Source organism: Coccinella septempunctata, chromosome 4 (genome assembly GCF_907165205.1).
Source record: "Coccinella septempunctata chromosome 4, icCocSept1.1, whole genome shotgun sequence".
NCBI lineage: Eukaryota > Metazoa > Arthropoda > Insecta > Coleoptera > Coccinellidae > Coccinella > Coccinella septempunctata.
Window position 1 is genome coordinate 29,953,353 of NC_058192.1, and position 72,089 is coordinate 30,025,441.

At 37.4% G+C, this 72,089-nt stretch overlaps 2 protein-coding genes across 2 annotated transcripts; both read left to right on the forward strand.

Annotated features, from left to right (window-relative positions):
* Positions 1-783: 783 nt before the first annotated feature.
* Positions 784-38,956, forward strand: LOC123311873 (phospholipase A2 group XV-like). Its single transcript, XM_044895983.1, has 5 exons — positions 784-1,326; positions 17,695-17,922; positions 28,624-28,795; positions 30,230-30,352; positions 38,717-38,956. The coding sequence occupies exons 1-5, from the start codon at positions 864-866 to the stop codon at positions 38,946-38,948; spliced, it is 1,218 nt and encodes a 405-aa protein (XP_044751918.1). The 5' UTR covers positions 784-863; the 3' UTR covers positions 38,949-38,956.
* Positions 38,957-46,647: 7,691 nt separating this feature from the next.
* On the forward strand, positions 46,648-47,533 carry LOC123311638. Its single transcript, XM_044895703.1, has 2 exons — positions 46,648-47,356; positions 47,430-47,533. The coding sequence occupies exons 1-2, from the start codon at positions 47,137-47,139 to the stop codon at positions 47,531-47,533; spliced, it is 324 nt and encodes a 107-aa protein (XP_044751638.1). The 5' UTR covers positions 46,648-47,136.
* The last annotated feature ends 24,556 nt before the right edge of the window (positions 47,534-72,089 follow it).

Sequence of the window (72,089 nt, forward strand, 5' to 3'; positions counted from 1 at the left end):
CTGGGGCAAATCCTCACAAAGTATCGCAATTCAGCAAAAGTGACGCATTGCAGTTGTATTTATTCGCCCTAAATTTGAAATATTGAAGCTTGTCTGATAATCTTCTTATGAATATCAGACATCTATATTAATAAAAGAGGATCTATGGTTTACTTCAAATGGCTTTATTGTTCAAACGATCGCACCAAATTGGACAATTCTTTTTATGATGAGTTTATTATTGTTAGGGCAAGGTTTATATAACAAAATATTCCCAAAAAAAATTGTACAGAACAGAAAAAAAGGCATTCCTTTTTCTTACGACCAATCGAGCAATCACGATGAGTTAGTTATTATTATCTACCCTAGAAATAATTTAAATGGCAAAACTAGGTTTGCCGGGTCAGCTGGTCTGTAATAAACAAGAAAAAACTGCTGTAATTGTCGACGTTTTCAACGTCCGATTGAGTAGCCTTGGTAGAAGGTTTTGCCCGACTCCTCAGTGGCCTACCCTGCCTGGTGATTTGAAAAAAAATATACGTAATGTTAACAGAGAACTTCATCTGCTTAACTTCCGTGCCGGAGTGCCTTTCGGCCTGCGAATTGATTGTGAATGCAGCTTTACAATCTTTACATACAGACATTGACAACTGTCTTTGTTTACATACGATCTCGGATCTGCGGTCACGTGACTTAAATATTCGTCCGCTCTCGGATGGTATTGCCGAACACGGTGTGTGATTAACTAACGAGTTGAATCACAGAACATGAATTAACCTTTGGTTAGATTAGATGAACCATCATAGACAAATACCAGAGACAAAGTACAAAGAGGAATCTTTGGTACGCAAACGTATGTGTTCTGTGAGTTGCTTCAAGTCGAGATGACAGTGAAAGATAACCTGAAATATTTTATACTGTTTACATTTTTTATTCGTTCAATATGTGCAAGTTTGAATCCAGTGATCCTGATTCCTGGCGATGGAGGATCTCAAATAGATGCAAAATTAAACAAAACCACATCAGTTCATTATTTGTGCCAGAAACAAACAAATGACTATTTTAACATTTGGTTGAATATGGAGCTACTGGTCCCCTTTATTATAGATTGTTGGATTGATAATATGAAGCTTATTTATAACAATCGAACAAGAACTACTAGAAACAGCGATGGAGTCTATCTTAGGATACCTGGTTTTGGTGGTACTGAAAGTGTTGAGTGGCTAGATCCAAGTCATGCATCCACTGGTTCATATTTCCACCCTATCACTGATTTATTAGTTAGTTTGGGTTATCAGAGGAACATTACAGTAAAAGGAGCACCTTATGATTTCAGAAAAGCTCCAAGTAAGTATGTGGCAGAGACAAGAGGTGTGGTGGATATCCACATATCCTCTGGTAGTTTGTAGTTTCTGTTAGTGAAAATATGATTTATGCCCTATAACAGATTTTTTTTATTTGCAAAACAAAATGTTGCATCAACTATTCAGGTTATTAGCAACACCGATGATGTACACTGTATAGGGTACTCTAACGATTTGTCGAAATCAGCTGACCCTTCATTGCCGTGGGGCACACAAAGCTTTTTATTATCAGTGTAAAGAGACATTTCTTAGGAAGTTATAGTCTAATCACTAGAATCTAACGTGGGGAAGAACATTTTTTTCCAAAAACATGCACAAAACACAATACTCGACCAAAACAGCATGCGAATTAATGGAGGGAAAAGCTGGTGTGCCCCACGACAGCGAATGCTTAGCTGATTTTGACAAATCGTTAGAGTTCCCTATATGGCTATAGAGGTTAGTGTTCTTATAACCTTACAAGATTGATCCGCACTTAAAATATCTGGAATTGTGACACTTGAATATATATTGTGGTGTGGCATAGATCGCATCTCGAAGGTGATTCACGTTTTAGAAGGTGACCATGTGTAAGGTTTGTATGACCAAGATGGAGACGAGTCACTTTAATTTGGTGCTGGTGATTTGTTGGAAAACATTGCCACTTTTTGTGAATTGTTTTTATATCAGTGAGTTTTGATTCTCACTGAGACCACTAGGTTCTAACTGTTTGCTTAATGTATCACTTCACATCTGCACTCACTAGTATATTTGATCTCAAATTTGAGTTAATAGAGATTGCTTTGCGTGCTTATCTGTCTGCTTTTTCATTACCTGATATGGCAATATGAGATGGGAGCCAGAAAAGGACCACTTCTTTGTCATTTTGGTTGCTTATGAAGAGTAGACTTTTGATGTCTTGAGTTGTTTGGTGCTTGCCATATAACTGTTTCTGTGAGAATATTGAACCAAGCGAGTAGGTAACGATTACAAACTTTTTCTCGGTTTGGAACTTTTCAGATAAAATGCTTGTGTCTGCACATAAACTATTTGAGAACTCCTGGTCTGACTGGTCATCGCAGCTCCAACTACTGTTGATGTTTTAGAGGCGTCTGTGTAAATGTGATGGTAGTCCTGGTAGTTTTCATGTATGTAATTCGTTAAGCTTAGCTTTGATAATGTGAGGACTGGTTTTATGCTTGTCGTGTCTTGTTTGGGTTGTAAGAACTTTAAGTGATAGTGATTGTTTCAGCCAAGGTTCTATGTCATAAGTGATGGAGGGTATATCTGGTAAAGTTAACTGTAGGTGATTACGGTAGGATTTGAATCTTGCGTAGAGAGGTTTTGTTGTTCTGGGTCTATTAGTGAAAAGTTATCTGAGGCTTTTCTTGTCAGTGTAACAGCAGACTGGGTTGGAGATGTTGGTTGAAACAGAGGTAAAGTTGGTTAAGCTTAGTAACATTCTTCTAGACGCTAAACTAGGCTCGACTAGTTCCTATTGTAGGCTGGTAATACGTGTTGTTCTTAAAGCTTCAAGGATGATACGGAAAGTAGAGTTTTGAATGGTTTCCAGGGGTTTCAGTGTGGAATTACACTCTTATGAGAGATTTATACATAAGCAGCAAAGTTGGATCGTCAGCACCCCAGTTTTTATACGACTCTACTTTTAGGATATTTAGCCTCTTCTGGCAGTCGAGAGTAAGCTTGCTTATGTATTCTTTCCAGTTTAACTGCTTTTTCATATGCATTCCTAGAAATTTTGTAAAGGGCAGGCATTGCAGTTGGTGACCATGAATTAATTGTTAAGTCCATTGTGAACACTTCATTATGTTTGGAGAATGTAGAATATGTTTTAGAGCTGGAGAAACTGAAGACAGTTTCGTTGAAGATGTTCTTCCAATAGTAGATTCTGCAGCATAGGTAATGACCTGTGTGAAGTTCTCTACCGCCATGTTGATGTCGTCTGCTGAGGTGCATGTAAGTAGTCATTTTGCCACTTATCCCTCAGGGAATTTGCTCCAATCAGCGTTCTTTAACCTCCATTTTGTAGTGGATTGATATTGTGTTTTGGGTGTGATACAGTTATTGTTGCCGATTTTTATTGGGGGGTGATCGCTGTTGTATAGGAATGGTAAAACGGTAAAATCAGGTTGCCCTTCCATCATTCAGAAGACAGAAGTTGAAGTGAATGATTATATTGGAGATGATCTTTCCTCTATTGTCTATGGTAGGAGATCCCTAGATAGTGTGATGGCCGTTGAAATTACCCACAACGATCAAGGGTGTTGGGACTTGGTTGATCTGGTCATGTAGTTCTTGAAAGCATGTAGCATAGCCAGGTGGCTCTAGTAGCCATTTATGTTCCATTGAAGTATCTCTCAGCATATCCTTGAGTGGTCCTAGGTTGTAATCCAGGCATGGGCAAACTTTTTGAGGGGAGGGCCAGATAAAATGAAAAATTACCTAGGCGGGCCAAAAAAAAAAAATACAAATTTTTACAAGTGATTAACTTTTTTCGATTTCTACATCAAACATGACTAACATCCTAGAAAAGTAAAAAAAATGACAAAAATTAATTATTGTTCGGTAGGATACGAAAGAGTATGTGAAAAATGAAACTGTGATTGAGCTTCTAAGAATTGTCCATACTCTGGTAGAAATTGGCCGTGATGATGCTAAAAGCTAGTTGGCACTAAAGGTGCCAACAGATTACTCAAACGTGACGTGGGCCCAAGTCATAATGCGCATGATTCGAAAATCTAATATAGGATTTTTTGCGGAAGCGTTAAATTAGTCAGATGCGACGTTGACATGTGTATTCCCACGTTCCCACATTGAACGCTTCCGCGCAAAATCTGATGTTAGATTTTCGAATCATGCGCATTATGACATGGGCCCACGTCACGTTAGAGTAATCTGTAGGCACATTTATAGTCGGTTGCTTACGCTGCTATTCATAGTTTCATAGTGGAAAACACCTGTTCACATAACAATATGCAGTTGTTCCCGAGATATTCATTAAATATGCCCACGATACCAGATTCCGCCCGTCATATTTGGTGCTTCTCCCTCCAATAGTAATGTTGTAAATATTAGTCAAAGGTATTTTGAAGATGATATTTTTGTTGCTCTCATCAATGAAAATCAAAAGGTCAAAAATACTTCGAATTACACAGACGTTGACAACGAACCAAACGAAAATTTTAATGCTTGATTCGTTACTAACCACCACGAGCATAATATCATCATCTCAGTAACCGTGCTGTTGACTGCTATAACTCGAGGTCCCAAGACTCCCAAGCAAATCCAAAATAATTTAGTTTAGAATTGAGAGAACTAGAACACTACACCTATGCTAAGTTGCGCGCAAACTTTGCTAAACTAAAATTAATGTTAGATCCAATAATTAATACCGTTCTTAAAGCTCAAAAATCTTCATTTAGAAGGAAACCGTTACTAAATCGATTCAAACTACGCAGAATCGAATAATTGAATAAATTTTCATGTATTAATCAAACTTGAATACTGCCTTCATGTTTGGAGCTCAGCAACAAACCGTTCGTTGCAAGTTTTGGATTCCATGTATCACTATTTGTGTTCTGTGATGCAGTCGTTGGAACATCGAAGGAGATTTGGCGACTTTTGCTTTTTCTGGGGATTACAAGAAATAATGCCAGCCGCTGCCAGATGCACACGCAGTACTAAGCCTGAGCCTCGAGCACAACTCTATGCAATTTGAATAACAAATTGGTGGACTTTTATTTGAGGGATTCAGGGCTGAAGTGAACCAAGTCCATGCAGCCTAGTTTTGAGATACATGACATAGAAGTTGTTTATCACCAATTAATTCAAAAGTTACTTCTTTAGATTTGTGTAAAGTGAATGTAAGCATATGCTTATATTCTAACCTAAGTCATGTATCCCAAAACTAGGCCGCATGGACTTGGTTCACTTCAGGAGCTATGAAGCCCCTATTTATCAGTCCTTCTTCCACCTAATACGTTTCCAGCTAATTTGTCGTCTTCGATGTATAATCTTCAACATTTTAAGATGATAACAAACAGTACGCAACTTACGCTTTGAGACAACTCGGTATTAGGTGATATTGCTATTCCTTATCAGGCGGTCAAACTTAGAAAACAAAAATACTGGTGATTGTTTCAAAATCTTGACGCGGGCCGGATTAGACTTTCACGTGGGCCGGACCTGGCCCGCGGGCCGTAGTTTGCCCATGCCTATTGTAATCTCTCACTAATTTGGTTTGGTTCTGCTGACCGTGGATGTTGTCAAAAAGGTCTCATAATTGTTCATTGTATTACTGAGTGAAGGTGTGAGGGAAATTTTGCATTTTTCTTTTTCTTATGAATGTTTAAGTTTTGTAATGCAGGTATGGAGAATTGTGGGGAGTTAGTTGATGAAGATTCAGGTGGAGGACTGATTGTGTCTGACATGATTGTTTGTAGGCTGACTGTAACCGGTTTTTGTTGTGAGCTTATCCGGTGCTTTCTGGGATATTGAGAGTTATGGAGGTGCTAGTGTTTGGCTTTTGTGGGGTTTCCATTATGTCCATTTGAGAGTTTATATTTTCATTGTTAGAGTATGTTAAAGTAGAGTTTTCCTCCGTTGATGCTGTGTATGTTTGTTGCATGTTGTTTGTTGTTACCTGACATTGTGCTGCGCGATGCCTAGTTTGGCGACACTTAAAGCAGGTTGCTGTATCCTGTGCTATGAAAATACGGTATGAAGTGTTGTCATGACTGATGATAAGTGAGTCAGGAAGATTCAGGTTATGTGGTTGGATGAATATTTGTCTCCTAAAACTCAGTATGTGACTATATTCTGGTAGGGGAGCATTAATTCTCAAAGAGGTCATGGGTGGGGCAAACGTTGGATAGAATAATCCTTTCTGCGGGAGATAAGAGTTTCGTGGCCCTTATTGTATCGCCATTGATTTCTCCAAACTCAGTCATGAATTTTTCGACGATATTTTCAGTGGAAAGATATATGCATATTCTGTTGTGTTATGTTTTTTCGTTGTATCGGTGATCCAAGAGGAATGAGGTAATCTTGAAGTGCAGGAAATATCATAGCCTGTTCTTTACTGGGATAGATTGGTTGATTTACTATGTTTGAGTAGGTTTTCCTAGGTTGGGATGCTGAACTGCTGTACTCAGCAGTATTCTGAAGAGGGATTGTTGGATCCATAATTTCAAAATTAATTATCCTGAATTCATCGGGCGCTGAGTGCGACCCTGTTCATCTGAACAGAGCGTCGCGATAAGACCTATGTATTGAATAGACCTATCATTTGATGTCGTTCTTTGTTGTCGTTTACGAACAAAGTATTCTTGTAAATCAGTAAAATTACTTTTTTCTCATAAAATTACTTAGTTTTCGCACTACACCGGCTATTGGTTTGTAATCACTTCATCAGGAAGATCGTAATAATAACGGTAGAATTTGAACGGAATATCATAAAAAATTGCAGAGTGAGGTTAAGGCAGGTTACTCCGATACTTGCCGTCACCGGACTCAATAACAGATTTCCATGATTGTTTATAGGTTTAATTTCAGACTTCTTGCAGCCATAATTATTCCCATCCCACCTAGAATTTTTTTGTGCCGATTTTTTCTTTCATGCAGTTATGAGATAATAAACCCATTGCTACAAAGTCCAATCCCGAAAAATTTTCAATTCGGGAGTTATGATTTTCCTAGAATTTCATCTAAATTCAGGAGATATAATAATCTCATGAAATGTTATATATCCTCATTGTTCAGCACTTAATTATCTTGATCTAATTGTTGATTAATTTTATCAATGTCTACAAATAATGATATTTTCAAGTAGAAATTTTTTTTTTTTGGTCCCAACGCAACGGGAACCAATGCTCGAAATAATTCATTTCTATTTGCATCCAAAATACATCATTTTTTTCAAGAAATATACTCAAAACTTTGATTTGTTGACTTTTGCTTGGGACAACATTCAAATTCTTCGAAATTGACAATAGACAAACCTACAAAAATCAACAAAATTTTACTGCATTCTAGAAAACAAATCTGCAAATCATAGCTGCTGAACTATTATGGCTGTATGCAACGTTTGATTAAACGAAGTTAAAGCTCTAAGGCCCGTTTGCACCAATCCCCCTTAAAATGAGTACTTAACTAAGCGTAGTTTAAAGTTAATTGACGCTTAATTTTATTACCAGTTGCAAGACTACGGCTTAACAAATCTTAAGTAAGGGGCCCTTAAGTTTTGATATCTAGTGATATTTCAGTTTTTTATTTTGGTGCAACTTCATTCTAGTCCAATAAATCCTTTTCATTGGTTGGCCAGTTGCCGATGAAAGTTGTCATTTCATTAACCTAACTTTATTGTCCTGTCAGTCAGTGTCAAGTAAACTATTATATTATTATCAAAGAATGACAACTTTTTGTTGCTGAATTAGCATTATTATTGATAATGAAATTGATTGTCAAATAAAAGGTACTTGTCGTTATTAGAAAAACCACAGCAGTTCTGCAGCCAGTTTATGAGTTCAACAAATTATTTCAGGTTAGAATCCCGCCCTTAAATACCTAAGTGGTCATTACAGGAGCGCTTAAATTTAAGGCTAGCTTTAGCCATTTAAATGTCACTTAACAGTTGGTGCAACGTAATTTAAGTTAAGGGTTCATTTTAAGGGACACTTAACACTAAGTGCGGGTCTAAGACGTTTAAAGGTAGGCGCACATACATCGGCATCGGACGGACGGCACGGAGGGAAGGGTCGGAATTTTTATGAATTTATCGCACATGTCCTATCGGAATCGCCGGAAGAATAAGTTAGTTGCGAATGTCCTCAAGCGGTGAGAAAATAGCGATTGTTCTGGAAGAAGAAAATTCTCTAAAAACCAAGGATATATAGGAAAGGAGGCGCAGGTCACCAGTTCGTCGGGAAACTGATGACGCCATTGGACGTTTATGTCAAGCTTAATTGATAGAACTGGTGCAGTTAGCAGTGGCGTAGATTATCTGGACGTAAATTGTGTTAAAATAATCGTTATAAAAGATCAACTTTGTCGTTAGTGAGTGGGAGTTAGTGAGTGTCGAGAACACTTTCAAAAGTTACTGATCCTTGATAAATAATTGAGGTTCATTTAAAAAAGTTTCTGATCTTTGCTTTTTAAGTTTTGAATTGGAGATTTTTGAATTTGGTTTTGATTTCACCGAGAAAACACTAATAATGCTAACACTAACTTGGCCACATAAAAGAATCAAGGTAAAAACAAAGAAAAACGAGAGCAGGTAGACTCATACCAATTCATAACAACATAATGGAATATTATATCGAAAAGAGGGGTTGAACTATGTAGGGATGGTACAGACGACCTAGAAATGCACAAAAGCAAAGCATATTTCGCACTTTCTCGCGTATTCAGATCACGAAACCTACAAAGACAGATAAAGACGAGAGTCTACAAAATAATAAATTATTAGAATGATTGAAACGTACCCAAGAGAAACATGGGTACTTACTAACGAGAAGATCAACAAACTTGATATTTTTGAGAGAAAGGTACTGCAGAGGATTTTGGGAGCAGTATAAGATCAGGGTGCGTGGAGGATAAGATACAACGATGAACTGTATCAATGAGGGCTATTGCGTGTGAATTGGCCGCAAGAGGTGATAATGTAGCGTGAAGTCCCCATCATAGACTGAGTAATATGATTAAGAGGAGACTTTCCCGCCATCCGTATAAGGCGTAAAGGGGAAAAGACTACCAGAATTTGGGGTGTTAGCGGAACATTTGAACGATAAGTAGAAGTTATGAATATTATAATAGTTTCCACTTACTTCGAAAAGATGGCAGCACTCAACAAACATCTTTTTTCAATTTCACCAGGATACGAATTGTAGCCAAAGGAGATACAATTTGAGAAATTTTTTCATGTGGAAATTCATATAAGAGATGTTTGCATCTCGGAAAGTTAATAACATGAATTCATGAATTGATAACAGATTTTTGACTGGATTATGATAATTCGAATATAATAATGGATAAGGTCCAAATTGATAAACACTGCACAATCGAAATTTTTATTTTTTCCGAATATTTCACACTGTTACAAACGGAAAATTATCTTTGTGATAGTATATAGAATATAGTATCGAAAATTCATTACTGACAACAGAAACTGACCGGTAATAAACTCGAGTAAAATAGAATAGAATAGAATGTCTAAAAAGATGGTGTATACATTAATTAGTTTTTTTTCCAATTTTGAGAATATGGGATATGTTTCGTTTTTCCCACTTCTTTAGGTAGCGCTATTAAGGCCAGTTTGCACCAATCCCCCTTAAAAGGAGCACATAACTAAGCGTCGTTTAAAGTTAATGGACGCTTAATTTTATTCCCAGTTGCACGACTGTGGCTTGATAGAATCTTAAGTAAGGGGCCCTTAAGTTTTTATATCTAGTGATATTTCAGTTTTTTATTTTGGTGCAACTTCATCCTAGTCCAAAAAAGCCATTTCATTGGTTGATCGGTTGCCGATGGTCGTTGTCATTTCATTAACCTAACTTTATTGTCCTGTCAGTCAATGTCAAGTAAACTATTAAATTATTATCAAAGAGTGACAACTTTTTGTTGCTGAATTAGCATTTTTATTGATAATGAAATGGATTGTCAAATAAAAGGCACTTGACGTTATTAGAAAACCCACAGCAGTTCTGCAGCCAGTTTATGAGTTCAACAAACTATTTTAGGTTAGAATCCCGCCCTAAAATACCTAAGTGATCATTACAGGAGTGCTTAAATTTAAGGCTAGCTTTAGCCATTCAAATGTCACTTTACAGTTGGTGCAACGTAATTTAAGTTAAGGGTTCATTTTAAGGGACACTTAACACTAAGTGCGTTTGGTGCAAACGGGTCTTATATATTGATGTCGAGATCGATATACTTAAGAGGGTAAAAGACTTTCGTCTGATTATTGAAGAAAAAAATTTATTCAATTATAGGTTTTTCTCTTCATGAAAGAAACTAGGAAGAGTCAGTAATATACAAAAATACGATAATAAACTATAATTATAACTGGAAGAGATAGAAGGAATTTTGACACTTTTTCTTCAAAGAATCCTTTATTTAGAAATTCGCCGACGATAAACATGGATGCAAATATTAATAATTTTTACAAAAATTAAGATGATGAAAAATATTTTGGTATATACATCTATCAACGGTAGTGTCCGAATATTATTGAACCTAACTCTAGATTTTTCACAGGATATAGGAAACGTGGATGGTCCAAAAACTAAACCCAACTAATGCCATTAGTTGGGTTAGGCATTAGTTGGGTTTAGTTTTTGGACCATCCACGTTTCCTATTTCATTTCCTGAGATCATAATTCTAGATTTTTCACAGGATATAGGAAACGTGGATGGTCCAAAAACTAAACCCAACTAATGCCATCAGTTGGGTTAGGCATTAGTTGGGTTTAGTTTTTGGACCATCCACGTTTCCTATATCCTGTGAAAAATCTAGAATTATGATCTCAGGAAATGAAATACCGGACATTGAACCTAACATCCCTTGGTCCAGCTAGCTTCCAAATAAACTCCTGTTCAGAAGCCAAAGAAAATAGTTTCTTGTACTTCGATCGAACTTTCTGCTAGAGAAAACTTGATGAGTACTTTGGGATTAAACATTTTTTCAAAATTTCATAGCATATAAAATTTATTACAAACTGATGATTTATGGGTTGGGTCAGAACAATGATCATGTAATCTATGGTTAATTTAATAAAAAATCCTTTTAATCCTTATCACAATATCAGTCAACAAAAGAAATAGTTTTGAGAACAATGGTTGTGCTACTAAACATTGTTAATAATAACAAAAAGGAATTCGTGCTTTCAGTTCGAGTTTTTTATTTTCGTAAGAACCAAGCGCTTTTCAAAACGAAAATGTCATCATTAGGGTTCTCCGTCCAAGCAGCATATGAGAAGGGTCAATTAATGTAAAATAGCCATACAGAAAAACAGTTGATTACCAAAGTAGAAACATTAAGGACCGTCCACCGAATGCGAAGTTGGGCGAAGCTGAGCGTTTTCAATGCTAAATGACAAGCTATACTTCATTCAAATTTATTTTAGCAGTCGGTTGGCCATGAAATAATTTTCTCAGGTTTTTGTAACTAGAACGGAGTAAGGTTGGCACTCATGAAATGTCGTTAAGAATTAAATTCTCGCCCAGTACTAATTGTGTGATTATTGACTAAAAACTAAGTTGTATAAAAATGTTACTCAAGCGAATAATTACGAACCTTAATTTGGATAACTCTGTTTGCTTTTCTGTATATAAACTGTACGGTTTATTTATGATTATATTCTAATGATTTACTACTAATCAAAGATTCTCTCTGATGTGTTACTAAGAACCAAGCACACACAAGACTGCACAAGTGCAGTTCCTTCTTAAGAAAAGATACATGACCACGCCACATTAGATCATACCTTTGGATGTATTCTTTTGGAAATAATATCCATCCTGAAAGTTAGTTCCTACTAATTTTTTTGTGTGTTTTCTTTGGCAATTGTTGATTGTTATTGTGATGGGGGTGAAATGGATTTTCTATTTAATTAACCACAGACCAAATCATCATTGCAGCAGCATCATCGCCATGACCCAACACATCATTTATCAGCGATTATTGAAAATATAAAAGGTTTGGATAAAATTCCAAAAAATTTCTACTCTTTAAATAAGATCAAGTGTTCTTTAAATTACTTGATTGAAGAAGTACAAGCAAACCTATTTCTAAATAAAAACAAAAAGTTATTGGTACTTTCAGTGTGGAGTTTTTTATTTTTGTAAAAACCGAGAGCTTTCAACACTAATATGTCATCATCTGGGTTCCCCGTCCAGACGTAACACCACAAGCGGCATATGAAAAGAGTCAACTAATATAAAACATCCATACAGAAGAACACTCAATTAGCGAACTGAAAACATCAAACAAACAAGAAAAGCCAAGAGAATTACATTGAATTTAATTTAACCATCACCCACAGTCATAATCAAGATAGTGTCATGGCAGTGGCTGTTTCTTGACTGTTTGACGTTGTTCAATACTTTCATTCGCCCTATGCTTCACAGTGCTATTTATTTCCATCTTAATTCAAAAACGCAGAGATGAATTTGTCCCATTTTCAAGATATACATTCGGACGGAAAGAGCAAAGAGATTCACGTTTAGTTTTTGCAAAAAAAAATGTAAGACATTTCTGTAGAACTCAGTGTGAAGATGATATTTTAAGTTAGAGAAATTTTCATATGGTGCCACCAAGTGGAATTCACGTTTCGTGAGAAAGGCTATAACACCTTAGGCTGACCGGCCACCGAATGCGAAGTTGAGCGAAGCTGAGCGTTTTCAATGCTAATATAATTGAATCGAGTGACGTATACTTCATTCACTTTTATTTTAGCAGTCGGTTGGCCATGGAAATTTGACACATTTCACTCTGTATAGTACGAAAATGTGGGGTTATGAAGCTTGTCAAAACATTTTTGGGTTTTAAATCAACGCTATGTTGCCCGTTCTACGTAAAAGTTTCTGTTATTACGTATTTTATCACTATGTCGAATCTCTTCGGAAAATATGTGACGAACACTCGGACGAACATAATTGAAGTTTATACAAAACTGATTGAAGTCATACGAAATCCAGTTATTATATTATATGGAAAATACAAGAGATCAGTATAATATCATAATATGCACTAGCTTGAGGAGAGGTAATGTTCGTTATTTTCTTTGGCTTACATCATTTGTAGATTTCAAAAATATTAACTCGAAGATGAAATGCATGTGATGCAGTGGTTGGGAATGGCTATCTCCCGAAGAAATTGACAGATAATTACAAGAATGTTAAATTCTTCAACAAAAATCATCTTGCATCAATATAAGTAAAATGAATTGAAGGAAGTTTCAAGTTAAGATGAACTTCACATGAATAAACACGTAACAGGGCAACTTGCCCTATTACATTGATGTAATAATAATAATTATAAGTATTTATAACTACCTTAAGACATTTACATTGTATAGGACAAGTCAAATGAAAAATAGAAAAATCCATTTTAGGGAACTTATTCTACGATAACATTTATCGAAAATCCTGTAGTAAACTTTTCGCATTAATTCACCCAAACATAAAATTCTCAAATGCCACCACTTTTTCGGGTCTCCCAATAGAAAAATTCGATGTCATACTCTTCATTCACAATCTTTCTGATTGTGGAAATATTCAGCTGAAATATAAGTCGTTTAGATTCAGATGAAACATTATATAAATTCTCTCACATTGAATATATTCGCTACCATCTGACGGATTTTAGAATATCAGGGTATAACTATTTGAATGAGCGGACCTGAATTCTAAATAGGACTTCCTGAAACCCTGTCTCTTTTTTCAATTACTTTTGGCATTTTCGTAATAAAAATTGATATTAGTTGTGGCAACGGCGTTATGACATTAACGACATTTCATGAGTGCCAACCTTACTCCGTTCTAGTTACAAAAACCTGAGAAAATTATTTCATGGCCAACCGACTGCTAAAATAAATTTGAATGATGTATAGCCTGTCATTTAGCATTGAAAACGCTCAGCTTCGCCCAACTTCGCATTCGGTGGACGGTCCTTAATGTTTCTACTTTGGTAATCAACTGTTTTTCTGTATGGCTATTTTACATTAATTGACCCTTCTCATATGCTGCTTGGACGGAGAACCCTAATGATGACATTTTCGTTTTGAAAAGCGCTTGGTTCTTACGAAAATAAAAAACTCGAACTGAAAGCACGAATTCCTTTTTGTTATTATTAACAATGTTTAGTAGCACAACCATTGTTCTCAAAACTATTTCTTTTGTTGACTGATATTGTGATAAGGATTAAAAGGATTTTTTATTAAATTAACCATAGATTACATGATCATTGTTCTGACCCAACCCATAAATCATCAGTTTGTAATAAATTTTATATGCTATGAAATTTTGAAAAAATGTTTAATCCCAAAGTACTCATCAAGTTTTCTCTAGCAGAAAGTTCGATCGAAGTACAAGAAACTATTTTCTTTGGCTTCTGAACAGGAGTTTATTTGGAAGCTAGCTGGATCAAGGGATGTTAGGTTCAATGTCCGGTATTTCATTTCCTGAGATCATAATTCTAGATTTTTCACAGGATATAGGAAACGTGGATGGTCCAAAAACTAAACCCAACTAATGCCTAACCCAACTGATGGCATTAGTTGGGTTTAGTTTTTGGACCATCCACGTTTCCTATATCCTGTGAAAAATCTAGAATTATGATCTCAGGAAATGAAATACCGGACATTGAACCTAACATCCCTTGATCCAGCTAGCTTCCAAATAAACTCCTGTTCAGAAGCCAAAGAAAATAGTTTCTTGTACTTCGATCGAACTTTCTGCTAGAGAAAACTTGATGAGTACTTTGGGATTAAACATTTTTTCAAAATTTCATAGCATATAAAATTTATTACAAACTGATGATTTATGGGTTGGGTCAGAACAATGATCATGTAATCTATGGTTAATTTAATAAAAAATCCTTTTAATCCTTATCACAATATCAGTCAACAAAAGAAATAGTTTTGAGAACAATGGTTGTGCTACTAAACATTGTTAATAATAACAAAAAGGAATTCGTGCTTTCAGTTCGAGTTTTTTATTTTCGTAAGAACCAAGCGCTTTTCAAAACGAAAATGTCATCATTAGGGTTCTCCGTCCAAGCAGCATATGAGAAGGGTCAATTAATGTAAAATAGCCATACAGAAAAACAGTTGATTACCAAAGTAGAAACATTAAGGACCGTCCACCGAATGCGAAGTTGGGCGAAGCTGAGCGTTTTCAATGCTAAATGACAAGCTATACTTCATTCAAATTTATTTTAGCAGTCGGTTGGCCATGAAATAATTTTCTCAGGTTTTTGTAACTAGAACGGAGTAAGGTTGGCACTCATGAAATGTCGTTAATGTCATAACGCCGTTGCCACAACTAATATCAATTTTTATTACGAAAATGCCAAAAGTAATTGAAAAAAGAGACAGGGTTTCAGGAAGTCCTATTTAGAATTCAGGTCCGCTCATTCAAATAGTTATACCCTGATATTCTAAAATCCGTCAGATGGTAGCGAATATATTCAATGTGAGAGAATTTATATAATGTTTCATCTGAATCTAAACGACTTATATTTCAGCTGAATATTTCCACAATCAGAAAGATTGTGAATGAAGAGTATGACATCGAATTTTTCTATTGGGAGACCCGAAAAAGTGGTGGCATTTGAGAATTTTATGTTTGGGTGAATTAATGCGAAAAGTTTACTACAGGATTTTCGATAAATGTTATCGTAGAATAAGTTCCCTAAAATGGATTTTTCTATTTTTCATTTGACTTGTCCTATACAATGTAAATGTCTTAAGGTAGTTATAAATACTTATAATTATTATTATTACATCAATGTAATAGGGCAAGTTGCCCTGTTACGTGTTTATTCATGTGAAGTTCATCTTAACTTGAAACTTCCTTCAATTCATTTTACTTATATTGATGCAAGATGATTTTTGTTGAAGAATTTAACATTCTTGTAATTATCTGTCAATTTCTTCGGGAGATAGCCATTCCCAACCACTGCATCACATGCATTTCATCTTCGAGTTAATATTTTTGAAATCTACAAATGATGTAAGCCAAAGAAAATAACGAACATTACCTCTCCTCAAGCTAGTGCATAGTATGATATTATACTGATCTCTTGTATATTCCCTATAATATAATAACTGGATTTCGTATGACTTCAATCAGTTTTGTATAAACTTCAATTATGTTCGTCCGAGTGTTCGTCACATATTTTCCGAAGAGATTCGACATAGTGATAAAATACGTAATAACAGAAACTTTTACGTAGAACGGGCAACATAGCGTTGATTTAAAACCCAAAAATGTTTTGACAAGCTTCATAACCCCACATTTTCGTACTATACAGAGTGAAATGTGTCAAATTTCCATGGCCAACCGACTGCTAAAATAAAAGTGAATGAAGTATACGTCACTCGATTCAATTATATTAGCATTGAAAACGCTCAGCTTCGCTCAACTTCGCATTCGGTGGCCGGTCAGCCTAAGGTGTTATAGCCTTTCTCACGAAACGTGAATTCCACTTGGTGGCACCATATGAAAATTTCTCTAACTTAAAATATCATCTTCACACTGAGTTCTACAGAAATGTCTTACATTTTTTTTTGCAAAAACTAAACGTGAATCTCTTTGCTCTTTCCGTCCGAATGTATATCTTGAAAATGGGACAAATTCATCTCTGCGTTTTTGAATTAAGATGGAAATAAATAGCACTGTGAAGCATAGGGCGAATGAAAGTATTGAACAACGTCAAACAGTCAAGAAACAGCCACTGCCATGACACTATCTTGATTATGACTGTGGGTGATGGTTAAATTAAATTCAATGTAATTCTCTTGGCTTTTCTTGTTTGTTTGATGTTTTCAGTTCGCTAATTGAGTGTTCTTCTGTATGGATGTTTTATATTAGTTGACTCTTTTCATATGCCGCTTGTGGTGTTACGTCTGGACGGGGAACCCAGATGATGACATATTAGTGTTGAAAGCTCTCGGTTTTTACAAAAATAAAAAACTCCACACTGAAAGTACCAATAACTTTTTGTTTTTATTTAGAAATAGGTTTGCTTGTACTTCTTCAATCAAGTAATTTAAAGAACACTTGATCTTATTTAAAGAGTAGAAATTTTTTGGAATTTTATCCAAACCTTTTATATTTTCAATAATCGCTGATAAATGATGTGTTGGGTCATGGCGATGATGCTGCTGCAATGATGATTTGGTCTGTGGTTAATTAAATAGAAAATCCATTTCACCCCCATCACAATAACAATCAACAATTGCCAAAGAAAACACACAAAAAAATTAGTAGGAACTAACTTTCAGGATGGATATTATTTCCAAAAGAATACATCCAAAGGTATGATCTAATGTGGCGTGGTCATGTATCTTTTCTTAAGAAGGAACTGCACTTGTGCAGTCTTGTGTGTGCTTGGTTCTTAGTAACACATCAGAGAGAATCTTTGATTAGTAGTAAATCATTAGAATATAATCATAAATAAACCGTACAGTTTATATACAGAAAAGCAAACAGAGTTATCCAAATTAAGGTTCGTAATTATTCGCTTGAGTAACATTTTTATACAACTTAGTTTTTAGTCAATAATCACACAATTAGTACTGGGCGAGAATTTAATTCTTCAGTTTACTTACTGTTATTTTTTCTTTTCCAGATGAAAATGGCCAGTACTTTATAGATTTAAAAAATTTAGTGGAGAAAACCTTTGAAGAAAATAATGGAAGGCCTATCATATTGATAGCTCATTCAATGGGTGCCCTAATGTCACTTCATTTTTTGAATCAGCAAGATCAAGGTTGGAAAGATAAACACATCAAAACCTTGGTAACGCTTGGTGGAGCCTGGGGAGGCAGTATGAAAGCTATTAAAGTATATGCCATTGGTATGTAAATTATTCATATTTTATATCATTATACCATATATATTTGGATGATGGCATTGAGTATTGCACCACGAAGGACAACTTGGTTTAGGAGATTGATGCCAAAATGAAATAGATAGATAGATATATTCTGCCATCAAATAACATGACAAGTCACTACAACATTGCATAAAAAAGCACAATAAAACAGTATAAGTATTCAAAATCTTTTCTCATAAACCATATAAATCCAACATGTAACAGACACTTAAAATGCTTCCAAATCCAAATCTAAGAACTCTTGGATGGAGTATACCATGTTACGTTTCAAAGTCAAACAAAGTTAGGTTTAATATGGAAGAAAAGATTTATTTCCAAATTTGCCATTTGTAACAAAATAACATCCTGGATTGGAAGATAACCGAGTTTTTGTTCGCCAGTACAGATAAATCGGAATTAAGACGTCTTCATCGACAAATTTGACCGATTTTCGATAGCCGCGGCACATCTAGTTTCCGCAGTTATACCCCCCCCCCCCCGCAGGTCAATAAATTCTGATTCTGATCCTAAATTCTGTTCCGAGTTCTCGCGTGATTAGTAGACCTGTTCGAATTTGTGCGGTACTTAGAGTTTAAAATCCGTTTTCTAACAGAAAAAAAAACAGTTTATATTTTTCCGACCTGCCCCTAATTTTTTTTCTTTCCCGTTGGAAGGAGAAAACCAGAGTGGTAACCCTTTGTACTTGGTTTTCCCCATACCTGCGATCCTGTAGTTTTGAGACTGAGCCCCGTTTTCATTGTCCGTTGAGTATATGTCTTAGTTCTGACTGGCGAACGAATCGCCATTGAGATCGGATAATTATCTTCTTTCCGTCCCATTCACTTCGTGAATTCACCATTTTTGTGTTAATAATTGCGTTTGATTTCGGGGAAAACCTCTCGAGTGTGTAAAGTAGACTGTATTATTTCATTTCTCATTGTGTTGCACTTTTCTCTCAACTGAATTTAGAATGTGTCTGTTGTGTTTCTCATTACTAGTCAACGAATAAACTTGTGACATCGATTTTGACTTTCACCTTGTCTTCGACTTGAAGCCACCAATGGTAGGTTTGCTATTTTCCCTTCAAAGAATAGCTGGCACTCTAGAATTCTCCGGGGAAACGTCGTTATAATATATTTATGTTGATAATGCACTAGTCTAAACCTACCTATCTGCTATTCTCTACGTCTATTACCTATCCTATACCTACTAACCTATCTTCACTTATCTATACCTCTCTTATATACTACCTACTCAAAAACTACACCAAATGATTATTAATATACAATTAATATATAACTGTAAATCCCTTGTGGGGTACTTATCCATACAAATAATGAGGATGGTTTTTCCCTGTTGAGTTATGCCTTCAATAGATCATGGAAATATTCCTCCATATAATACGAGGTATGGAAATGATGTAAGGAGATATTTCAAAGAGAAAATGAAAGCCCTAAAAAGGGGGACAAAAACAATTAGACTATTCTCTCTGAATCACGGAAATTAAATTTTACCCTTGATGGTGTGTAGGGTTGATGCGAGGTAACGATAAATTCCAATATTGAAATCCCCGATTTTCGAGTTTAGACAGAGAATAAAAACCAATAGTCACTCTCAGCTTTCTGAGTGTTGTGAATTAATCTTAACTGAACAGATTTATCAAATCCTCAAAAGATATCTTTCTTATAATTGAAAAGATATTTCTCTCTTGTTTCCAGAAAAATTGATTGAAATATGTTTCCGCAAGGTAACTCCAGAAAGAGCGTTCGTTTCGCTTCGCTCTGTTTCAGGATCTCACTAGAGAGTTCACATTGAAATCCTCTGTCATAATGATATTTTTATTATAATACTTCAGTTTTGTCTGATTCGAGCCATCCATAAACAACCTCAGGAAATCAAAATACAGCGCCAGCTATCAGATTATATTCCGGAAATTGCACCGCAACAAGTGAGTTCTATCGAGTTCCTTGCCATCATCACTCCTTCACGTCCATACACCTCTCGATAGCCATAATTTATCCGACAACCCTGGACTCATATATTTTCGGAGAAAATGAGGGTGATCTTTGCCATATTATGAATATGACTAGTAAGCCCAGCGACCTATTTTTTCGGTGGATCCATCTTTTACCACCAAATCAAAAAAAAAGCCATAAGCGAAAATAAAATCAATTAATCACATCAACCCGATTTATACACTGTAGCAAAGAGAAACGTTAATCTTTGACTGTAGTGATGTTTACTCCCGGCCGTCCGGTTTCAAGAACGAGTATTCCACCACTGTCAATATCGTATGTGAGATATCAATTCTTCAGGTTGTTCATTTTTTCCCTTATTTAGAATAGAATGCCGAAGCCAATAATAAGCTATATGCTTATGGAGTGACTTCTTACCAAGGATTATAATTTAGGGTTTATAATTTATAATTATATACGTTTTTTTTCTATTCAGAATATTTTACGGATTTCTACTCCAGGAGAAATATCAGTTCAAAATAGACGGTATAAAAGAATAAATAAAATATCCTGACATAATTTTTGTTTCATACTGAAAGCCCTAGAGCTCCAACTCCAAGGATTAAAATGAACTACATAGCACAATTCTGTAGACGATGGACATGTTCCTGATATTTTTTAGAATGTGTAAAACGACTGGCCAATAAAATTGATAAATATCAGATTTAATTCAAGTGCTATCAGAGTCTTCAATATTTATAATGATTGGAGTAAGGGTTTAATGACTCATCCAAGTAAATAAAGGAACTACTCTTTTTTCTTTACCAAGCTTTCGCATAGTTGAACATCATTACCTCCCGAATATCATTACTGAAAGTGAGATTAACTATGTGACCCAACTACACATATCTACAACAATAATACATAGCATACTTCCACCAAAATTACAGACAGAATTTAAAATTTTCATCTCTCCATTCGATAGTCAAAACAAAACATATATGTATAAGGTTAACAATCAGTTTTCAATTTCCATTTCATCATTTAACTTTCAACTTTTCTCAGTCTATCACGTCTCATTTGATCAAACTTCAATGTCACGATCACAGATACACACAACAAAACACAGTCCATTAATCTTCTTACTCATCCACGTCTGCTTCCTGGTTTCTGTCCAGTCTCATCTTCATCTAATAGCTAGAAATATTGTTCAAATTCTGAGTGTCACTTTTTTATTTACTGTATTTCCATTTTTCCTTATAAGCGAAAGCTTGGTAAAGAAAAAAGAGTTGTTCATTTATTTATTTGGAGGAGTCATTAAACCCTTACTCCAATCATTATAGATATCAGATTTACTCAGAAAAATTTGACAGCCCTTTAGATCTAACTCATGCATTTATTCTACGATCGAGAGTATTTGTCTTTTTTGTTTTGAAAATTCAAAATGGCCAAGAAAATCCATTTCCCCATGCACCCATTCCATAAATTTTCTTGGATAGCCATTTTGAATTTTGAAAAAAAAAGAGGAACATGCGCTCCATCGTAAAAAGAATATCGGGTCATTTTCATCATTGGAGGAGGTTTTTCTGAGTACATACTGATACATTCCTTTATCCACAAATTTTTTTGGCCGGCCATTTTGAACATGGAAGATGAGGAATATGCGCTTCATCGTAGACTGAATAGTTCATTTCGATCCTCGGAGCTGTATTATGAACAAAAGATTATGTTGGGATATTTTAGTCATCCCTCTATGTACTTTAGATATCAATTTCCTTGGCCGGATGTTTTGAACTGATTTATATTCTGGAGAAGGAATCCTCAAAACATTTTGAATAAAATGAAATCGGTTCATTTGATTGTTGGAGGTGGCGTTCTAGGGATGTCAGAATGAAAAAAAAATTTCTTCTGAATACATTCTGATACATTCCTCTACCAACCAATTTTCTTGGCCGGCCATTCCGAACTTGAAAAATGAGGAATAGAGGCTTCATCGTGGACTGAATAGTTCATCTTGATCCTCGGAGCTGTAGCATAAAAAAAATTATGTTAGGGATATCATCCCTCTATGTACTTTAGCAATCAATTCCTTTGGCCGGCTATTTTGAATTGACTTATCTTGTGGAGAAGAAATCCTTAAAACATTCCTCTATCCACAAATTTTCTTGGTTGGCCATACTGAACTTGAAAAGAATACTTTATTTTTTCATCGGATCTGTAGTATAAACAAAAAATTATGCTAAGGATATTTTAGTCATTTCTCTATGTACTTGAGCAATCAATTTCTTTGGCCGGCTATTTTGAACTGACTGTCTTGTGGAGAAGGAATCCTCAAAACATTACTCTATTCACCAATTTTCTTGGCCGGCCATTCAGAACTTGAAAAGTGAGGTATATGCGCTTCATCTTAGACTGAATAGTTCATTTTTATCATCGTAGCTATAGTATGAACAAAAAAAAAGTATGTTAGGGATATTTTAGTCAACCCTCTATGTATTTTAGCCATCAATTTCCTTGACCCGATGTTTTGAACTGATTTATCTTCTGGAGAAGGAATCCTTAAAACATTTTGAATAGAAAGAAATCGGTTCATTTGATCGTTGGAGGTGGCGTTCTAGGGTTGTCAGAATTAAACGAAATTTTTTTTTTGAGTACATTCTGATACATCCCTCTATCCATGAATTTTCTTGGACGGTCATTCTGAACTTAAAAAAATGAGGAATATGCGCTTCATCGTAGACTGAATAGTTCATTTTTATCCTCGGAGCGGTAGTATGAACAAAAAATTATGTTAGGATATTTTAGTCATCCCTCTATGTACTTTAGCGACCATTTCCTCGGCCGATGATTTTGACTTATCTTCTAGAGGAGGAATCCTTGAAACATTCTGAATAGAGAAAAAAACAGAATATGGGTTCATTTTGAAAAATGGAGGTGGGGTTCTAGGGCTGTCAGAATTAACAAAATTTCTTATACATCCCCCTATCCTCCAATTTTCTTGGACGGCCATTCTGAACTTGAAAAACAGGAGGAATATGCGCGTCATAGTAATATGAAAATCAAAAATGAAATCAGGGATTATAAATCATGATCTATAATCCTTGGTATTAAATAAGTCCATCCCTCCTCACATATAGCTAATTATTCGCTTCGCCATACTTTCATGAATAAGGGAGAATAAATTAACCGACTGCAACATTCATATGAGAGATCGGCCGGGAGCGAAAACACGATTATATGACTTGAGGGAATAATTCGAGAAGGATCATACGTTGTACCTATGTATTAAAACTCGTATTAAAAATAATATGGTTCCTTCAGGGCAATAGTCTTAATCATGAATTAATTTGGAATGTTTAGAACATAACATGAGTTCCATGAGCTGTGATTTTCAACATCAATGCATTTCAGTTTTCAGGATAAAGAATATATAATAATACATATTTTAATAATATAATTATGATATTAGATCATAACATCGAATAATTTTCCTTAGATAGGTTTTCCTTGAATAGATTTTTCTTAGATAGATAGCTGAAAACTCCCGTCTGAGAGTGCATAAACTGTTAACTTACTCAATATGTTTCATTTGTATATCTTCCCTCATAAACTAAGTCAATTCAATTGTCTACTAAATTGAACATAACCTCTCAATGTAGTAATTTTTGAAAGATCCTCATTTTGAACTTACTGTATTCAACTGGCATGGGGAAAAATTGTTGGGCAGTGAAAATAATGAGATTCGAAGTTGATATTATAGCAGTTTTAGATCTAACTGAAATATAAAAGTACAATTCTTGGTCAGCCGATGACTGAAGTTACTGCCAATTCACAATGATGTTAATGGTAATGGTAATGTTAAAAGTGAGCTACGATGTTAATGGTAATGGTAATGTTAAAAGTGAGCTACGATGTTAACGCTTAAATAATAATAAATTCGAGAAATATTTATCATTATCATTAACATTACGCTTGACATTAACATTGATGTGAGCTGTATCGTAGTAGCTCTATTATTTATTATTATTTAAGTGTTTACATTGTAGCTCACCGTTAATATTACCATAACCATTAACATCATTGTGAACTGGCAGTTAGGTACATAGATAGGTTACGTCAATGACAGCTGCTGATCTCCCTTGGCTGTTTCGCGAAAATGGACCTTATCGACTTAAGTAAATCGATCGAAGGGATCTCGAATTTCTTAAAATTCATAATTCATCTCGATATTTTGCGAAAGAATTTGGGTCACGGATTGTGCTTCGGGATATGGAGAATGATTTTCTTGCAATCAGTTGTCGTTTTCTGGTTGGTTTCGTGTAGAAAAGTATGTAGGTTCTCAAGAATAATAAAACTACTCCGAAACTATAAGAAACGGCAACAGTCCCGGGTGAAGCTGGATGCGTTTACATGCGTGTTGAAAACTCTCGAATTTCTGAAACTTTTTTCCCGTATTTCCTATCTGTTTTCCGAGTCGAGAGTAGTACGCGCCTATAGTCCGGTTATTCTTCTTTCGTTTTACAATTTTCTCGGACACGGACGTGCGGCGGTTTTCGAAAAACAGATAATTACCGAACCACTAAATCACCAGATTTTCCCCTCTTGCCTCTCCCACTCGGCGCTTACGAAATTAGTACGAGATAATGATTGAATATATCATGAAAAGCTGAAAATTGCTCTGATTAAACTCGTGTTCAAAAAATGGGATAAATCTGATATAAATAACTATAAACCTGTTACTGATTACTGATTGCTGGGTGTGTTGGACGGATAAACCCAAACCTGCCATTGCGACCAAGCGGTCTATTGTAGCACACAGGCAAGCTCATAGAGCTAGATCTCTCCCTCCAGTCCCATCCTGCCCAAAGAGGAGATGATGTCGGAGGGGGAGTGATTCTTGAGTTCCTCTAGGATCATCTTCGGAGAATCAAATACTCCATGTCGACATGGAGTATTTGCCCTGTCTGCCGCCGGGCAGTCACAGATGATATGCTCAATTGTTTCGTACTCCTCTAGGCAGAGTCTGCAGAGCGGGTCATTGACGATGCTAAGCTTTTTAACTCTTTGAGGTGCGGAGATGGCATCAGAAATAAAACCCAAGTGGAGCAAAAAAAAATTTAATCTTAATTTTCAAATAATTTAACATAAGCTCATTCAAAATGAATAAATAACACATTTAAAACAGTATTATCAGATATTTTTTCATATTTTTGCCTTAACAGGGTGGTACATTATACGTACCACCGATACACTTATGTGTTAATTTGTTCTCATTGTTCAACTCACTTTATATTTAAATTTTTCGACCGGTGATATGTCTGAAAACATGATTTATGCTTTGATAACCATAAGAAGGTTTGTAGCCAAAAACGTTCCCATTTCTTCAGAGTTAGTTGGAACATAAGGTTTTCCTGTGGCAACTTTGATCTGTTCCGCATAAAGTTTTGTCTGGAATACCAGATGGTCTAGGAATTCGTCAGTAACAAATTCCCGGAATATTGAGTATGGCGTCAAAGTATTTTTTTACTCATTATAAAATCGGGAACACCAAAAAAATGTGTGAAGTTTGGAGGAGGTGAAGGTTTTGAATTGGATTGTGACCATGTTGGCGCAATGTAGTCAGTGGCTATGTTTTGGATAGACGGAACTCGAGGCGCGTTGGATATAATCCTATCTCTCAGAGTTGAAAAAGGTAAATCACTTTCAGATAGTTCTTCGTCAGTTTCGTACACAGGAATATCTTCTATATCTTGACTTTCATTCTCTTCGACCTCCGCTGCATTCTCCATCTCAGATTCGGAATCAGACGGTACAGACTCAAAATAATCTATATTTTCAACCTCTGCCTCTAATTCAGCCAGTGTCATTCCAACCAAACGAAACGGTAGAGGGTCTGTAGGTTTATTCGACATTTTTCTGTAAAAATTTTTTTTTCAAAAAACTGCATTAGGAGAGGTGGTACAAAAAACGTACCACCATATTTTCTCTTTTTCTGTAACCGACGAAAATATTTCAATGATTATTTCAACAGTTTTACTCACCAGAAGGTATAGGCACAACACAATTTTCAAAATAACCGCTTCAAAACTAAATTTTTATCACTTAGACACTACAAGAAACAGAAAAACTTGTCGAGACAAGAGAACCAGCATAATATGTAGTATTGGTAAAGTAAATCGCTGTAAATCTTTCACCCAATCGTTGATTCTATAAGCTGTTGCCTCATAAATGTCTCTGCAACTCACGGCAACAGTCAATATCGATGTAGATTTCTGTTCAGTGGGTTTGAAATGGGTGGTACACTAATCGTACCACCGCCGCGGAAGAAGGTCCAAATTGGTGGTACGTTTTGTGTACCACCTAGACCCAAAGAGTTAAGGTGGGCTCTGAGTCTACAGTGTCCTATGAAAGCCGCCATTATAGATCTCAGATTTGTTCTAGAAAATCCTAGCCAACGACTGGTGTATGGGCTGGGAGGCACTGAAATAGCCCTATGCGAGTAACGCAGTGCAGGACGGTTGCGCCAGTACTCCTGTTAGTTTATTGTCAAATACATATTGGAAATTTTTTTGAGAAGATTTTATTCAAACGAATGTTATACTTTTTTGAGAAGAAAATGATTTTGACAGATTATCAGAATGGCTTCAGAAAACAGCGAAGTACAATAAGTGCCATATAACAACTCCTATGCAGAATTATGGACTCATTGAATAGTGGAAATAATACAACAGCTTTATTCCTAGATTTATCAAAGGCTTTCGATAGAGTGGACCATGAGAGTTTATCGAGAAAAATAAAGAGATATGGAATCCGAGGAGTAGCACTAGATTTGATGAGGTCCTATTTGAAGGATAGAAAACTGTTATTGAAGCAGATGAAAATGGCAATTTCCTGAAATCTGAAGAACGTCAAGTTAAGAGAAGGGTACCACAGGGATCTATGCTCGGGGCTCTTTGGTTTATAGTGTACACAAATGAATTACCTGATATTATCAAAAGTTTCCTCACGATGTATGCAGATGACACGTCTTTGGTGATAAAAGTTAAAAGCAAATATAATTCAAGCACTGCTAATACTGGCCGAATGTTTCAAGTATAGCAACTTATTATTGAACTTTGAAAAGACCGGATAGAATTGCCTGTAACAATTTTTCATTACAGTCCAAATCTACAGTTAATCTGCTGGGACTTGACATCGATGCACGACTTGACTGGGGGTCCCATGTGAAGGGGTAGCAAAATTACTGGCAAGATGTTGTTATTCTGTGAGAGTTCTAGCAGTAGTGAGCCAGCAGGCAGCTTTAATGATGTATTATGCCCACGGATATTCAAGAATGAGATATTGTGCAGTTTTTTTAAGGAACTCCATGGATGCTGCTCGCATGTTTGAGAGATGCTTGAGGAATATCTTTTGCATGGATAGGATGGAGTCATGTGGGCGTCTTTTCGTAAAATACGGTATACTAATGTTGCCATCTATTCAATATATATGAGGCAATTTCTTTCGTACTAAGTAACCAGAGTTTATTTCGGAAATCATGAATACATCACGAGAAAGAAAAATGATCTGAAGGTACCAAAGTTCAAATTTTCTCACATCCAAAAAATGCTGTGTATAACATTATACCGACTGTCCCAAAACTAGTGAATCTACGATAGAGTAGATCAAGTACTATTGAATGACACCAACATTAGTTGAGCGAAAATGTACCGTTTTCAAAAAAACCTAACCTGAAATTGCCGATTTTCGGTCTATTTTTCTAATCACAGGGCCAATTTGTGATTAAGGACAGCGTTTTTCGCCCATATTATTACCCCTGTAGAGGAGTTTATTCTGAGTAATACAAATTATGTAGAAGAAACAATTGTTTTAATTTACATTTACTTAGGTTTTCGATTAACTACTTGAAATAATTTTAATTAGGTGTGATAAAATAATAATCTAGGATTTATATGATTTAAAATCGTTATATTTTTTCACAAACTGGCTCTGTGATTGAAAACAATAGTACGAAACTAATATTGGTGCCATTCAATAGTATTTGGTCTACTCCATCGTGGTGTGACGTTTGATTCACTAGTTTTGGGACACCCTGTATATCGTCACTACGATATATAATTAGATACCAGGAGAGAACAGATTACTTTATAATGCCAAGAAATTGAGGAAATTTAAGACTTTTTGAACAATAAAGCGTACTTATTGTGTAGCCGAATATTTAAATGATGAGATTGTAATATATTAATTTAATTTAATTTTTTAGTTTTTGCTCATCAGATATTTGTTGAATTTGACACGCTCGAATCCTATTATGTAGGAATAATGTATTTATTTTTGAGCGAATAAAAAATATCTATTTATCTATCTCCTCCTCCGTGATGCAGTGATCCTGCAAATTTATTATGTCCAAACCAAATCTGTATCATAAGAACTTTATGCGACTGTTTTCATGAATATACCATATTATTGGTAAACTATCACATTTGTGATGTTTTCAAAGTCTAAAATGTTTCGATGGCCATGCCATCATAAATCAAATTCACCCATATTATGCATCTTAACATTTTTCTATCTAGAGCATCATCAAGTATGGGCAAGATCTCATTTATTATAATAAATATTGTCATTAGGCCTTAGCCTGTTTGGCAATCAAATATTTATTTATTTGTTCTTGATTTATATCATTTTATCATCTATCTGGTGGTTATAGTCAGAAATTTTGTTTCAGGCGACAATTTAGGTTCATATGCTCTGAGAGAGAGCATAATGAGACTTCAACAAATAACATCACCGAGTTTAGCCTGGCTCCTACCTTCTCCTCTTTTTTGGAAAAGTAACGAAGTGCTAGTTCAGACCGAAAAAAAAAATTTCACCCTCAGTAATTTAAAGGAATTTTTCTAGTAAGTAAAACATTTATATAGTTTAACTTTGTAAATTGCCTTTTATCTGTATGACTTGAAGTTTGATATATAATTTCATGCCTCCATTTTTTCATTTGTATTCATTATTATGATTATTCTGTTATTTCCGCTGTTTAATTTGTAAGGAAAGTAGATTCCGGAAATTAAATTGAAAAAAACTGACTTCTACCCGCAAATACTAGTGTTGGAATGCCTCGGTGGTCAAGTGGTTAGATATTATCACTTCACTATGCTATGGGGTATGTCCTATATTCCTGCCGGTGTACCCAGAGACGATTACTATTGGCCCTGTCGTTCGGGATCTATTGTTATTCTGTTGCGGTCAGTATTTGTGTTCTGTGAGCCTAGTTGGGTTTATTGTAATTGCTGGAAAATAATTTCTTTGTTGGCATTTTGAAATAATATGTTTTCTTAAAAATAAATATCTTAAATATTTACATTCATTTATTTCCACAAATTACATTTATCATGTAAGTGAAATGATGGAATGAAATTTTATGAATTTAAGTTCTTGTAAAATCTTCATCAAACTACATTAAAATGTTCAGGAGAACAGCGCCCTCTTTGGTAGTTGGATTCGCCAGTCTTGTAATACTAAAAAGGTATATAACACTGACTTCACTGGATTAAATATTGGCAAATTTTAAGACTACAATTGCCAAATTAAGTTGAAACATTTTGTTCGTATGACTTCCAAGTATTCCACTTTTCAAAACAAAACTGGAAGAACCAATATGGTTTATAACATTTGTAAATTTCGAACTCACAACTTTCCAAATACTGATTCTTCTGAAAAAAGAGGCTACAAAAACCAATCGATATCTTACTTACCAGCTTTCTGACCACCTGGTATTTCAAATTATTGGTACGTAACGCCTTGATAGTGATAGCGAAACACTTGTCGTGAATGAAAAACTCGTTTTGTGAAAATCGTATAATCTGTTTCGAGTTGAATTCACAGATATGTTTTTTATTGAACAAAAATCAATGGGTTTTAAATTATTAAGAATGAATATCAATTTATCATAGTTGCTATGTATAAAAAATTCTGGAAGAATTTATTCGAAATTGAATACACTAGAGGTAGAAACGATAGGTTAAAAAAATTTCCAAATTTTCAGTCGAAGCATTGAGTTTAAGGACACAAAAATTTTCAATAAGTTCAGTCATCAAATAGGAAGCAGAACCAAAATTCAGAGTTCAGAGGGACCCAAATATGATCTAGAGACAGGAACTGAAATTAAAAAGTCAATTAATATTTATTGTATTTCATGAAATTAATCTTGACACAAGCTAAGATATATCAAGTATTTTGATATTCCAGGGCCGAACTTATTCTTTTTTTTATGGTTGTCTAACTCAATAAGAAGAAAGACAAAATGGTACCTTTATAAATATATATTTTTCTTTTAGTGGTATTTCATATCCTGATGGGTGGGAGATGAGGAGAGATACGGAAATCTATCAATTAGACTTCAAACCACCTGGTGTTGAAATAAATTGCATTTATGGAACAGGAGTTGACACTGTTGAAAGGTAAATATTTTTCGTTTTCAAATTCTATCTTTCAGAGTTCCGTGTATCGTGGTCGAAAACACGGAATCAGTCTACTATTATCACGGTCTACTTTTATACTACGGTGGATTTTTTTGATGAAAATTTTCCCATGCTTGTTTCTTAATTTACTAACGTTATCACCCCACCTACGTCTTCTTTAGGCTTCCATCCAAACTTCAGGTCGCAAGGCAGCCTTACTTATCATTATACTGAATGGAGTTTCCTTGGTAGATTCTTGAACCGAAGATCTATATGCCATGGTTATATGTAAATATTGATCTTGTCCGACATCATGACGCGCGGACGTGGTATTATTTGCGCTCGATGTAATGTCAAAGTTGATAGATATGATGATTCCATCAACTGCATTAAGTGTAATAATAGTTATCATTTAAAGTGTGTGAATTTAACTCTAGAAAGTTTCAATAAATTGTGTGAAGATACCTCACAGAAATGGGTTTGTGATGAGTGTCTACAACCTGATGTTGCCGATGCTGGTGCTGGTGCATCCCCTCTAGAGGAAGTCCATATTACGAGGGCGGATCTTCTCAGTATAAAATGTGAAATTGTGAATGAAATATCTTCGACATTTTTTGATACTGTCAATGATTTGAAATCATTGATAGTATCGCAAAGTAAACAAATCAGCGACCTCAAGAAGGAAATATGTACTCTTAAAAACATGATGGCAACAGCTGCTACCGCTGATAATACCCTAATTTCAGCCTGCCGGAATTCCCTCGTTGAGTCATCGATGCATGTAGCCGGCGCTGATAACACCCAGATTTCAATCGGCCGGAATTCCATCGCTGAAACGTCGATGCATACTGAACAAACTCATCTCGATGCTCAAAACATTTCTAATTTTATTAATGATAGCAATGTTAATGCCTCTAAAGAGAGCGGATTCAATGGGAGTCGGCGGGATGGGAGAGATAATTCATCGGGGTGGACTGTTGTAACATCGAATAAAAACAATAAGAAAAATAAAATCAAACAAGGTTCACCCGGGGCCGAGACACCACAAATTCCCCCTGCCGAACACAGAGAGGGTACTAAAAAAGTACTGAAACCGATAGTGGGAACCTCGAAGGCGGGGAATCTAAATGCTGTCCCGAAGATTCAATTCTCGCATATCCATATTACACGACTCAGGCCGGAAAGATCTACGAATGAGCTGCTGGACTTTTTCGATGGAAACATACCCAATGTCTCTTGTGAAAAATTAACTTCTAGGAAGCCTGAGATATACTCGTCATTCAAAATTACTCTACCCACGGAATTTTTGGACAAAGTCTTAAATCCTGAAATCCTAAAAGTTTTTTATGAAACGACGCCTGTCCAACACCGCTTCGTGAAAAACAGAGCCCGTTCAACGTTTTTACCATTTTCTGATCGCTGTCACGGGGAACTCAATGGTTATTATCAAAATGTTCGTGGTCTGAATATGAGGTCTCATGAATTCAGGAATTCAGTGTCGAGTGGTGATTTCGATTTTGTATCTATAACTGAGACTTGGCTGCAGGATGGGATACAGGATGGTGAATTGATTCCTTCTGAGTACGATGTGTTTCGGTCTGACAGGGATTTAGTGAGAACCGGCTCATCTACCGGGGGAGGAGTGTTAGTTGCGGTTCGGAGTGAGTGAGTTACGTCTTATAATTTTCGTAAAGCCAATTTCATTGACATGTATGAACACTTCCTCAAGGCTGACTGGTGAAGTGATTCTGATATAGCATGTACTGAATTTTATGACGTTCTCAATAATATTTTCGAACAAACTGTTCCAGTCAAGATAAGGAGGAAACAACGTTTTCCTTCATATGGTACTCCTCTGAGATAGTTGCGTTGATCAAATTAAAGCTAAAAGCTTTAAAAAATTACAGAAAGTTCAAAAATAATATCAATCTTCTCAAATATAGATCACTTCGTAAGCTGCTCAAATCTAAAATAAGTATTCCACATCGAAAGTTTGTTAGTTCTTCTGAGGATAAAATACGTACTGATCCTGCGTCTTTTTGTTCATTTATGCGTCAGAATAAGGGTTTTTCTCGTATACCTGGTGTAATGAGAAATGGTGATGAATCTTTTAAAACTCCAGCTGAAGTTATTGATGCATTTGCTGCTCACTTTTCTGGTGTGTATGAGGGACCTGCCGATACCTTGTTTATGGAACATGATATTGATAGTACTTTCGTTGAACTAGGAAATATTACGAAGGATGATGTCATTAAGGCGTCTAAAAGGCTGTCGAACAAGTGTACGGCTGGACCTGATGGAGTTCCTAGTTTTTTAGTCAAGGACTGCATTGGTGCGTTTGCTGCACCTCTAGCGCATATTTTTAATTTGTCTGCTATTAAGGGAAATTATCCTTCTATCTGGAAACTATCAAAAATTAACCTATTCTCAAAAAAGGTGAGAGATCGAATATAAAAAATTACCGACCTATTGCTATTTTGTCGAACTTTTCCAAATTATTTGAGATTAATTTGCATAATTCAATTTTTCCATCAGTTAAGCACCGTATTAAACTTAGTCAACATAGTTTCATGCCAAAAAGATCCACCTGTACTAATCTTGCCTATTTTTTTGAATTGGTGCTTGATTCATTGGATAAATCTGAACAAGTGGATGTAATCTACACGGATTTTCAGAAAGCATTCGATAAAGTCGATCACAGAATTTTGTTGAGTAAATTGAGGTTTATATTTGGATTTGTAGATAGGTTGGCCTCTCTGATGGAATCTTATTTGTGTGAAAGAGTATGTTTTGTAGAGATCGAGCAATCTCGCTTATTTGAGTTCTGTGCAACATCTGGTGTTCCTCAGGGCTGCAACTTGGAACCTTTGCTGTTTCTTCTCTTTATTAATGATATTCTAAATGACACTGACATTTTGATTTTGATGTTCGCTGATGATTTAAAGCTATTCACCAGAATATTATCTATTACTGATTGTGTTCGATTGCAGAAGGCGCTCGATACTCTCTTGAGATGGTGTGAAAGGAATAGGCTGTCGTTGAATGTTTCCAAGTGCCATGTAATGTCTTACACTAAAAAAAGTAATAAAATTCTTTATAACTATCAAGTCGATAATCATGAATTATCTCGTTTAACTGAGTATAGAGATTTGAGGGTGCTGTGTGACAGTCAGTGCTCTTTTGTGCCACACTAGAACCAACTTATTTCTTCTGTCAGTAAAACATATGGATACATTATTCGTAATGGTAGGCGCTTCAACAACTCGAACACGTTGATAATTTTATTTAATAGTTTTATTCGTAGCAAATTAGAATATTGTAGCATCATTTGGAGACCCATATATAGTTGTCATAAAAAACGAATTGAATCAGTACAAAGGAAGTTCTATAAGTATCTAGTTTGGAGAGAAGATGGTGTCTATCCAAATATAGGTTGTTGCAATGATATGTTACTTAGTAGATTTGGAGCCGAGCCTATAGAACAAAGGGTTAAAGTAAAAGCACTATTATTTATTTATAAGATTGTGGATAACCTAATAGAGTGTAGTGAATTGATTAAGCATCTTCCCTTTTTGGTGCCCCGATTGGGCTCTAGGAGTGATGCTGTATTTTACTGTAGGGCGGGTAGAACAAAGGCCAGTCTCAGATCACCAATTAATTTCATTTGTAACTTATTCAATTGCATAGCCGGCAAATGCGATTTGCATAATGACTCTCCCCGATCTATAGTGGCTGCATTTATGGAGGGGATTGGTAATGTCAACCAATTATTAGAATAAGTTTTTTTTTCATTGCTCTCAATATTTTAAGTAAACTTTCCTGTAATTGGGTTGTTTGACCTGTTGGAAATAAAGTCTTATTATATTCATCCCAGTCTCGCTAGTGATCAGAAACTCGGGACACATAATAGTTTTGGTCGAACCATTGTCTACCAGTATTTTCACATTATCTTTTTGGCGATAACTACATATGCTTGCAAAATCCTTAGATAAGATTCCTCGTATTGATAATACGACATGGGGACATTTTCAGCTTGGGTGGATTTATGCCCCTTATCACCGACCCCTTTTATATTCCCTACTGTGGCTCCTTTTCCAATTCTGGGCAGTTTCTCTTGACATGCCCACTTCCAGCACACACAGCATCCTTTTTCCTAGCTTGCAATATTCTGCGGATTTCTTCTCTGACAATTTCCTCGATAGATCGGTCTGTTTCTTGGACTTGTCTTTACACGAAGGCGTCCTCTATGCGACGCTTGCTTCGTTGCCTCAATTTCCAACTCCTGGAGATTTTCCCTCGTTTTCAGATCTTGGTTATTTATTTGTGCATGGAAAACTTGTTGTATATGAGCATCGCCATATCTCATCTGCAGTTTCGACGTTAGAACTTCGTAACAGGCTTGTTGACTCTCCGGAATCGTTTGCAGAATGTTGAGTGCCTCTCCCCGTAGAGCTATTATTAATGCCGTGGCTTTTTGGTTGTCCAATTGTTCGCCAGCGCAACAGCTTCAACTGTTTTTGATATGTCGACCGGCATTTTTCCATCGAAAGTTGGAGGCTTTATCTTCATTCTAATACCTTCGCTGTCATTTTCCGCTTTCGCGGAGCTGTAGGGTGATGAAGCCATAATTTCTTTTCGATTTGACATTCCTTTCAGGGAATCTATTAATTTGGAATTATGTTCAATTATTTCTGCCATTTCTTCAAACTTTTCGTTAACTTTGTAAAATGTAACGTTTTCTTCACATAATTAAAACGCCCGACCACTTGGCCGTCTATTTTGAACTGCAGAAGAAATGGAAACAAATGAAAAACGTAATATGAAATAATGAAGTCAAGGATTATAAAACATGATTTCTAATCCTTGGTATGAAATAAGTCCATTATGCATTAAAGACGTCTTCCTATTATGAATAAAAGAAAAGAAATTAAGCGACTGCACCATTGATATGAGAGATAAGATAAGATTTATTAGCGTCATAACAATATTACATTTTAGACTTGTACATACACTTAAATTCTTGAAATTTATTAACCAAGTAAGATCAAATTACTTAGCTGCAGCTGAACTCTGCCCAAGGGAGTCAAAGTCACAATCAAGGTATTCCTCCACCGAGTAAAAATACTGTTCCATAAAAAACCTTGATGGTTTTCTCTTAAAATTGTTGAATGATAATTTCTTAATTCCGTCCGGCAGTTTATTAAAACATATCAAACTTACTTTCTGCTCTTCTTTAACCTTTGAAATGCAATAACAATTTTATTTTTGTTCCTAGTATTGTAATTATGTTGATCGCAATGTTTGTCAAAATTTTTCGAGCTTCTTTGTATTTCAAGAAGCATTTGAAAAATAAACATAAAAGGAAGACTCATAACACCAGCCTTACGAAAAAGGGGCCTACAGTGGGTTCGTCGATTGCTGTTGAATAAGGTCCGCATTGCTCACTTTTGCTGCCTAAATATAGAAATTGATTCACTAGCCCTGCCCCACAAATTCAAACCATATGATAATCTTGAGTGAAATAAGCCAAAATATGTAAGTTTCAAGGTATCAATGCATACAGTTTCCCTAAATTTCCTCAGCAGAAAGTTCATAGACGCCAGTTTCGACGTTAAAGATTTTATGTGGGAGCGCCAATTTGAAGAACTATCAAGTGTAAGGCCAAGCAATTTTATTGGTTCACCCTCACTTGAACCTTTGCTCCCACCGATAAACAAATGTTGTGTTTTATCTTTATTTAAAGTTGTTCGCAGTAAGCCATGACTCAGCCAATTTCTCCGCTCTACTAATATGAGCTTCCGCCGCATCAATCGTCCTTGCAAAAGCCAATAACGATGAATCGTAGGCAAACAAGACCGAAAAATAGGGCAACAAATTTAGTGGAAAATCATTTATATATATACATATATAATGAATAATAGCGGCCCCAGAACAGATCCTTGGGGCACGCCAGTACTCACTTTAAGGCTTTTGGATTCCATCTCATCAACCTGAACAACCTGCTCTCGATCATCCAAATGTGATCTAAGTAGCTCAAGTGCAACACCTCTAACTCCATAGCTCTCCAGCTTTGAAAATAAAATGCTATGTGAGACACAGTCGAAGGCTTTCGAGAGATCGATACAACTAAGTCCCACAATGGGGTATTTTCCTAAATTTCAAAATATATGTCATTAAAATCCTTATAACTCAAATATATCGAAATATATTTTTTCCAAATTTTAACATATTGCATTTTGTCTGTATTCACTTACGAAAATTCTGATTTCATATGTGCTCTGTCATTTTCACAATCCGGCATCAACATAGACATTATAAATATCAAGTTTTGTGATCACATTTGACAAGAAAAACAAACAATGACTCAAAATGTCATCGGTTTTAAGAAGGTATAGACACAGATTACAGAAACAATTTTATGTCTGTGGATATCTTCTTTATCGGTTCCACTGTTGTCGAATTAACAAAAATAACTAGACTTTCTCATATTCGAATGTTTACTATGTTTCGAAGGGTGTATTTTTGAAATTTCTGAATTTTCACGTGTTGGATAACTAATGGAAAAGGGTTTCCATAAATAATCTTAAATTCGATTTTGCAGTTTTAGGAAACTTGCCCATTTCACCTCTCTCGAGAGCCCCCAATGTCCTATCCACAATGCTTCTGACAGCATCAATAGTAGAGTAGTGTAGAAAAGTGCTACACTTTTCATGCAAACGAAAGGACCTATAATCAGTTTCCGAAGGTGTGAATAAACTGGTACATAATTTGATTTTGACTAGTTCGTTATCGCTACCACCCTAGATAACAGCGAACTCTGTCTCCGACTAGCAGCTACTCTGGTAGGTTTGCTATTCTTCCTAGTGAAAAGAATAGCTGGCGCTCGAGATAAGTTTTGTCCGAGGAAACCACGTTACACTACCTCCGATTTCTATAATTTCCTTTGTGATTTTATCTTTTCCTGGAGTTTTGCCGTTCTTCATTTGAGACAGGGCTTTTTCGATTTATTCTATAGTAATTTCTGGTATTTCCTCGGAATCGACATTTAAAATTTCTCTTTCCCTGTGCGTACTAGGTTCTGATGTCACAGAGGAGTACAGCTCAGAGTAGTAGTGTTCAACGACGTTTGTTATTTGGTTCCTTTCGCATTTGATAGCCCCGTTTTCATCCTTCATTTGGTAGATTCTTTTTCTGCCTTTAATTTCTATTGTCCTAAGTATCCTCAAATTTTTGTTTCTTTCTATTGTTTCCTTGATCTTTTCGGTATTATAGTTTCGAATGTCTTGTCTTATTTTCTTTCTTATTTTTTTATTTAGTTCTTTGTATTCCAGGGTATTTCTGTCCAATACGCTTCTTTCTCTTATCAAGTTTCTGGTTTCCTGTTTCAACTTATTTTATTGGATAGGTCTCTTGAGCATATTTTCTTAGTTGCTGTCAATAAAGTTTCTCTTATTCTTTTCTCCAACTCACTTGCATCCATTGTACCTAGGTTCTCTATGAGTGTTAGTTTTTCCTGAAGTTCCTTCTGGTATTTTTCTCTGTTATTTTTGAGTTCATCCATGGTTGGGAATCTCTTAGGTGTTAACAACTTCCTTCTCTTCATATTTGTGTCAATTTCTACCCTTGCCCTCACCAATTTTATTGGCCAGCCCTAATAGACTTAATCTATAATCCTTGGTAAGAAGTCACTACATCCCTCCTTGCATATAGCGTATTATTCGCTTTATGCATTCTATCATTCTATCATGCATTCTATCAAATAAGGAAAAACTGTAGCATTGATATCAGACATACTGTACTGACCGTGTTGGAATAAGTCGTTCTTGAAACTGAACGGCCGGGAGTAAACATCACTACACTTGATTTGTTTTTCGCTTATGATTTTTTCAATTGATTTGGTGATAAAAGATGGATTTACCGAAAAGGTAGATCGCTGGGCTTACTAGTAAATTTAATACTAAGCATTCATGATACCTAAATAAGTCATATTCCTAATTCATAGATCAACAAAAATCTCACATTCATTGAACAAACTAACTGAATTATATAATGTGTAAATATCGACTGGACAAATTATGTATATGATGAGGGAAAATGATCGGGTCAGCAGTCGGCTGACCAGATGTTACAGTCTCTTTATTGTATTGGCCAAGCTTTCAGAAATTTGCACTTCCTTCATCAGGGCTACTAAAATATATAAGAAGGTAATCACTAAATGTTCGTTGATTAAAAAAAAAACACTTACAACAATGTGAGATTGCTGACCCGATCATTTTCCCCCATCATATAACTAAATTATATAAACTCGAACCGTAACGATATGTATATATTTAATCTAGATTATTGACGTTGTACATTTTTTAGGCTCTACTACAAGCCGGGTACCTGGTTGGATGGTTATCCAGCACTCGTCATGGGGAATGGAGACGGTACAGTTAATTTGAGGTCGTTAGAAGGATGTCGTCTTTGGCAAAATTTGCAACAACAAAAAATATTCCCGAAATCGTTCCCTAAGGTGGATCACTTAGGGATACTCAGAGATAAAGGTGTTTTAGAATATATTTCTAATTTAGTTACTTCTTCCAATAGAGCTTGAATTACTTATTTCTCTCTATTAATGGCATTAATGGTTCTTTTATATGTTCAAAAATCAGAGTGATGTTGAATAATATTCATCAAGTGGCCATAAATTAGCGACATTGCTTTATGCAAGGTAAATAAATAATCATTTTTCGGTTATTTCAAAAACCATAGGATATTTTAAATTACTTTTTAAAGGGAAGTGAAAACTTGTGGAGCCTCCATCCAACATTTTCATTTACTCATTTACGAATGGCTCTAGTAATATTCACGTATCGAAATTTTTTTTTTCATAGAAGTACAGGAAGTCTTGATCTCAATGCGCCTTGTTTTTTAAATATAATTGCTTTTTGAATTTAGGAAAATATTTCGTACTTTACGAGTCTATGAAAGTTTTCGGTTAAATCTCTATGATATCGGCGAATAAATTTTTTATACATTCCGAAAAACGCTGACAAAAAAAATAACTGAGAAATTATCAATTTGCATTCAGCTCAATTTCATTACTCCCGTTCGTTACTTTGTAATACAAAGCTATTGTTGGCGGATGGCATATTTCTATAGTTCAAGTAGCGTATTCGTTATCGCTTCGACCACATCACGAACCAAACGAAGTTACTATTTCCTGTTAAGAAGGATCCATAACATGTTTCTGATTCAGCGTCTCTTTTCCCCCCAAAATATTTTGAAGTCGATTCTCTTTCCCATGAGAAACATTGAACATTGAAGGGGTAATATTCTGTCCAGATGCAGCGAGAAACGCGCGATTCACTACGCGCGTGTCCAATCGCGAGTGTCCAATCGCGAGTGTCGAGATACTAGGGGGGAGCGCCCACCAGAGTAGCGTTCATTCATTCATTGCTGTATCCCGTTACCGGAAATAAATCTACAAAAAGAAGAAGAAAAAAAAAAAAAAATTCGAACAGACTTGTAACTTCTTAGTGCTAGTTGCGATTGTGTGCCCTCCTGTGACTAAAGAGACCCAACCGTGACCTGCAGATCCTTCCACACTCAGGGCATGGATAGTCTCCAACCAGATCTGGCCGCCGCTGTATCCTTCTCGATTCTCCATTATAACTGTGGACCAAAGACCTCCACTGTGACCTGTCTAACGCTAGTTGTTCCCAGTTATGATTAGCATTAACTGATTTTAGGGATTGATGTAGTGTATCCTTAAACCGCTTATAATGGCCTCCTGGTTTCCGGGCTCCCTCAGTGAGTTCGCCGTATAGAGCTATTTTGGGGAGTCTTGTGTCTTGCATCCTCAGAATGTGGCCGCTCCATCTGAGTCGGGCCCTCGTTACTTGAGTCTCAATTGTTGTACAACTCGCGCGCTGCAAGACTTCTGCATTCGAAACTTTGTGGAACCATCTGATGTGCATTATCTGTCTTAGATGACGTTGCTGCGTCTGTTCAAGCTGTTTAATATGTCGCCTGTAGGGAGTCCAGCTTTCGCTTCCGTAAAGAAGCGTTGGGAGGACCACTGCTCTGTAAACAGCTGTCTTGGTCTTCAGATTGAGGTCGTGATTTTGGAACACTCTGTCCTTCAGCTTCCAGAATGCCCGTGATGCCGAATTGATACGGTTGTGTATTTCCGTGTCAAGGTTAGCCCTAGTATTTATGAAGCTTCCCAAGTATTTGAACTGCTCGACCTGTTCTAGAGTTTCATTGTCCAGGCTGATATCTGTTTGGAGGCTTTCTGGCGGACTTACCAGGATTTTGGTCTTGTCAATATTGAGTCTAAGGCCTAAAGCTTCGTATATATGTTTATAGGTGTCCATTATTATCTGTAGATCCTCTGAGCTGTTAGCGATGAGTGAACAGTCGTCTGCATATTGAAGTTCCGTGATAAACTTGGTACGGGTTTTTGCTCTGAGGCGCTTCAGGTTAAACAGGCCTCCATCAAATCTGAATCTTATCCCAACACCTCTTACGGGCATGCTCATGTCAGCAATTATCGATACAGCTATGGCGAAAATATTGAACAGTAAAGGCGCTAATACGCAGCCTTGTTTTATTCCAGAGTTGGTTGAGAAATGGTCGGTTGTAGAGCCATTATGCTTTATTCTAGCGGTGTTGTTGGTATGAAGGCTTTTACACACTGCTAAGAATTTTTCGGGTACTCCTAGACGTGCCATGATTTTCTAGAGCGCTCTCCGATTCACCGAGTCGAATGCCTTGCTTAAATCGATGAAGGCTGTATAAATCCTTGATTGTTGTTCACGGGCCTTTTCTTGTAGCTGTCGCAGTGTAAAAATTAGGTCCACCGTACCTCGATTTGGTCGAAAGCCGCACTGGGATTCAGGTAAAAGCTTCTCTAAGAGTGGAACCAGACGATTAGCCATAATCTTCGAGAGAATTTTACTGGCCACATTAAGCAACGATATGCCCCTGTAATTGTTGCAATTCGACGTATCGCCTTTGTTCTTATAGAGGTTGATAACTAAAGCGTCTCTGAAGTCTTGTGGCACATCTCCCTGTTCCCAGATCTTGCGGAATAGTATTAGGAGACTATTGACAATGTCCTCATCCAAGGCTTTGAATATCTCCGCCGGAATGCCGTCTAGACCAGGTGACTTATCATTTTTCATATTTTTAATCGCGCTTATGATTTCCGACATTGAAATTTCGTCATCAAGCGATGTCATCGGACTATACGCGGGAAGCAGGTCTAAAATGGATAAATCCGAGTCGTTATTTTGATTCAAGACCTGTGAGTAATGCTCCTTCCATCTTTCGAGAATTTTTCTATCATCAGTTAGAATAGCTCCATGAGCATCTCTTATAGGAAAGCTAGCTTTTCTGCTTGGACCGTAAACAGTTTTAATAGCTTCGAAAAAACGCCTGTAGTCATGGTTATCGGCGTAAGCTTGTATTTCCCTAGCTTTTTCTTTCCACCAGCTGTCCTTGATTTTTCTTATTTTTTGACGGACCTTGCGTTTTATGTTTATGAAACCTATTTGGGCTGCAACATCGCCAGGCTTGTTAATTGCGGTTTTCATCGCTTTGTGTTTTGCGTCCAAAAGGGGTGCGATATGAGTTTCGCTGTCGGCAAACCAGTCTGGGGATTTTCGGGAGCGTTCTGTGCCCAGTATTTCTTTCGCTGTATTTGTAAGGGATGACTTGAAACGGAGCCAATGAGTCTCAATGTCGTCGTTATAATCCGGTGGTGTTAGGCTATCTTTGACGGCAGCTGTGAATCTGTCCTTTGTAGAAGGGTTTTGTAGTTTGGATATTTGAAGGCGCTCTCTTAGATACTTCGGCTTGCGTTGGTATTTTGGGCGCATTGAGATTTTCATTCTCGAGATTACCAGCCTATGATCAGTCCAGCACTCCAGATCTGCTCTGGGTTTAGTGACCAACACCTCTTTCAGATCTTTCCTTCTCACGATCACATAGTCGAGGGTATGCCAATGCCCTGAGCGCGGGTGGCGCCAGGTCCCCCTTGAATTGGGTCTCGTAATAAAATAGGTGTTCGTTATACACAGATTGTGTTCTGCACAAAGAGCCAGCAGACGTTCTCCATTCGAATTGATGCTGTCTGTGCCGTGTTTCCCTATTATTCCCGGCCATAGTTCTGAGTCTTGACCTCTGCCCACTCTAGCGTTGAAGTCTCCAAGGAGAATAATTCGTTCCCGTTTTGGGATTTTACTTAATGTAGCAACGAGTGTTTCGTAAAAAGTGTCCTTTAAGTTGTCAGAGGAGTTCAAAGTGGGTGCGTATACTGCAATGATGTTCACAAACGTGTTATTCGCTGCAGGAAAACGTAGGGTCATTAAACGTTCTGAGATACCAACTGGATTTTCGGTAAGTTTGGCGGCCAGGTCGTTTCTAATGGCAAAGCCTACGCCATGTTGTCTGATTTCGCCTTCCGGCAAGCCTTTCCAGAAAAAAGTATACGCTTGTTCTACCAAGCTACCTTCGTCCGAAAAGCGTGTTTCGCTTAAAGCAACTATTGCAATGGATGTTCGTTGCAGTTCCTTATCGATTAGGGCAGTACGCCTCTCTGGTCGGTCGGCCTTGGGGTTGTCTAGCAAGGTTCTGACGTTCCATGCTGCAAAAGCTATGTGCTTTTCATTGGTGTTTGTTCGATGATTCACTCGCTCAGGCACCCTCCCCCGGAGATCCGAATGGGAGGGTATTTTACCTCCGGATACGAATTTTGTCCTGTTCGACTGATCCATCTTTTTGTAGGAGCTGCGTTAGAAGGTGTTCAAAAGCTGCACTGGTAACGCTGTCAGTGCAACTTTGGTTGCGGCTACGACTAGATTATCTTGTGGCACAGGTATCCTGAGACGACAAGGTCTGAGACGTAACTTGAGCAACGCAGAGAGCCATTTCCTGCTCAAGCCAATGTTTAGGCTACGTAATTGTGGGAAACAGAGTTATACCGCTCATGTTCGGTCGCCAGAGCCTCGTTCGTAAGAACAGGGTGCACCGCGAGTAGGTGAGGTTGGCATTTGAGAGGAGAAGCTATAAAACGCATCCTTTCCCCTTACACCCCAGTAGCGTAGCACTGACCTGGCACACACATGACAAAGGCGATGCATAATTTTCAGATATCGCACATCTGAGTGAAGTGTCAGTTGCGTGAAATATGTCGTTCTCAGTTCATATCTGAAAATTTACGTCGCCTTAGTCATGTATGTGCCATGTCAGTGGTATGCTACTTTGGTAGGCGCTTCCACTAGGGTACAGTAGATCCCGTCCACGTGCACACGCGCTTGCATTAAAATCGCAAGTGTTATGGTTGGAACATTCGGAAGATTCCAGATCACAGAAAGGAATTCTCAATATCAAATTTAGAATTAGAAAATAAGAATTCGGGAATACTAAAAAAAATGTTGGGTGGAAATTGAAGAAATATTTTCTGAAGGAAGATATTCCAAAGAGAAAAAACCAGCCACACTGGACACCGGAGATTTAATGATAGGGAATACTGCCCTGGAAAGTCGCGTAAAAAAACCCAAGCATAAGGACGCAACATGACTTTATACGCAGTCAATCGAGCATTTCTCGCTGCATCTGGATAGGTCCTAACTGAGGAGACGTTGAGAATGATTCATCTATATGAATATGGGTGATGTTTGGTACAAAATATGTGAATATCAATATCCATTTTCGTTGTTATTATAACGTGTCCTTCGTTTAAGATGTTAGACTCTTCATTCATCATCATTAATTATCGAAGTTAGACTCAACGTAGTTCTTGAGTGTTTCAAATAGAGTGGATCAGTAGTAACATTTGCAGTCATATGCAATGTAATGTATATTCGATAACTTTGACATCTCATAAACTAAACAAGAACAAATTATGAAACGAAATAAAATTGGTTGTGGAATCTCGGGATTACTTTACAGTTGAAAGATTTTTATACGACCTCATGTTATTAATGAGTCTATTCCGTTATCAGGCTAAGAGTTCGTTTTCTTCGGTACGACTATCACGGCTGTCGACTTACGACGACCCACCAACGATCGAAATCAGTACTGGTGCTTCAATTGAGTCTGATTCTGATCATCTCTGTTATAACCTCTGACTTTGTTATCTTCCATTTGTTGAAATCGGGTATCCTGTGTTTTTGCACTAGTCAAATTATCTTGAATTTCAGATATCGATTGAAATTTATTCTGGGAGGATTCTGCATCTCTTCATAAACTTTTTAGGGTTTTCACTCCCAATCTCTGAAACAAAATTAATTAAAAATGAAATCAACGATTTGCTCCTGCAAATAATAATTTGGCAAATTGTTCGGTAGGAATAGGTAGATCATATTTGGATCAATATACTAAAGAAGGAACTGTCATCCGGTAATTTCAAAATTAAATGAATCAGCGTTTCTAAGCAGTCTCTGTTTCTGTGTGTTGACAATTAATGTCAAACAAAAGCCACAATTCTGAAGATTTTCAAAAATAGATTTTTCGTCTGATGAAGGAGTCTGATATAGACTCCGAAACGTTACAACTGAGAATTATAATTTCAACGTTAGGTATTTATTTTGAGTTCATTGTCAGGCAACAATTTTTTCTAGTTAATTTGCTCCTGACAAATTAGTGCAAGAATTTACGCAGGAGAAAATCGTTGATTTCATTTTTAATTGATTTTGTTTCAGAGATTGGGAGTGAAAACCCTAAAAAGTTTATGAAGAGATATCTTGAATTTGTTTTTTGGAGTACTCTTTTGAAAGGATATTCCAAATTACTCATATCTGTCTCTATCAGTTACAAGTTCATTATTGATGTGCAATTCACATCAAGCACTTGCTCTTGTTTTATTGTCCACTCATGAGATACATACAGTCCCTGGCCAGTTTATTAGACGCACTGAGATTTTTTTTTATATTTACTGGTATTGCCCGAGGAAAAAGCAGAATATTTAAATTTCATTTCCACAGAATGTCAGTTTTATCTACGACTCTCATTAAATTGTTCTATTTGGCATTTATTTTTGATGTTGTAGTATTAATACTTAAGTATGAATCAGTACTATGTCTTCCAGTGGACGTCTTGCATTCTTCAGGTTCGTACGTTATTTCGATAATCCACATATGAAATCATTATCTTCGAATGCAGCAAACCGAACAATTCTGCTTTGATAGTATGAAGCTCTCATAGCTACACAGGGTGGCTCAGCAAAATATTAGAATTTCATGTTTAATCATCAATAAATCAATATTTTTTATCCAATATGATATATTATATGTGAAAATCATTTACAGATGAAGTATATGTAACATATACATTCAATTTAATAATTCAATATTGAGATTTTGCATCGAATCAGTGCGTCTAATAATATGGCCAGGGACTGTACATGTATTTGACTGTAATGTAAATATTTTTTCATTATCAATCAATGTAGAATTTTTTAGATGATAAAACATTGGCAAGCTCATTGAAAATTGGTTGTGATTAAGAAGTAGAACAAGGTGTATGTTGAACAAAAATATATAATTATAAATGGATATTGATTACATTTTTTCTCCTTTATGACATCATTCTAAATGACTTTAGCCTTTCAAACTCCTCTCCAAAAGAACATTTACTCATTCCAGATTTGAAAAGGATAAGCGCAATGTCACCTGAAGGGAGGTTCAAAAGGGACACGATCGATAATCAATATGATAATTTTGATTTGGACCATGGACTCGGATTATGATAACTTCCCAGGCCTAAGCTGAATCGTGTCAATAGATTTATGGTTTTTTTCAGGAAGACTGCGCAAATCTTCCGATAATTGGAGTTTGTTTTTTGTTTTCTTAATCGTGAGGGTTTTCGTTATAGGGTAGAATTCCACCAAAACCGTGTGCGACACGAACATTTTGTGAAGCAATCCCGCAGTTCGTCTGCAAGCTGTTTGCCTCCGTTTCAACCGGCATAGCTGTGAGCAACTTTCACATGCGCAACACTGTTGCACACACTGAGAACGAACAAGTTTTTAGTGTTCCGCTTTCCTTCAATAATTGAATATGGAGGATCAAGAAAATGCAGTGCTTCGTGCTGCAGCGTGTGCTATTAGTCCAAGAGCCAGAGTCAAAAAAAGTCTCTGAATTTCTTAAGCCTGGTTTTTTCTCAGGTGATTACAATCATAATATACAATAAAATGCTGCGGTCAGTCAAGTGGATGTTAGAACATGTGCCTCTGGTGCGCATTCAAACATGTCGTGATTACCGACATAACAAAATCAATTGCTTAAGGCTGAAACTTTATAAACTTTTGTATTTTGGTATTTAAATCAAAATTATGATAGTCAGTCAGCGTCCGATCGGGACACAGCTGGTCAGTCAGCTTTAATGTGCGTAGACTGGACTGGACGTGTGACTGGAAAGCATCAAAGGATGATTAATGTCAGTAGAATGCATCAAGAATTGGGAAATTCTGTTTGCAATGCCCTTCCTGGACTGCATGATTTGACTGGATGTGATTTTAACCCAGCTTTTTACAAGAAAGGTAAGAAAAAACCTCTGCAGATAATGAAGCAAAGCGAAGATTTTCAAAAAACATTCGCTGACCTTGGACTTGTAGATGCAAGCAACCAGAATAACATGTTCAATAAGGTTCAAGAATTTGCCATTTATACGGCTTGAAAAAAATTAAATCAATTGACGAGGCAAGATTCGTTTTATTTTCACAGACGTATAAATGTTTAAGCACCACAAATGATCCTTTTAAAATTGAAATAAAGAATGTAGATGGGTCGAGTATGCCACCATGCCAATCGGAATTGATGCAGCGGGTCTTAAGAGTGAGCTTCATTTCAAATATTTGGCGTAATGCTCACCGTCAAATTCCAACGGAGCTATCTCCTACAGACGACGGGTGGAAATTGGTGGATGAGAAATATGACTTTGATTGGTTCAAAGGCGACCAATTACCAGAACTTGTACAAGATGTCATTATCCCACCTCTACAAGAAAATACAGGTATAGAAATATCTTTATCTGGATTAAACAATCACAAAAATACTTTTTTTACGGAATTTTATTTATTTTTCAGATTCTGCAACACCCGAGCTCGACATATCAGATCACGATAGTGAAAATGATGATATGGATTCAGATAAAGATTCAGATTATGAATCATGTGATGATTCTTTATAGCTTGTTATCGTTAATGAATTATATAAATATTAGAAATGTTTGAAAATCAATGAGTTCTTACTTGTGCGTATACCCATGGAATTTTATTTCTGAGATTTTAAAGAACAGTTGCTCATTAAAATAAATGTGTTATATTTTGAATGATTATGATGTAATATCTATAGGGAGCGAAAAAATTTAATTTCTTATCCACTAACTGACGGGCGTTGTTCTACGGAATGGCTGACTGATCATTTTATTTATCAGTAGTTACAAAAAAAATTTCACGCTTAATAGACGAATTGCATCTTTATAAACGACGCTACGCACATTGAAGCTGACTGACCAGCTGTGTCCCGATCGGACGTTGACTGACTATCATAATTTTGATTTACATACCAAAATACAACAGTTTATAAAGTTTCAGCCTTAAGAAATTGATTTTGTTATGTCGGTAATCACGACATGTTTGACCGCGCACGAGAGGCACATGTTCTAACATCCACTCTTCGTCTATATGTATTTTGCCCAATGAAGAGAAGAAAGATGCAGTGACGGCTCGTGCCCATAAGGTGTGTGCCGTCCAGACCCAGGATATACAAGATACAAGATGGGCAAAATTCGTTGTCTTCTGAGAGGTTCTCGAGAACTATAGCAGCTAGAAGAAAACGAATACATTTCCGAGCCCATTTTCGGAGAAACAAAGGATGGTGAAAACCGCAGCCGACGATACTTCGTTTTTGAGTTTGACCATTTCGTAACTATTTTGTTACAAATCTGAAACTTTAACCTTCTACAGGCACTTTTTTACGTAGAATCCACTGATGAACTCAAATTATTTTTTCATTTGGAATCATTAGGTGAATTTTTTTTTTAATACAAATTTTTATTGAACTTGTTATTTTTGAATTGGAAAAAAATCTTTTGTCAGTAGATGCTACGTATGAAAGTGCCTAAGAGAGTTTAAGTTTAAGTTGAGATCTGTAACTTCGAAGACGAAAAAGTTATGAGAACTTTTCGGAATCGTCAAAATCTCAATTTTTGTTTATAACTCGAAATCTAAAAATGATAGGCCGATTCTGTTTTCAGATTTGGATTAGTCATGAAAAAAGAGCTAGAAAATGTGTCATCCGTTTTTCTTCTAGCTGCCATAGTTCTCGAGATCCTCTCAGTAGACAACGAATATTTTGCCCACCTTGTTCAGGGGAATATCCTGGAATGAAATTAAGATACATGTATTTTTCCAACCAATAACTGGAAATGAAAACGTGGAATCCCACAATGATCTTTGTTTTTCTAAAATTAAATATTGATACATTTTTTGTCAATCAAGTTTCTAAATATAAGTTGGATGGGGTTGCGGCTAAGGGGTGAAGGAAAAATATTCAATTTTATTTACCATAAATAAGTGCAATCTCATTTCCCAAAAATAAGTGCAATCTCAGAGTCTTCCAGTTCTCTCCTGTTCGTCTTGTCTCGTTGAGACCTATGATATCCCAGTTTATTTTAGTCAATTCTTCCCCAAATTCAAGTAGTTTGCCCTTTGAGGATAATGTTCAGACATTATACTAACAAATGCTGTCGAAAACAGAAAAAGGTAAGTGAGCAATATACACTTCAATTAATGTCAAGTCGGAGAGAACTACTGCAGCAAGAAAACGTAGACTACCGAAAAGTAAGAGAGCTAAACAAAGATATATCGAAACACATAAGAAAGGACATAAGGAAGTATAACAGCGAACAAATTGAAAAAATAATAGATCAAGATAAAAGCTTGAAAGTTTTAAGAAGAAAACTTACAAACGCCAGAAAAGAAATCCTAAAACTAAAGAACGAACATGGTAGAGAAACAACTAACACAGAAGAGCTACCCCAGATTGTTGAAGAATATTATACCGAGTTATACAAAAACCGACAGAAGGTCGAAGTGGAAGCAAAAGAAACAAGAAAAGAGACTGGAGTAATAAATCAAGGAGCGGAAGAGCTACCTGAAATAACAATGGAAGAAATTAAGCAATCGCTGAAGGAGATGAAAAAAAATAAAGCACCAGGCGACGATCGAATAGTTGCGGAAGCAGTGAAGTTCGGTGGAGAAACTCTACTGAAAGCAATAAAAAAGTTATTTAATCTATGCTTGGATAATGCCTCCCTGCCCGAGAACTGGAACAACATACTGATGATCTTGATCCATAAAAAAGGCGACAGCGCCGATTTAGAAAATTACACACCTATAAGCTTATTATCCCATCTATATAAGCTCTTTACAAAAATAATAAACAAGAGATTGACTTCTATCAGACGACAGATCAGACTGGCTTTCGTTCAGGCTACGGAACAAATGACCATCTTCTCACATTAAAAATGCTCATTGAGAAAAGTCTAGAATATATCAGGCCACTGGTTCTCATGTTTGTCGACTTCCAAAAAGCTTTCGATACCATTGAAATGAATGCCATTCTGAAAGCTCTTAGTCACTTTCGCATAGACTATCTATAGATATACCCGTCTAACGGCCGTTTTCAATAACCTATCCAAGATAAGGGATAGATCGCTATCTACAGTTTGTCTGCCTATCTATCCTTGTAGTTATCTATCTATGGTTTGCATTTCACAATTATGGTTTGACGTTATCTATCTCAAGGCAAGGATAGATAGGAATCCATTCAGCTCACACCACAGAACACTAATATAAGACCTCACATAATTAATTCATTTCTAGCGTTTGAGATATTGGGGTGTGTTAGAAAGTGTAAATATTTGAATATTATGTATAGAAGGTTAATCGTGTGTGTATGACTACATACCCGTATGCATCGTTTCATTGAACGAGCTTAATTCCAATGTCTTTTTTTCCCATAGAGATTCTATGCTTAAACGTCGTTCAATGAAAGGTGCATACGGCAATAAATACATCACAATAATTGTTGATCGAGATTCTCAACCACGCAATATTTGAAAATGAATTCCTCAACCGTAAGTACCAAATAAAAGCGCCGTTGTTATCGATATTCATTTTTCATTAATTTCAAGTTCTGAAGGCAATGATTTTTTCAGCCTAAATCAAAACCAATGACTAAAGAAGAGGCCATGCGTTTGGTACAATTTGTAGCAGCTGATGGGGTTATTACCAGCAGAGCTATTAATGCTACTAACAATAAATTGAAAGAGGAGATTTGGAGAAGATTGACCGAATCCTTCAACTCTTCGGTTTCAATTTTCCCACATTGCGCCCTCAAATATGGATTAATTAAATCCAATAATTCACTCACAGCAACTTTGCTCAGTTGAATTCTACATGTGAACTCGTAATCATTCAAAATAATCATGTAATCAACTCGTGCTTTATAAACTTTTTGGGTCTCTTCCGATTCACTTTCTTCATCATCAATCATTTCTAATAATTCCATGTCGCTATCGTCGCTACTCAAATAATCCATTTTTTAAAGTTAATTACAATTCAATTGTTAAGAAAAAAGCACTGAAATGCACCCTGATAACAATTTCCAACGCTTATCTCTACCCCTTACTGCTCGAACTCGACAGATCAAAAAACTGAACTACCGGAGATAATTTTTACAATCGATGGTTTACTTCAAATTTCTTTGAAACGCAGATAGGCGCATATAACGTGCGTTCAAAAAAATTCGTCGTCAAGTAGGCTATGGAATTTTGAACGTCGATATTTCGTGTCTAAACGTAATTCTTAGCTCGTGCTTTACTATTTTCCAGGTGAACTGTCATTTTAGCATTTTGGGTTGTTGTTGAATTAAAATTATCAGCAAATTATAAAGATGGTTTTTACGGACGTGTGAAAGACTTTTACTATTGAATTCTACTTCAAAATTGGAAAGAAAATTGAAGGAAAATGGAAATATTCTGTTCCGGCGACTTCATTGAAGCCTATGTTGCTGTAGATTATTAAGAATGAATTTTTCCATTGTACTGTTTTGCGATGGGTTGACGAAACAGGTATGTTCAAACAAAAAAGGAAGTGGTATACCAAAAAAGAAAACTCTAGAGTTCAGTAATAATGAAAACATGGTGACAGAAGCTCGACAAACCTCTCTTCAGATTTTATCTCAAGTGGATGGAGTATCCGTTGGCATATGCCACCCGATTTTGAAAAAAAGATATCCATTTGTTTCCATAAAGATTGACATGTTATCAGAAAACTGAAAAGGTGTGATTACCTAACCTTGAAGCATCCGAGAAAAATTGGAGTTCAGTATCATACTGAACTGATGCATACTGACAGTATGCATCAGTCAAAGGCAAAATGTGGACCTACTTTCTTTTATGGAACAATAGCAGAACGTTATGAAGGAGAAAGCATCATACCTTTTTATAGCTGAATTGAATTTTAATAAATTGTCCAAAAGCTATTTTCATGTAATTCAGTTCTTTTAGTTTAGTCATGGATTTTCAGTAATGACTTAATCAATTCAATATTTATAGAGAATTAATAAACATTTTATTGAGAATCTTACTGTGATTTATTCATATGACTGAAGTAACTAGAACCTTCTTACAAAAAAACATACTACTACGATCAATTCAAGATTCATGTCTCTTACGTATGAAAATAGTGGACGGTTAAAATTTTTACGAAGAACTTTTCTAACCGCCTCAGATTGTTTGGATTCTTGTCATCTTACTCAATGAAAGAAATGCTTTTCGAAAGTTGGGTGAAATTTACAGGTAACCTTTTCTGAAAAGGGCTTTTCCGTACAAAATTACGATATATAGGTTAATGTCATCATTGTTTACATTTTGGGAAGATGAAGTAATTCAAGGAAAGACATACGTTCAGCCACCGAACATCAGCCTTCAAAATTTCATAGCCTACTTGACGACGAATTTTTTTGAACGCACGTTATAATGAAAGTTCCTATCTCTGGTTGTCAATCTGACCTCATTTCAGAGGAAGGGATAGATCGCTGCGGCCAGTAAGAATCGCTATCTGCAGATAGAATATTGAAACGTAAACAAGCACAGAATGACAGATTTGTCTATCCCTAGTATCTATCTATCCACCGTTTTGATGGATAGATAGGTTATTGAAAACGGCCGTTATACACAATATTTACAGCAACTCGACCGCGAGCGTGAAGATCCATTACAAAACTAAAAAATTTCCCATAAAAAGAGGAGTTAGACAAGGCGATACACTGTCTCCAAAAACACTGTTTTAGAATATGCTTTTAAGACTTTGAACTGGAAAAACAAAGGTATCAATATAGACGGGAAAATGCTAAATAATCTAAGATTTGTAGATGATATAGTGCTGATAACAGACAACCTCAAAGAAGCCGGTTTGATGTTAAACGAGCTGAAACAGGCCACTGAAAAAGTTGGCCTTTATATAAATAAGCAAAAAACAAAAATCATGACAAACCTAGTACTGGGAGGGACTATATCACTAGGCAACAACCCCATCGAGGAGGTCGATGAATACAAATATCTGGGACACCAAATTAGAACAAATAGAGACAACCAAACAAAGGAATTACTGAGGAGAATTGGTCTTGGATGGGCAGCATATGGAAGACTGAGAGATATCTTCGGTAGCGACGTTCCAATGAACTTCAAGCGGAAAGTATTTGATCAGTGCATGCTGCCAGTGATGACTTATGGCACCGAAACACTTACCTTGACAAAACGCACCGTAGAGGAATTGGAGGTGGCTCAAAGAAAGATGGAGAGAGCTACGCTAAGTATTAGGATCCAAGATCGTTGTCAGAAACACCGAAATTCGACGAAGGACAGGGGTACAGGACATAATCCGGCGAATTACAACTTTAAAGTGGAAGTGGGCGGAACATGTTGCGAGATTTAAGGATGACAGTGCCCTTATAAATTCCCTAGGAATTACGAATTTGCATGGTCAAAAAATCACTTAACTACTCTTATACGGTACGAATTCCCTTTTTCTAAAGTAGACATAATTAAAATGTTCAAAAATTAAACGGTACGAATACGCTCTTTTCTAAAATAGACATAATATTTAATGAATAACTTATTCATTTGATAATATAATATCTTGGAAAAGACAATGAGCGAATCTAGAAATATGAAAAATTAAACGCCGAAACCATAGCAAGGTAGGCCCAACTCGTGCTGACCGACCGCGTATGTATCTAGCAGCGACGTAATACGATGTATTGTACAGTTCAACTTCGTGATAACTGCGTGCGATGTAGGTGCTGTATAGTACCATAACTTGAAGCGTTTCGCTAGGCTAGTGCTGTTGGCCGAACTAGCGTCTTTAGCGTTAGGAAAGAGAACTTCGAAATAAATTAATTCAGGGTGACTAAGGCTTCATGTTGATCGAAATAAGTTGTAGTACGTTATACTAGGAAATTAATCGAGATTTGAATATCGAAATTATTTGAATATCGATTATTTGGAATAAGTAATGAAGAATAAAATAATTATTATAATTATTTTCTATTTCTCGATTTTTTTTTCCGACCCTGCATTCCCTGACGAGCCGTCCTTGCGAGTGCTAAAATAAGGTGAATGGAGTATAGATGTCAATATAACAAAAATTTTTATTCAAAGTAGCCACGTGGCTACTTGATAATCTAATAGATTTTTCATTGCTCCAATGCTCTATGTGGGAGGTATGTAATCACATTTTCTTCAAACCTTTACTATTTCGATTGGAAATAAAGCTCGAATTGAAGATCTCAACCAATGGAAGTATTGAAAAATGCACTCCAGAAAGAGTTTGTATGATCCAAAAACACATCCGAACGATCTACAGCAGACAGCGATTCTTTAAACTTATTTATGATTTCTTTTCTCATGTTCCAGATTTCCCTTCTTTTCCAATTTTTCGCCTGAACTATTTTTAAAAGTGAACACATCTTCAATTCTCGTGATTACTTTATCAACAACTTACCTAAAAAAACAGGTCCCGCCGGTTTTCTAATTCTTTCCTTCTTTAGTGTTGCTCCTAGGAGAAATCTACTGAGCAAAGAAACAAATGTCTTTGCCTTTGTTACTTTTTTCAGCGCTCCTTTTATTTTACATTCAGCATTAACTTCTTTAGATCGCGTGCACAAAACTGTATTCCGCTTGATAGTTTTTTCCTTATCACTGTTTTTCATGCAGACGGTGAAGTATTTTCCGCCTACGTTATTCTAATTTTTCAGATTCATAATTTCATTCATATGTTTCCCCTGCAAGTATTCAAGTATGAATTTTTGACATAATCGCCACTTGCCGAAACACTATGTAGAAAGAGCATTTAGTAGACAGCCAGAAATTCTCTGATCTGTACGGATTCCGTAACACCGTTTATTTGAATACGCGATGTATTCAGTGTGTTTCCTATCTTTGGGATTATAAACACATTTTCCACTTTTTGTATCATGAGTATATTTACTTTCTTTCTTGGGAATTCCCTTCTTATTCTTTCAGGATAATAATTCATGAGATTTAAGTGTTAAAAAACAGTTCGAAATTTTGAACACCTATCAATTAATAAACGCTCTTTAAAATCCCAATTGAGGTAATTTGGATATATTTGAATAATTCACAGTTTGAGTGTAGGTGCTCTAGCAATAGAGAACAGAGATACTGAGGTATTCCTTTATACGCATATAGGCAAGGGTTTATCGAAGTCTCCAATAAGAAGGATGATAAATAAATAAAATGAACAGTTGAACATTCAATATAAATATATTGAATGTTCCATATAACATTAGCGTGTTTGTATAAAATGAAAAATTGGACAGAAGTTCAATTTCATTCAAGATGTGAAACGAGTCATATAAATTTATAATACACAATATGAGTAGAAAAATGTGTTTCAATAATTTACAATGAACTGTCTATACAAGCCTTTATAGAATGGATCTTATGGTCTTGCTTTTTGATGGACATGAAATTTTATTGAATTTGATATTGATTTTTTATTGAATATTCGACTTTAGCTTGTCAGCGTTGAAGAGAAATTCTCCCCTCTCGGTGGGCTTGCACACTCTCCGCTAAGGAGATCATAGAATTTTAATAAATTAAATTTTTCTCCATAAAAACGGAAAGAAACTAACTTCTGAAAATAAACTAATTCCAAAATTAGTGAGAAGGCACGAGGCCGTTTGACTAATTGGTTCAAATGATTTCCAGTTGAGAAGAAAAACATTCTGTATGCTTTCCTAACTCTCCGCTAAGGAGAACATTCTGGATTTTAGAAATAACAACAGGATTGAGCTCTGACGTATGCTGAAGTTCTTCCCTCTAGCTCGTGATTTCATTGTTCAGTTCTTGTCGGTGCCCCCGGTCCCCTATTCCTTTGTTCCAAAAGGATTATCCCTGGAGAAGTCAGGGATGGTAACAACCATATTTAAAGTCTTGTTAAACTATGTCCTTGTGATACCTTTTATTGATGCTTGAAGAGTATCAATTTTGTCAGTCTATTTCTGATTCAGTGATTCTTGATTGCACCTTATTGTATGGGTTATTGATATAATGGAGGCGAATTGTGAAATAATTGAATAAAATTGATTTCACCAATTGCAGGAGATTATTACATACGGTTCTTATTCCAATGTGTGCTCAGTAAGTTCTCAATCTTCTGAAACCAAGCAATATCATTTCATTCATATATAAAATTAGGATCTGAATAATTTTGCAAAGATCTTATTATGCTTTTTGCCTCCATGCCTCCAAAGAAGGCTTTCAGAGACCTCTATTTTTTCGAAGAAGAAGCGTCGAAGATGTTCTTGAAGAGAGAAGTGATTGCGCACATGTTTCATAGTTGATTTTCTAACTCATTCTTCTGCTTACTAGCCAGCAATGTATTTCACTATATCTGTGAAGTACATTGAATTTGAAATTTCTTGGAAATGCATCGTGCATTCCAAATCCTCAATTTCAGGCATGTCGCAATTCAAGGAATCTAACATGCGAGGATATATTGAAAAATTCTAAGCCTATTATAGAAACAAACAAAATTTAAATGGTAGAATATTTATTATTATTATATTACTCAACATATTCTACTCTTAATTGGATACATTTATTACAGCGAATCTGCAACGTCTCTAGACCTAGACCAAAAAAAATGTTTCTTCTTCCTCTGCGAACCAGATCTCCAAAGCTTTTATGACCTTCTCGTTGGAAGAAAATTTACGATCTTATAAACTTTTTTTCAGTTGAGGAAAGAGATGATAGTCGGATGGAGCCAAATCTGGTGAATATCACGAATTTTTTGCATGGCAACATGAGATTTGTGTGCAGGGGCGTTGTCCTGCAAAAAAATCTTTGGATAGTTTCTGGATCGTAGAAATGTACACAAGTCTCATCCATAATAACAATTCGGTTTAAGTGCTTCTACCTTTGCACGCTTGTGGTCAACATTCAAACATTTGGGAATCCATTTTGCAGCAATTTTTCTTATGTCCAAATTGAAGTATATAATGAACGCGTTCGTATGAAATATTCAGTGCTTCAGATATCCGTTTTAGCCCAATTCGACGGTCTGATAAAATCATGTCTGAACTGCATCAATATTTTCGGGGACTGACACAAAAACTGGCCTTCCCAATCGGTCATCATCTTCAATGGAAAATTTACCTCTTTTGAAGCTTGCAGTCCAATTTTTCACGGTCGCATACGAAGGACATTGATCACCAAGGGTATTGAGCATATCTTCGTAAATCTGCTTACATCTTAACCCGTTTAAATACAGGTACTTGATGATGGCTCGATACTCAAATTTTTATTTCTTTTAATTTATTGCGTAACTCTGTTAGTTTACCTTTTCGACCTCAGACTTCACACTGACACTGACAGCAATAGCTCATTAGCTATTATTCGTTGATATGGTAACGCAATATTTTTTTTATGTATGGAACTGATCTAGGCTAACTAGATATCAATACATCCTCGTATTCCTGTTCATTACACTAGAGGATGAAATATTCAATATGCTTGTGCTGTCTTGTGTCAAGCATTTTGCCGAATCAGAACCCTTTTATATGCACCTTCAAATTGCAATGCTGTGGGATTGTTGTTGAAGCCACACCTAGATCTCATGGAGAAGAGAATTTCTAGGTGGTGGTGACTCAACTTATATGTACATAAGTTCCCCGTTCCATAATCAATGTATCCAACATATCTTGAACCTGTCCATTCAACATGCTCTTTTATGGACATTTCATCCATTACCAATACTGCGATTAATTTTTGTCCTTTCGCTTTTTCAGCGTCCACCTTAATTTTCACTGCTTCTGAAGTATAACCTTGTGATCCATCTACCGAACTACACCACTTTATCAAAGTACGAGGAAGTGGCAACGAAATTTCTCCAAATGTTCTTCTGATATAATTGTAAGCAGAAGCTGAATAAAAATTCAATGTCAGTGCGAAACTTCTGTTCTTGTGGAAATTTTGCTGCTATTCCTTTCAGTTGTCTTGAAAGGAGTTGCTTCTCTGCTTCAGGTACACATTCCTATACAAAATAAAATAAAGTGAATATTCGGAAGCAGCACCATAGAACCACTAAGCATCTGAAAATAGATAGTTCAATCTAACTTTAGCAAAAAAAGCGATCATGGATTTTTTAGTAGCAGAAGCAAATGATCTAAGCACAGTTACAGGCAAAAGCAGATAAAAATTAAAGAAACTTTTGTGTAATATAAGAACAACAATTGGACAATTATAAACAACTTTCTCAATTACAAATAGTGTTTTATTATGGTATTTCTATAATTCTTCTATTATTGTGAGATTCGCTGTGGAAATAGGCCAAATTATAACAATAGCAACAGCAAAACCCTGAACACCTTCAATACTACTGGTGATTGAAAAGACATTTGATTTCTTCTTTTTAAATCATCAAGACGACTACTGAGATCATTGACCTTCTCAATTCTGCGAATTTTGCGAGAATTCTAGTCTTTGAATTTCCACAATTGTTTTATAATAGATTGAGAAATATTCCAGTATCTCATCCTCTTCACTGGATTTTCTAGTTCTGATTCTACAAAATCTCCCACATATACAGACACTGTTTTTTTTCTACAGAAAGTTAGAAATAATATGTGGAATTAGAGAACTAATATTTTTTGGTTGTGAAGGGGCCAGTGTAGGTTGAATATTTAAACTTGTTGATTAACATTTTTCTACCATTTACTCCTTCCTCCAAGTCATCTTGGCTGTAGGAACACACAGTTGTGAAGCATCTTTACTACATCTAAACTCTCTTCAGAAATGGGTGGAGTATTGATTATTACAGCAGGATCTATTGCTGTTGGAGCAAATGTTCAAATACAAAATCGAAAATACATAATCACTAATAAATTTACCTTCAACATTTTCTTCAGCGGGGATTTTCTGAGGTTTTTTTTCCCCAGATGTTTCGGGAAATCAAAAACCTATGGAATAGCTTTCCTCTTCAGAACCTTATCGCCATAGGCATCCAGTTCTCCTCGTCTTTGAGATGCCTACTACAAATTTTTGAACCAGCTGAAGGTTGAAGTGATTCTCCTCAAAGCTAGGCTCCACTTTTTCTACAATATTTCATCTTTTGGAAAGCTGCAATCTTCACAATTTTTTTATATGAAAAAATACAATCGCTATTACAACAAGACTGCCCACGAATGAAATCTGAAATTTTGCCCGTACTTATAATGAGCTGTACAATTATATGCAGCACAAGTCCAAGACATGATTAAATTACTACTTCCTGAAAATATAAAAGAGTGAAAAGGTGAACAATAATTATAAAATTACGAAAATTCTACACCATTTCACCGAAATCACTTGAATCACTGCCGAAAGCTAAAGACTGATGAACAAAATAATTTTCACAAAAATTATATCACTAAATGGAAAGACCGAATACAAACACTAACTATTAACACTAAAACAACAGTGAGTCACTTCACAGAAATCACTACAACCACCATCAAGAGCTAAAAACGCAAAAAGTAAATATTTATTTTCAAAATCATTCCATCCCATTCTCCGGACAATGTTCTCTCTCGCACGGCCAGTCCACGCTTTATTAAGCCTACGGTTCCGAGACCTATGTATCTTTTAAAACGATCAAAGTGGCTTATCATTCCCCTGTAAATCTTTACAGGGGAATGTCATAATGTATCTACATTATCCTATTGTGGGACGGTACATGGAATTTTCAAATTACAAAGAAGAGCGATCAAGATTATTAGCTTATGTGGATTATGGTGCCTTAAAAAAACTGGGCTTGTTGATATTTCAAAGTCTCTTATATGCACACAAGGGAGCCCCAAAAAAAGAGATCAGATCTGAAGTGCACTGCTATGATACTAGGGCAGAGAAGGCTCTGTGCTTACCATACTGTTTTAAATTGTATAATATGCATATTCTAAAAATGGGATCCTTGGTTCTGAAAGATTTTAAATGTGAAATAAAAAGGTAATTAGTTGATTTGGAACCATATAATGTTATCTTTGTTCAAATTATTTTGATTTTTACAACTGACTTGTGTGAACATTGTATTTAGTAAAACACCAACAAAATAAGAATGAAAAACGTCCAACATGGCGTGAACAATGGTTCCTGAAAATCCATCCTTTTGAAATCCTAAAACAACATACCCTTCAATCAATGGGCATGTGGTTATGACCATCTCTGTGATCATCCCGAGTGATGTTATGATCGAAATTACATCAATGTTCGATTGGAAATCTAAAGAGGTGATAAGTTATTGGGCATGTCATCTGGAAAAACTAAGTTGATCACTTCCTCCGTTTCATCCGAAACAGATAAAAAAAAAATTGGGCTCAGTAGAAGTTTCCTTCCATCAGCAAGCTGCTCAGAAGGGCCAATGGAAGTAGCGGTTCCAACATAGTTTTGTTGTTATAGACGAATTGCTAATTTTAATATTGGAATTACACTACTGGACAAAAAAAACGGACAAGCAAAATGTTCAACGAATTCATTTCAAAATAACGGCCTTTGAGTGAGTTTTTGAAGCCTGATCTTCTTTGAGGAGAAGTAGTACATTAGATACGGGATAAAGACGATCGACATAGGTTACTTTACGGATCAGTGGCGGCTCGTGATCATGAGAGCTGAGCTAGGAGGCTGAAAGTTTTCGAGGAGTGTTGGAAAAAACTCTTCCCAGTCAATAAAGTATATTTCTTCAATATAATGAGAAGTTGCCAGTTCGTAGACTAATTTTCAATGAAAATAGTTTGCAAAATATATTTGATCGTCCAGCAGGAACCAGCGCGGAGGTGAGAGTTATTTCTTGCCAGGAAGGTTCGAGTTCTCCACGAACCCGTTACATTCAAATTGAAATCATAACAAAATCTACGCCGGACAACGCCCCTACTGCCGGCGATTAAGCGAATATAGTCGAAGACGGCACGAAAGAATCGATGGAGAACAGGGGAGCTGTGCCTCCTCTGATACATTTTACGGCCAAGTATGGTAGAGTGAGTTAGCTGAATTCTTATTCGACTAGTATATGAGTCTAGAGAACATATGCATGAGTTACACTATCAACGGAAGCAGAAGGCCCAATAGCCTTATGAGCGGAGGACCGAAAAATGAACAAATTTTTCTTTGAAGTGCGGTAATATGCTTCATCTTTGAGCAATAGCTTGAATTACGAATTGATAAAGTTGAAAAATAGAAATTACCACGCGAAAGGTAATATCAGTTAATATCGAATAATTTTCAGTTATTCTGAATTTCAGCGTAATTTTGGTATACAGGGTGTTTCCTAATTGAATGTCAATATTTATGAGGGTGATTTATGGGCCAATTTTAAGAAGAAATCTTCATATATGAAGATGTTGGGTATACCCAACAAACACAATATACAGCAACTGTACAAATACTGCACTACAAGTGCCACCAGAATGCAGCACAGAGATTGCTGTACTGAAACTGCACAGTTTCTGTATTGATAATTCTGCATTTTCGAAATGCAGTTTTTTATGTACAGTGACTGCACACTTTCTGTATTGATAATTCTGCATTTTCAAAACGCAGTTTTTGATGTACAGTAAATGCACAGTTTCTGTATTGATAATTCTGCATTTTCAAAACGCAGTTTTCGATGTATAGTAACTGCACAGTTTCTGTATTGATAATTCTGCATTTTCAAAACGCAGTTTTCGATTTATAGTAATAATAATAATTTAGTTAGAAAGCGCATGAAGTGGACAACGTCCATGAATGAAACTATAGTGCGCATATATAACTCCATCACGGGACTAGGGCAGAACACGAACAACTATAGGAAAAGGCTCCATGAGGAATTCTGCAACGCCTACCCAAATCTCAATGTCACAGAACAACGAGTGGCAGACCAGTACCGCGTAATTCTGAATGAACTAATACCAACGGCCCGAATCGACGCAATTAAACGAGAACTTCAGCGTCCGCCTACAATAGAGAATAACACCAACACCTCTGATGAAATTCACATGCCTGGGCAACAACAGGCAGAAGAAACTGATACTGAAAGTCCATCTTGCAACGCAAGTGAGCCTGAACACCAGGACGATAGGGAAGAGCTCCACCGACAAGTTGACTCTGACATGAGGAGATACTTTGCCGAACTGGAAGGAACAGATCCTCTTCATCGAGTAGCACCTCCACGGCTCAATACATCCAGGAAACTGTCACTTATAATCGACATCTTGAATAAGGACGTTTTACCTGAATACCTACAAAACGGAAGTTCATTGGAATATCTGCATCTAGTTTTTCACTGTGCAGCGCTGACGACAGCGAAAACCATGGGGGCAAAAATTCTCCGAACGAACAATGATGGTCCAAAATTACACAAATTACACGCGCCAGCATGGCAGAAACGTCTTCAACACAAAACAGAAAGGCTAAGAAGAGACATTGGACGACTGACGGAGTACTTGAACGGGAATCGAGGAAGAAAGGTTGTGAAAGCTGCCAAAGAGATCATGGATAGAAACTGGACGCACACAGAACGAGAGACGGAGAATGCTACAGCTCACCATTGCCTCGACACTCTGAAGCAAAAATTAAGTCTGTATGCAGAACGCCTGAGGAGATATAAAAGCAATTATAGCCGGAAAAGAGACAATAATTCATTCGAAAAGTCGGAAGAATCTTTCTACCGGTCACTCACATCGTCGGATGGAGAAAATGAAAAGTTACCACCAAAGGAAGCCATTGAACAATTCTGGACCGAACAATTATCAACGAAACCTCAGTTCAATGGAAATACCGGATGGATTGAAGATGAAAAATCTGAAGCTATAAAATATGAGCCGATGCAGCATGACATGATCACAATTGAAGAAGTAAAATCAGCTATCAGAGGACTGCACAACTGGAAAGCACCTGGGCCTGATGGATTACAGAACTTCTGGATCAAGAAACTTTGGATCATGCATGACAAATTGACCTCCGCAATAAATGATGTCATTGAAAATCCTGAAAGAATGCCAGTATTCCTTACACATGGCACAACATACCTGTTACCTAAAGACCAAAGGAATACAGAAGACCCATCCAAGTACCGACCAATCACATGTCTTCCAACGATGTACAAATTAATCACATCGTGCATTTCAAACCGAATTCACAACCATTGCGAAAGGAATAACATCATCGCCATGCAACAGAAAGGATGCACCAAAGACAGCCGAGGGTGCAAAGAACAACTAATAATAGATTCAGTTATCTGCAATCAAGCGTTCTCCAAGCGAAGGAATCTTTACGCTGCGTACATAGACTACAAAAAAGCATTCGATTCTATACCTCACGAATGGCTCTTGACGATCTTGAAGATTTACAAGGTGGATCCCAATATTGTTAAGTTCCTGAAAAACGCCATGTCAACCTGGCGTACTAGTCTTCAAATGAAAGCAGCAGATTGCTTCATTACAACAGGACCTATTCCAATAAGACGCGGAATTTTCCAAGGAGACTCGCTGAGCCCTCTGTGGTTCTGCATGGCCCTGAATCCCTTGTCTCATAGATTGAATTCTACGGACTACGGATTTTCCATCAAGAGCGGCAGTAGAACTATGATGAAACTGAATCATCTCCTTTACATGGACGACTTGAAACTCTTCGCATCTACCAAAAAACAAATGCAACTGATGCTGAAAATGGTGGAAGGATTCTCGGAAGACATCAAAATGAAGTTTGGACTAGAAAAATGTCGACTGCTAAACATAACGAGAGGGAAAATAGAAGATGGTACGTTCAAACTCAAGGAAGGTGCAGAAATTGAAGCATTAAAGGAAGGAGACACATACAAGTATCTAGGCATAAAACAGGCAAGAAAAATCAATCAGACCCAGATGAAGAAAGAATTAACAGAGGAGTTCACCCGAAGATTGAGGAGGATGATGAGAACTGGTCTTAACAGCAAGAATCTGATAAAAGCGATTAACACCTACGCTTGCTCGGCGCTGAGCTATTCATTTGGTATCATCTCTTGGACGACCACCGATTTAGCAGCTTTACAGAGGAAAATAAGGACGATGCTGACTAAACACAATAAACATCACCCCAAAAGCTCAATAGAACGGACAGAGCTGCCACGACATCTTGGGGGTAGAGGAATTGTTGATTTGTCCAACCGTATGTCCCAAGAAATTGAAGGACTTCGAAAATATTTCTTGAGCAAGGCAGCTTCGTCAGAACTCCATCGAGTAGTTTGTGTTGCTGATAGTTCTACACCATTAAAGCTACAACAGGATCACTTGGAAACCGTCGAACACTCTGCAGAAAGTAAAATGCAGAAACTGATTGGCAAACCTTTGCATGGGAGGCACCAGAACGAGGTCAAGCATGATTACGTCGACATATCTGCGTCGAACTACTGGTTGACTTCCGGAAGGTTGTTTCCTGAGACAGAGGGCTTCATGCTCGCCATCCAGGATCAGGTGATTCCAACAAGAAATTACATGAAGTACATCGCCAAGGATGCCTCAGTGGCGGACGATAGCTGTCGTTATGGCTGTGCGACACATGAAACTATCCAGCACATCACCGGGGGATGTCAGAAGTTCGCGGGCACGGAGTACAAAAATAGACATGATGCTGTTGCCAAGATTCTTCACCAAGAATTGGCACTAAAACACCAACTTCTAACTTCGAAAAAGGTTCCTTATTACAATTACCATCCGGATGCTGTGCTGGAAAACGAACATCACAAGCTCTACTGGGATCGCACGGTTCTCACAGACCGAAAAATAACCCACAATAGACCAGACCTCATATTGCTCAATAAGGATGAGGACAGAGCACTATTCATCGACGTGGCAATTCCAAATAATAACAATCTTCTAGATAGGCACACTGAAAAAATTTCAAAATACAGAGATCTCGAGGAACAGACCAGAAGACAGTGGAAGCTGAAAGATATCAAGACCATCCCTATTGTCATTTCATCTACAGGCCTGATACCGAAGAAACTACTAGAGAACTTGAGGAAACTTCAGTTGGACGAAAATATCTATAGAGTCATGCAGAAGGCGGTACTGCTCGGAACGGCGAGAACTGTACGCGAGTACATGGGGAATGCAGAGGAACACCGTCTGCTCCGACAGGAAGTGCGGGTGGAGCAGGAATCCAACCTACAGCAGGGAGGCGAGGAGCGACCCGGACCCGACCACCACCACGAGCCCGAAAACCTGGAAAGGGCTCCAACAGAGCTTAATCCTTTTGATATCTGAGATATCTGGGATAAGTGAATTTTCCTCTGGAGAGGAGTGTGAAAGCCGCAAGGCTAAAGTCATAGTGCCTTTATTTGAATGTTAAAAAAATACATCCTTTCACAGAACAAGGGCGAAGTCTAGCATAAGCTACTCAACTTAACCCTTCCAAATACATACAAAAAAAAAAAAAAAAAAACAATTAATTTTTCTAATAAAGTACATGAAATAAAACATTTTTAACAGCTTTGTTCGGTCAACAACCGTCCCCTTAATGCCGACCTCAGCGAACTCACGGAGGTCAACTCATACATATGAGCATGCTCATTGTAGAGCTTCACAGCGTTGAACGTGAAAGAGCGCTGAAACGTGGCTGAACGAAAACTAGGCAACATAAGCCTCTGTCCATGCCTGATCGCGACCTCATGAACATCCCCTCTGAAAACAAGTTTCTCTCGCAAATATGGTGGAATGGATGTCTGTAATATGCGATGTACCGCGATAGCCATCTGCAACCTGAAGATATTCTCGACCCTGAGCCACTTAAGTCTATTTATCGCCTGACTTACCTCCCTGTCATACTTCCTCAAACCGAAAATGAATCTGCAGCATGAATTTTGAACCCGTTGCAATCTAGATCTTGCCACGGCATCAAGACAAGGATAAAAAAGAATCAGACCATATTTCAATATAGACAACACCAGGGCTTCACAAAGGTATTTACGCGAGGATATGTCAAGGAAATGTCTTTGTCTATACAAATTGTAATGAGAAAATGGGTTTTCCAACCTATTCCCTCATTTTAGAATAATTATTTTAGTTTTCCTTTTTAAATAATTTTGTTTCGAATTAATTTCCGAGAAATCTTTTCGAATTTCCAATTCAGGATTCCGACATCGTTCGGAATTGTAAACATACCGCACCGTTTTTATTCCGTTTTTATTTCCATCCTGAATTGGAAGATAACCGAGTTTTTTTGGTTTGCTAGCACAGATAAGTCGAAATTAAGACGTTTTCATCGACGCAAAATTACCGAATTTCGACTGCCGGGCACATCTGATTTCCGCACCCCCCCTGTGGGTATAAAATCAGATGTTCCCCCGCAGGCCACTTCACTTGCGACTTACGTTTTTCACTTAAGATTTCCTGACTGTCGACTTGCTAATTACGATCATTAGTGCCGTCCGCCGGAATTTTTCAGAAGATTTTTTTTGTTTCTTTATATTAGAGTTCAAATTCTTTTTTTTTGCTTTTTCCTCATTCACCGCCGTTAGGGCGAATTACTTTCTGTTTCGCGAGTGCAAGTGGCCAAGCCAAAGGTAAGACGACACGCCGTTATATTTTTTTTTAATGTTGGAACTTCAGTTTTCCGTCTCTCATACCCGAGTCTGAGTTCCACCCCTACTGTCATTAAAGTACCCTGCAGGTGCGTACGCCTAGGGGGTACCGAGGACACTTTGGGGTGGCTCACCCTTTCCCGAAATTTCCCGTCTTATCTAGTTCACCCCTACTGTCATTAAAGTACCCTGCAGGTGCGGACGCCCAGGGGGTACCGAGGACACTTTGGGGTGACACACCCTTTCCCCAGTTCCCGTCTTTTTACCCCGTTCCGGTGTTCACCTTTACGGTTAGGGAGGCATTCTGCTGGTGCGGAGGCCCGGGGAGTGCCGAACGAGCCTGAAGGTGAGCCGTCGTGTTTCTGTGCTGTCTTTTATCCCCTAACCCGGCTGAAGTCCAATATCTGTCCGTCAAGTGTACGTCTCAGGTTCTGGCTGGCGAACAACTCCGTTAACCCCCGTATACCGTTGAGATCGGATCCATTGTTATTCCGTTAGTTTTTGCCCTGTAAATCTCACCGATTTCGAGTCACTGAATTGTGTAATAGTGCTAGTTGTGTTCCCCTTTTTCGAATCGACAAATAAAAGTTGTATACGTTGATTCTGCCTATCATTGTGCGTCGCTAACATCCTAGACACAAGGGAACCCTGTCTCCGGCTAGTAGCTGCCAGGGTAGGTTTGCTATTCTCCCTTAAAGAATAGCTGGCGCTCGAGTCCACCGAAGAAAACCACGTTACAAAAATGGCGCAACGAGCAGGGACCGTTCAGAATCTACCAGGAAACAACTGAGGTGAGAGACAATAACCGGACAGTGAGTGAATTCCCGAAACAGTGAGTAAAACCTCAGAACAGTGAGTAACTATTCCTTGAACGGAAAACTGTGAAAAATAAACTTGAACTGTGTTTTATTCCCTGCCTCTCTGTATTGAACTGTTACACTGTGAATTGAATTGGACTATATTTTGAAAATTTTCCTACTGTTGAACCCCGTTGAAAATAATTTGTGATTATTCTTTTTGCCGATTACTGTATTGATTTGTTGAAAACTGAACTGTTATTCCGCCGTTATATCAGTGAAAATTATTTCCGATTTCTAATTGCATATTTCTGATTTATTGAATTGAACTGTTTTAATTTCACATTGAAGGTGAGTGAATTTCCGGACTTTGAAAAATTGAAAATTTATTGTCGCAATTGGTAAAATTTAACAGAGGTGATTTACCTATCGGTTCAATAGGGAATCACCTATTACCTGTTGATAACCTATCTACCTGTTTTCTATTTTCTTTTGACCTGTACTGTTGAAACTTACCGATTATTTCTGATTTTTCTGAAAACTGAAAGTCAATTATTGTGATTTATTTTCTGGCTATTGAACTTGAAAGACTGTTTGGAATTTAACCTGTGCGTTTTGGTGCTATTCGAATTTCAGGAAATTTTTCGGACTATACGAAGTGACTTGCGATTGTGTGCGGCATTTCTCGAATATTTTCGGACTTTAGTGGGACTGATAGAAATTTTTTTCGAGTAACGTTGGACTTTAAAAATTTTTTTTTTGAAATTTTTTTTTGATACATCGGGACTTAGATTGTTTTTGGTGCGCCGGGACTTAGACTCTTTTTTGATACACCGGGACTTAGACTTAATTTTTGTTTGGGGTACACCGATACCCACTTCGAACTTAAGTGAATAGGTTGGCTAACGATTAACTTACCGGGTTGGACTTAGAACTTAAACGGATTGTGAAAGACATACCGAGTGTGAAATATTGGTGCGTTCTGAATCGGACTTAGTTAAATATAATATGTCGAACATGGATGTGAACCGGTTACTCAGTGATGAACTTACATTCGAATTACAACTGAGAGGACAATCGATACCCGGTACTGTGATGACTAAACGGAGTCTGCTACGACAAGTGCTTCAGTCTAATGAACCTCTACTACCCCCAACATCAATGAATCCCGCCTCCGAGATTGAGATCTGTCAAAATAAACTAACCGATTTGGTGGAATCCCTTCAGAACTTCAATCATAGTAATGCGGCTAACGAATTTTCGCGAATTTACACCAGATTAATACACATTCAAGGCAGGCTGAACTTTATTGTCACCACAGACACAACACAGTTACAATTGATTGAGCAAATGAAGGCGACTACAGATAAGGCGTTGGAGACACTGGAGGAGCTACGTAGGAAGAGTAATGCTGAACAGCCGCAGACATCCAACCGAGATCACAGGTCTCTTTTGGATGAGGAGGTGCCCAGTTCACCTGGGATGTCGCCGATCCAACCGGAGAGGTTATCAAAGGTTGAGACATCACTTATCGACTTAGGAGATGGTGTCGATCCTCCTGCTGTGGTTAATGTCTCACGTACCGGTACACCTGTAAGAAATCCAACATTAGAACGGGTCATGAACGAAACAAGGCAGACATGTAGAGCATTACTGCGACAATTACCAGCAATACCGCTCACACAGTCACAGGACTGTGAGACAGCAACACCTGAGGGTCCGACACAAAGTAGATGGGTTAATTCCACACGAAGGGTGTCTTTTCCACACTTACCTGCACCGTGGATGAATTCTGACCGGCCAATTATCACAACACCTGCCAGATCGGAACCGGAGTCTCGATCAACAGTACCAACTGTCCCGGTACACAAATGGAACATCTCCTTTGATGGCACTGGTAGTGTAACTGGATTTCTTGAAGAGGTGGAGAGGCTGGCTGAATCCCGTAGGGTATCCCTGGAGCAAGTTTTCGAATCGGTGTATGAGTTACTAAGAGAGGATGCGAGGGATTGGTTCATTCCCAGGAGAGGTACTTTCGAGGACTGGGAGGATTTTAGCAACCAGCTAAAAGAAGCATTTCTGCCAGTTAATTACGAGGAGAATCTGTTGGAGGAAATAAAAAGGCGAACACAAGGCCCTGAAGAAAAGTTGCTTCTATATGTTACCCGGATGCAGAACTTATTCCAGAAACTCACCTATGCAAAACCATCCGAGGTGGAGCAGATCCGGCTTATCCGGCAGAGGTTGATCCCGCCCTTACAGCAAGCCTTGGCCTTCCAGGAGACCACGACTTATGATGAACTTCTTCGTAAGGGAAAAGTTTTCGAACTGGTCCAGTGGCAGATGAGCCAGTACACCCGGCCACCCTCCAAACCAGGTTTCGTGGAAGAACCTCACCTGACATACAGTCCCCGTCAACTGAACCGATATCAAGCCAGTTTTCCTATGGATACAAGAGAACAGGTTCGCCAAACAGCTGAGCACAGGGAATCAGTCCCGCCGACACAAGCCAACCAGACACGACTTTCTCCGCCGAGGGAAAGCCGTCCAGAGCCACCCAAGTCCAGAGAGTCAATAGCCCAGCGACAGGAATCTCACCGTCCGACTTCTGGAGACAGGTCCGAAGGTCGATCCAGACCTGCAACACCGCCACCCCGCCGTCCAGCCGAAAATAGCCCCGCTGACCGGACGGAACCACCTTCAGGGAGGAGAGTGTCCTTCCAGACACAGTGTTTCCGATGTGGTGGATATGGCCACATGCGTCGAGAATGTCGCAGGCCACCGAAAATCTTCTGTTCTCGATGCCAGAGGGAGAACATTCTCTCACGAGACTGTCCGTGTTCGGGAAACTGAAAGGGAGATTGGAGGCGGAGTCGACCACATCTCCCGGAATCCTGACTCCACTGGCACCGACTACCTGTAATGATAACCGTCCGTTAGTAGAGGTCAGAATAGCCGGCAAACACTTCCGAGCACTGATAGATACCGGAGCGACCAGGAGTTTCTGCAGTCAGGCCGTATCCGATCAGTGTGAAAGTAAAGGAATCACAGGACAAACAATGCACAACAGTTTCGCAGTAATAGCGAACGGACAAACCACCGTCACACCGAAACTGTACACCACCACCGTGCAAATTTCCGATTACACACTGCCTGATTTGAAATTCTTACTAGTACCAAATTTACCGGTTGACATTATTCTGGGGATGGATGTTCTGTCGACTTTCAAGTTTTCCGTAAATCTCAGTACCGCCGAGTGCTTTCTGGAAGGCCGTCTGATCTCGAAACCGATGACTCCCGTCGAAACCACCGCAGAAGTTCACACCGCCGAAGAACACCTGTTGGAGCTGACAGAGTCTCAGAAACAGGAGCTGGAGGCATTTCTGAAAGAAGAATTAAAGAAGTTTGAAGACCTATATGGTACAACCGACCTGATTGAACATAAGATCAAACTGAAACCGGGCACCGAACCGATCAAACAACGATACCGACCCCTAAACCCGAAAATGCAGGAGATCTTTAATCAGGAAGTAGACCGTATGCTGGCTGAGGGAGTGATTGAACCCTCCAAGTCACCGTGGAGTTCACCGGTAGTATTGGTCAGGAAGAAAGACGGAAAATACCGTTTTTGCATCGACTTTCGTGCCGTCAACCAAGTGTCTGTAAAAGATGCATACCCGTTGCCGTACATTTCTGGGATTCTGGACAAACTGCGTAAGGCCAAATACATCTCCACACTGGATCTGAAACAAGGATACTGGCAGATACCGTTAGCAAAGGAGAGCCGTCCGATTACTGCCTTCACAGTTCCAGGAAGGGGATTGTTCCAGTTCACCGTCATGCCGTTTGGTCTTCACGCTAGTCCGGCCACATTCCAGAGATTCTTAGACACCGTTATTGGCCCAGAAATGGAACCGGAGGCGTTCGCTTACCTGGACGACATAGTTGTCCTGGGGGAAACTTTCGAGGAACACCTGGAGAACTTAAGAGAAGTATTCCGGCGGTTGAGAGAAGCCAATCTTCGTCTCAATCCCGAAAAGTGTGACTTTGTGCGAAAATCCCTAAAATACCTAGGACATGTCGTTACCTCCGAAGGAATCCGTACCGACCCGGATAAAGTTTCCTCTATCGTAGCATTCCCAGCGCCGAAAACCATCCGTGAATTGCGCCGTTTTCTGGGAGTTGCTAGCTGGTACCGCCGTTTTATAGAGAACTTTTCCGATGTCGTTGCACCGTTGACTCACCTGTTAAAGAAGAAACCACGTTGGAAGTGGGGTGAGGAACAACAAAAAGCGTTCGACCTCCTAAAACAAAAACTGACCGAATCACCTATACTGGCCTGTCCGGATTTCAATCAACCGTTCGTCCTGCAAACAGACGCCAGTGACGTAGGCCTTGGAGGAGCCCTGACCCAAGTTCTTGATGGAGAGGAAAGGGTGATCGCCTATGTCAGCCGTACCTTGAACACCGCCGAAAGAAATTACTCCGTGTCCGAAAAGGAATGTCTCGCCATTGTTTTCTCGATAGAGAAACTGCGACCATACCTGGAAGGATTTCATTTCACCGTAATTTCCGACCACATGAGTCTGAAATGGCTGAATTCCATCAAGTCACCGTCCGGAAGAATTGCTCGATGGGCCGTTTTCCTTCAGCAATTCGACTTTGAAGTCCAATACCGGAAAGGTGCCCTGAACAAAGTCGCCGACAGTCTGTCCCGAAACCCGTTACCGTCTGTAGATTCCGTATGCCTGGCCGACGTCGAAGTTCGCTGCAGTTGGTACAACAA

Excerpts from the sequence above, each read along its gene's own strand:
- LOC123311873 (XM_044895983.1), top strand. The coding sequence starts at position 864 with ATGACAGTGAAAGATAACCTGAAATATTTTATACTGTTTACATTTTTT. Across the intron at positions 28,796-30,229 it reads AATTTAAAGGAATTTTTCTA|TGGTATTTCATATCCTGATG; the intron begins GTAAGTAAAACA and ends TTTTTCTTTTAG. Across the intron at positions 30,353-38,716 it reads GGAGTTGACACTGTTGAAAG|GCTCTACTACAAGCCGGGTA; the intron begins GTAAATATTTTT and ends TACATTTTTTAG.
- LOC123311638 (XM_044895703.1), top strand. The coding sequence starts at position 47,137 with ATGCCACCATGCCAATCGGAATTGATGCAGCGGGTCTTAAGAGTGAGC. Across the intron at positions 47,357-47,429 it reads ACCTCTACAAGAAAATACAG|ATTCTGCAACACCCGAGCTC; the intron begins GTATAGAAATAT and ends TTTATTTTTCAG.